General features: G+C 44.1%; 1 long non-coding RNA gene and 2 pseudogenes across 1 annotated transcript; 1 reads left to right on the forward strand and 2 right to left on the reverse strand.

The window, feature by feature from the left end:
• Positions 1-7159: 7159 nt before the first annotated feature.
• Positions 7160-42993, reverse strand: LOC144373071 (E3 ubiquitin-protein ligase TRIM35-like; annotated as a pseudogene).
• On the reverse strand, positions 24290-33062 carry LOC144373072 (E3 ubiquitin-protein ligase TRIM35-like; annotated as a pseudogene).
• LOC144373073 (uncharacterized) lies at positions 42367-44637 on the forward strand. The gene is made up of 2 exons (XR_013432869.1): positions 42367-42478; positions 42659-44637. It is a non-coding gene; the product is annotated as an uncharacterized LOC144373073 (long non-coding RNA).
• Positions 44638-52489: the final 7852 nt, after the last annotated feature.

A 52489-nucleotide genomic window follows, 5' to 3' on the forward strand; every position in this document is an offset into this window, starting at 1 on the left:
GAAAGAAACAGTCTCCCAATTAAAATAACACTTGGAATGAACTGTAACTTTCAGGCATTCATTTTGTATCTGCCAATGAGCACATATAGTGTACAATATATAGTGTACTTCCTGATATAGACACATACTCACAAATACACACATAACTGAAAATACATTAATAAGTAAAAAGGCAGAGAAAACCTAATTTACCCATTATATTGGCTGTGTTCTAATTTTTTCATTTCTACCTTATCTCATATAATTAAAAGAAATACTGGTTATAATCCACAAAATTCATTTCATAATCTACTAAACAGGTCTTAGTGAGGAACACTAAACCTATCTCCAATGCAACACAGAAGTCTCCTCTAATGCCTCTCTGCTGGTGGTCATCCCCCTTCTTCTTGAATGGCTTCAGTGAGGGAAACTGCCCCTTCTGCCTTCCTTCCACTCCAGCACTATGATCATTTCCACATCTGATGTATGATCTCATTCCCCCTGGCACCCACCCGTGGGAGAGCTCTCCAACCCCTAGAGGGGGCCTCAGCTTCCATGGAGACAGATTCTCCCACATTCCCTTCGATCTTCTCACTCCCCAAGGCTCCAGCAGGCCACTTCCAGCAACCCCTATTAGTGTTCTCTTGTCCCTGGGACACAGGGGCATCCCTGCCTGGGGTATTCAGACAAGGGCACCCTGAACATGTCTGACCTACCCGCCTATGATATCCTGCAGACCTGCCCAGCTTCAGGACAATGAGGCTCTTCCACACCTGATCACATCTTCCTGGGAGAAATAAAACAAAGTCAGCACCACCACATGAGACAGAGCCGGCCACTGGACATCAAAGCTCCGGGTCCCGGGTCCCAGGCATGAGAAAAGGAAAATGCCTAAACTCCTGGAATGGTGGGGGTCTGAGTGAAGAGGGAGGACCAGGGCGTGGCAGGCCTGCGCTCCTGCAGCCTCAGAGTTTTTTTGTTTTTTGCTGCCTTTCCTATCCTCTACTATCCCCCTCCCCTCTTTTCTCTTTACCCCCTATACTGTAATTCATTTCTCCCCCTTGTATTATTTATCCCTTTCCCCTCACTTCCTCTTGTATGTGATTTTGTATAACCCTGAGGGTCTCCTTCCATTTCCATGCAATTTCCCTTCTCTCTCCCTTTCCTTCCCACCTCTCATCCCTGTTTAATCTTCTTCTCATGCTCTTCGTCCCTACTCTTTTCTTAGTTACTCTCCTTATATCAAAGAAGACATTTGGCATTTGTTTTTTAGGGATTGGCTAGCTTCACTTAGCATAATCTGCTCTAATGCCATCCATTTCCCTCCAAATTCTATGATTTTGTCATTTTTTAATGTAGAGTAATACTCCATTGTGTATAAATGCCACATTTTTTTTTTTATCCATTCCCCCGCCAGGTAGGATCAGGTTGACCTCATGGTGGGGTGGGGCGAGGCAGAGGGGATGATCTCATTGAATCCTTAGTACCAAGAGGAGAAAGTAAGGTGATGGAGAGACAAAGGAGAAGGATGAAAATGGGAAAGAAAACCATCTCCCAGTAGCACCTCAGGCTGAGACCTATACCTTCAACACATGGAATATTCAAGATCCAAGCAATAGCAATAAGGATTGATGGAAATATGAAGAAACCTGTTCACTGTTGGTAGGAATTTCCATTATGGAAAACAGTGTGGAATTCTCTCAAAAAAATTAAAAATAGAAGGACCATATGAACAAGCAATTCTACTTCTGGGTAAATATCCAAAAAAATGAAATCATTATATCAAACATACATATCTACAATTCCATGTTAACTGCAACATTTTCACAATACCCCAAATATGGAGCCAATGTAACTACCCATCAAAGAATGAATGGAAGAAGACCCCCCCCCAACACATGCACATACACAAAGAGAATGGAATTCTACTCTGAGTAGGAAAAAAAAGGAAATCCTGTCATTTGCAACCATACAGATATATCTACAGAACACATCCTTATGTCAGGTGAAATAAGCCAGGCACAGAAAGAAAAATGCTTCAGGATTTCACTGACATGTGGAATCTGAAAAATCTAACTTGTAGAAGCACAGGAGTAGAATGGTGGTTGCCAGAGATATGTTTGTCAAAGGGTGAAAATTCAGTTGGACAGGATAAATAAGTTAAAGAGATCTATTGTTAAGCCTGTAGTTAATAACATATAGTATACTTGAATACTGCTAACAGAGTACTTCATGTTCTCACAACAAAAAATTCTAAGTATACAAGGTAAAGGATACGTTAATGAGCTTGAATTAATCATACCATAACGTATACAGATATTAAAAAAATATATACTTTTTTTTGCCAATTATACTTTAATAAAAAAAGTTGCCTCCAGAGGAAAAAAAAAGAAAATGGGAAAGAAAGACCAGGAAAGCTGAAACTGTCAAACACAGGGCAGCTTCAGGCTTGAAATGGGTCTTCAGGTCAGAAGCAGTTCCAGGGGAAACCAGGTTCCAAGCCAACCCTTTCTCCCTCAGCAACAAAATATTTTAATGCAAAAATAACTCACCAAGGACCTCCTTACACACTTCCTCTCTCCTGAGCTCTGGAACAAAAGTGAGGGTCCCACCCTGGCCCCTCGCCCCTCGCCAAGCACCATCTCCTGCCTGGTCCTGCTTTCCCCAAGGCTTGACAAAGTTTAAATGACTGAGTGAAACCAAAGGCAACACAAAGGGCCCAGACCCTCCACCTCTCCTCATGGTGGCTGCTATTTTGTTTCTTTCTTTTGTTTGAAAACCTCGGACCCTTTGCATCTCATGTCTTCTTACCTGCAGCCCAGTTTGAAGCAAGCGACCTGCTCTCTCCTCACTCCCTCAATTAGTGGTACCCTCGGCTTCTCTCAACATCAGCACCACTGCTCCTCTCTCACCATGACATCACCTCCGAGCTCTCTGATTGGCCAGCAGTAGGTTTCATGGCAATTGGACAGTCTCCTCTGGTGGAATGGGGATTGACTGAGCAAGTAACTCTTAGCAGGCCAGGGAGTGGGAGATGATGTCAGACAAAGGGCTGCTTTCCCCACTGCCCATGGAGCCGGGGAGGCAGAGAGTGATGGTGGCGAGAGGGAAGGGAGAGAGTGGTAGGGGGAAGGTGGGGGTGAGGCACAGCCTGCACATTGGGGGAACCATGAATGATTTTTGAGAATCTTTAGCTCCTTCAAATCTGGGGGTGAGAGAATATGGAATCTAGAGAAGCAAGAAGATAGAACAGATGAACCCTAAAAATAGCTTCCCAAAATGCTTGATGCCTGTTTCCAGCTCTGTCAGAAGGCTGGTGGGTTAGGACAGTGACTCACAAGGTGGGAAGGGGCTGCAGGAAGCCCAGGCCTGGAGCTGGCAAGGGCTTCATGCAGGGGTCCCAGGAGAGCAGGGCATCCCCCTGGCAGCCCTCAGGAGGTGTCAGCCACATCTGTGTTGTGGCATTTCCTCAGGACCAGTGAGTCCTCACAGCCCACATGACCAGCCTGGGTCTACCAGAGGGAGCCACAGGTAGAAACCCAGACTAATTTTTACCCTGGAGGTTCCTAAGTGTGGTGGGATCCTAGAGGGAGAGGATAGGTCATCTATAGTGCCTTCTGTGCCCTCAGGGAACACAGGAGGGAGCCCCTGATGCAGGAGGCTTAGCTGCTCACTATCAGCCTGTAGACAGGAGAGGGCAGGTGCAGCAGGAGGATTGAAGTGCCCTGCAGAGCAGGACTCCTCCTGGGGGCACCTCCATGTGACCATCCTCACTATCTACTACCCAACCTTCCTCACTCAGTTTTCTTGGGAAGGACTCACTTTTAATGGTGGTAAAACATTCAAAATGTAAGTTTTCCCCTTTTTCCAGTGTGGGGAATCAAACCCAGGGCCTTGCACATGCTAGGCAAGCCCTGTACCACTGAGCCACATCCCAGCCCACTGACATTGTTAAGTATCTCATTCAGTGGCACTCTATACAATCAGTGTTGTGTGACTGTCACCAACCATCTCCTGAAGTTTTTCATCTCGCCAACATTCATCTGTAACAATTAAAGCCATTCTTTTCTCCCTAACCTCTGATCAACTTTCCAACTCTATTAATTTGTCTGATTCTAAGTATATCATATAAGCGACATCATGTAGTATTTGTCCTTTTGTTTTGGGATTCTTGCACATGACTTGATGACTTTGAGGATCATCCCTGTGCAGTATGTTTCAGAATGACATCACCTCCCATCAATGTCATCATCCTCACCCTCGACCACCACACCTCTGGTCACTGAGACTGCACATAATGATTAAAGGTTACCTTGAACTCAGCCCATGCTTTGAAATCCTTTTATTAACTACAACAGCATTGTCAAGGATCTGAAGGTGGCCTGCTGAATGTAGAGGATGAGTGGAATGTTTGCTCTGCGGAGACCCCGGCCTGCTTCCCGCAGCTGGGGCCCAGGCCCTGCGAGCTTCTGCAGGGGGGTCACATGGACATATATCTCCCAAGATGACTCCTCATCAGGACTCAAGGATGCTTGTCAGGGTGCCTGGGGGTGTCAGAATGACCAACAGCCCTACCTGACTTTGGGGTTTGCAGCTTATGCAGCTGTCCTCTCCTGAACTCCCCCCACAGGGCTGCAGGGACAGCAGGAGAGACATCATTCTGCTCCACGTCCAGTAAGTGCCTTTGTACAACACACTCTCCATGAGTGTCCCAGGCCACCACCCAGGAGTCTCAGGCCAAGATGGCCCATGTCAGAGGGAACTGAACTGCCTGCGGATAGCAAAAGCATTTCCTTCAGTGCGTGGAGGCAATGGAGGCTGCACTGCATGCCAAGCTAGGATCTGGAATCCAAGCAAACCTCAAATGTACGAATGCCCTGGCTGTCAGGATCCCTCCCTCCTTCTCCACCCGCCTTCCCTCCCGGCCCTAAGGAGCTGAACTCCACAGATCTGCTGGCTCTGAAAAGTGAGGGAGGGGGAGTGGAGACAGGGGGTTGCCATGGTGATGGCACCCAATAAGGGATCCTCTGCTGCCAGGGGAGGGAAGCACCTGGTGGAGTCCTCCATGTTCACTGGGAAGGAGGGTGGGGTGGGGACAGTGGGGGTGAGGGGGAGCAGGACATCACTACCTGAGAGCAGAGACCAAAGAAGAAAGAGGAGAAGTGGGGAGGGCTGCTCCATTTCTATCTAGCTTCTGTTTGAGTGCTAGGTTGTTGTGGGCAACACACACACACACACACACACACACACACACACACAAAATCTGTACAGGGAGCATCTACCCCATTTATAACAAATAGACACTCTGCAAACAACCTCACCTGTTCAGTGGTGAGGCCTCAATTTGAATGTTGGGGCAGAGAAGGGAAAATAATATTGGAAAGAGAGGGAGTGAGGGTTGGGCAGAGCTACTGCCTGGACATCTTCCCAGTGGGAGAGTCCTGGGGCTTCCTGGGGTGAGGCAAAGTCACCTGCAGCAGTGATGAAAAGAAAAGCGTACAGTTAGTAGGAAACGGGACAGGCATCGAGTCCAAAGGAGAAGGGGTTGGGAGAGACCAAAGGAATCAGCGAGGTCAAAGCTAGGAAGCTTGGAAGGGTGGCACTGAGACCAGGGAGAAGACGGAAGAGAGGCTGGGCAGGGGCTGAGCTCGTCACAGCTTGGTGCTCAAAGTTCCCAGGAAACTTTGCTAAAGAAGACAAGACCAGAGACTGTCTCTGCACCTGCCGAGTAAGTGTTGAGTGGGGCGGGTATGTGTTTAATGGTCAGTGTTGGGTAGGGTGGGTGGGTGGGGTTTGGTTCCCTAGGTGCTGCCTCTGGACCTCAGTCAAGGTGTGTGGCCCCCCATGCCATGCAGATACATACCCCTGCCTCTGTGCAGACTCTCACAGCTCCTCACAGCTCAGGCTGCACTGTGGAAACAGCATTCAGACCCTGAATCTCCACACACTGCCAGGCTGCACCGTGGGGACCCGATTCATTTATCTCTAAGAATCCAAGGGCAGCTGCTGCCCAATGACCTGATCACCCTGTAATCACACACTTGCAGCCACTGGGGCACAAGGAGCACCTCTGTCCCCAAAGGGACCCCTGCCTTTGACCCAGGTAGTTCTACTGAAGTCCAATTGGATAGTCTCCCTGGGGACGTTCACAGAGCCTCTGACCTCTTTCTAAACCTCAGAAAATGGGGTGTTTGCCTCACTTCAGAAGCCGTGATCAACACATGTGTGTCCATATTACTTGCACCAATGTGATTTTGTAAAAACATATAATATAAATGGGTGTTTATTTTCTGCCTTTACTTTAGGAGGAGACAAAGGTTTGGGAGATTTATGTGGAATTAGTTGAACTGACAATTGTCAGGAATTTACCTAACACTAATGAAAAACATGCATGCATGACATCACTTTTTAAAATGTGAACACTTATTTCACTGACTCAGAGCAGTGGCTTGCATTTCTCTCAGTAAATTGAGACACAAATAAATGCAGTCAATTAGAATTTAAGCAATGTGTATTGTCTGTGCTGTTTGTTTATGCCAACGATTAGATTTGTAAACTAAATTGTATTGGCAGTTAATGTTTATAACAAAATATACTCTGCTTAGAAAAACAAAACATTTATCAAGTAAGCTAAGACCTGGATGTCACTAGAGAACAGTGTCTGGCACATGTACAGGCTTAATAAATGTCAGCCATTATCGTGATTGTCATTAAGTGCAACACAGACAATCCATAAGTCTCAGTTGTGCAAGTAGCAGAGGCCCATTTCAAACTTGTTTTCTTAAGAAAAGTTTATATTAAAATTTAACAGTAAAACATTTAAAAATACGCAATCCTATTAGAAAATGGACAGTGGATATGAAGAGATGTTTTATCAATGAGAATATACAGATAGCATATACACACATGAGAAGGTATTCAACAATACTAGCCATAAGGGAAATACAAGTGTAAGTCTCTGTGAGCAATCACGACACACTTATTAAAAAAGTAAAATACAAGTAGTTGCAACTCCAAATGCTACTGAGCATGCAGAGAAACTAGATTAGTGAGATGTTGCTGGAAGGAATGGAAAATGGTACTCCAGAAAACAGTTTGGCAGTTTCTTAAAAGATTTAACACACACTTACCAGATGTGTTTGTCAGCTTTTCATTGCAGTGACAAAATACCTGAGATAACTTAAAAGAATGAAAGGTTTACTTTGGCTCATAGTTTCAAAAGGTTCCATCCATGGTTGGCTGGCCTCATTGTCTCTGGGCATATGGTGAAGTGGATCATCATGGTGCAGGGCCAGGGTGGAGCAGAGCTGCTTACCTCCCCACAGCAGCTGGGAAGCAGACAGAGTGGGGGTGAGCAGTAAGGTCCAGGGACAAAATACACACTTCAAGAGCAGCCCCCGGTGACCTGCCTCTTCCAGTTAGGCCCCACCTCCCAACATTTCCACTACCTTCCAATAATGCCACCAGCTGGGGACCAAGCCTTCCACACAGGAAGCTTTAGAGGACATCCCAGATCCAAACTACAACACCAGGGGCCAGGCAATTGCTCTCCTCAGCATTGTTCCCGGGGAAATGAAAACTCATATTCACACATAAATCTGTGTACAAATGTTAGAGCAGTTTTATTCATAATAGTCCGAAGAAGGCCCTCAAGAGGTGAACAGCTACACAAACCGGTATATCTACACCACGGATACTTACTGTTGGATGTGAAAAAGGAATAGACTCCTGATGCAGTGACTTGAATGATCTCTAGGAAATTATGCTCAGAGTGGGGGAAGGATGGCCAGTCTCAAAGGGTTACAACTACATGATTCCATGGATAGAACAGTCACAAAAAGACCAGATGACAGAGTTTAGAAACAGATTGGTAATTATCAGGGCTTAGGAATGGGGGTGGAGGGTGACTAAAGAGGTATCAGAGAAAGGAATCCTCCTGGGATGGAGCAGTTTTGCATCTTGAGGGTGGCGGTGTCTACACCAATCTATGAGGGCCGTAAAATGGCCCAAGACACACTCCACCACTGTGGGCTCCTGGTCCTGACATGGTACTATAGTTACCTAAATTGCAACCGTGGGGGAAACTGAGAGTAGGGACCATGGGGCCTCTCTGTACTATCTTTGCAAGTCCTTCTGAATCTATGATTATTTAAATATAGACAGTTACCATAAAAGTAAAAAAAGGAGTCAAGACTATTTCATGGAACCCAAAGATGGTTCCATCCCAGAAATGAGTCAGGCAAGCAATCACGAAGCAGCTCTGCATCTCTCTTGTCCCCCAGCCCACCCCGGCCTGCTTTGCAGAGACATTTGCTTCTTCTCTGCAGACCACCTTTCTGCTGTTTGTGCCCATGGCTGCCACTGCTAAGTAGAGGCACTGGCATCTTTGTAGTTAGGCCACACAGAGAAATCCATTTGCTGTCTCCTAGATCCGATTCAAAATTCCCAGAAAAATAAAATCTTCCAGCCCTGTGTGGGCCAGGTTTCCATACCAAGATCCACGGCAGAGGGAGCCCATGTGCATTTCTACCTGCCAACACCTGCTCCTTCTCGGCTCCTGTTGCACACAGAGGTGAGGCTTGGGTCACAGGCAAGGCCTCTTTCTCCTCCAGGAGAAACTCATTCAGCCTGTAGAGAAAATGATAAGCATCCACCCTCGAGTCCCACCTGAAGGGAACCCTGGGAGGAAGGCTAGACACAGCCATATCATTTTCCCACTTAAAAACAAAAGAGGCAACTTCAGGCCCACAGCCACACATTGGTCACCAGCTTGAGGTGCAAATTAGCTCCGGCTGGACACCTGACAAAGCTCATGGTCATCTGCATGTTGACCCCTGCTGGCACCTGGAGCTAATCCCTTGGCGAGTCAGTGGTGCCAGTCCATCTTCTGTCCATGAAGATATTGCCCTTCTCCAGGGTCCTTCACAGCCGCCCTGGGGCAACTTTGGGGCAGAATTAACTGGCTGTGGTTTCCTGAAGCCTTCTGCGGGGAGCTGGCAGCCTCCAGGATTGGGCCTGTGCTCTCCTGAAGGCCCAAGATGCCTGGCAGTGCAGTTGTGTCCATCTAAAGACCCTGTTGTCCAGGCTACGGTTTTCTTGGCAACAAAAATCCTGTAAAATCTTAACTGGCAGCCTGTTGATTTAATTTAGGGAGTCTGCGTTTACTCAAAGCCATCTCCAGACAGCTTGCTAAGCAGGATAGCCAGAGCCGGGCTGTGCCTGTGGGCTTCAGTTCTTAGAAGGAAGCTGGAGAGCTGTGCCCGAGTTCTCTGCCTAATGAATTATGCCTTTGGGTGTGGAGGACACCAGCAAAGAAATTCTGCCTCTGCCTGGTTGGCTCTGTGAGCTTCCCAATTGCCAGAACTTCCCTGTTTCATAATTGATGTGCCAAATTTAGTTCTGGATGTAGGTTGCTGCAGAGTGTAACAGAAGCATCTCAGTTTACCTTCTAGGATGGACTCTCTGTAGTCTCCGATCCTATACCATGAGCAGAGAGGCCTTCAGGAGCAGGGTTGCATAACTGACCTGATTGTTGATATACACTTGCAGCAACAGTCTCAGATTTGACACTTGCCCTGGCACCTTGCTGAAGCCCAAGGGTGTTTGCAGCACAACCTGACATCCTTCAACCTGACCTTCTGAGCCCCTAATGCCTCAGTCTCATTAGAAAAATGTTCCAAGTTCCAAAACCCACCCAACAATCATTTCACTAGTGATTTCAGTCTTCAGATCACTGATGGCCAGCTTTCTGTTCCAGCATCATGGAATCCAAGTGTCCTCACCCATGAAATGGATCAGCTATGTGGTCATGTGCAGCTTCATTTCCTGGTTGCACCTTATTCCAAGTTCATTTGGCTATAAATGAACAGGAAACTACTCCAAATTACCATGAGCAAAGTTAGAAAATTTATTCAAGTTTAAAGGAATATCACATAGAAACCAACACACAAAGGACAGCTGGGTTAGAGCCAGGAATTGAAAACTAACAGAACCTGGAAGTCTCGGGCTCTGTCTCCCGTACTTGTGCTCCCTGCACACTTTCTTTCTGTATCTAAAAATGGGAGTTCATAACCCACTTGAATCAAATGTATAAAATAGATATGTCAAGAGCTTTGTAATGTTTTGAACAACCAATAAAAATAAATAAATAAATAATAAATAAAAGACTATTTTTCCTCCTACCTCATGACAGACTGACTCCCCAGCCCTGACCATTCTGTGTTTCCTATCTTGGAAAGACAGACCAGTCTTCTCTTTATCTGAGCTCCAGACTCTCTCTGGCTCAGCTCAGGACAGATGTGTGTGTGGAACCTGGGATTTGGGCCAGTGGGTTGGTATCCTAGTGCAAATCTTCATGGAATGGGAGTCCTGCTCCGGGTGAGGCCAAGTGGGTAGTGGAGGGCCAGTAGGTGCGCTGCCTCAGGATTAGCAACCACAATGAGATAGGAATGTTGTGCATATCATCTAAATGTCTTTGAACACAAGGTCACTGCAGAACACTTGAATTAGGTGGGACTGAGAAAACTGGTGATGGGAAGAATGTTTGCAGTACCGGTGCCCTCATCTGTAGTTCTAGAGTTGTCTCTGTCCCCACACAAAAATTCCAAGGGATGAACAGTCCAAGGATGCAGAGCAGACAGCCCACAAGTGACTCTTCAGCAGAGGGTCAGGCCCTGGGACATGAGGTGGCCACCTCCCAAGCCAGCCAGTTCTGCCTGTTTACACGTTTCTCTATGCACAGGGTGCTAAAATCAGGGTGCTGGAATCAGCACTAGGGTCATCCTGACTCATTCCCTTCCTACCCTACTCAGAAGCACATAGAAAACATGGGGACAGGGCAGACTTGGAATCCCCCCTTATAAAGGTTTAAGGACCTCAGAGAATTGGAAGATCATGAAAGCAGGCTTCAAAAAGGGAAGGATAGAAACACACACACACACACACACACACACACACAAAGTTAACAAAAAGTCACTGTGACTTTCACTCACTTTCTGGTGTAGTTTAGGATCTTACCCTTCCTGTTCAATGGATCCAAAATCAGTTTAGGTAAATGATAGGTGAATATAAGCACAGTAATCTTGAAAATACATTTGCCCATGAAAAATCAGTACATAATCAAAAATTCAAGAAAATTATGATCATAAGCAGAACACAAGTGGCATTCTTGTACTCCAGCCAAATAAGTAGGGCATTAGAGGAAAAATAGATACAGGTAAATTAAAGGAAGTGTGATGAGGGAGGAGGCTTGGTAGATTTAGAGGTCACTGGAATATGGTCAAAAAGTCTGTGCTTCATATTGTGCTTTCTAGAGAGAATGGTTATCAGTTTTCTCATTAGGAGGAAAAAAAAACATGTTTTCAGTTGATTTTCTAGAAAAATATCAGCATTTTATTATCTGGACAGATTGTTCTTGATTAACGTGGAATTTGCACGTATGATCCACTTCCGTGAGGTTCATCTGAAAGTGATGAATCCCATCGGAAGGGATGGAAAAGCCATCAGGGGCTGCTTGGGGCTGGGTCAGGGTTGAGCTTTGGTGAGTGTGGAACAGGAAGGAATTTTGGGGAAATGGAAATATGCCACATCTTGACTGTGGTAGTGACTAAATAGGTTTCTGTATTTGTCAAAACTCTCCAATTTAAAATAAATATTTTTGTTGTTGGTGGTGGTGGAATATATCTCAATAAAACTAATTTGTAAACAAGAAAATGTTGTGCAGTAATGCAATGTCTGTGTCTATATCTAGACCTAGATCTATGATGAGAAAAGGAATGCTGCCCCAGGAGCACTGCGGGCACCATCATCCTGAAACAGAAGAGCTGTGCCTTCCCTCTATCCATTGAGGAAAGCAGCAGGGCCAGGGCACAAAACTCCACATGGTGGCCTGGGGCTACATGTGGAGATGGGAGGTTTGGTCAGTTATAAGATGCATGAGCTCTCAGGGTCTGTGATACAGCACAGTCATTATAGTTAACACTTAGCATGAGAAAGTAAATGTTAAGTGTTGGGGGGTGCAGGTACGCACATCAGGTGATGGACATGATAATTAACTTGATTTTGGAACTCACTGGGCAATGGACATGTACAGCAATTCACATCTTATGCTTTAATTATGTATGATTTTATTTGCGAATACTATCTCAATGAAGAAAAAAAAATGAAAGACTCTCCAAAGCAGACCATGTGGACAAGGCTTGCAGGTAGACTAAGGGGCAGGGTCGTTCCTCAGTGGTGGGGAAAGGAGGTGATTCAAGCCCCAAGACCAGCCTGGGCCTGGCCTGGAGGTCGACAGGGCAGACTATAATGGGGGCTCACCTTTGTGCCTGGGGGTTGTGCTCAAATAAAAGGGCAGCAAACAACTGGGGCTCAACAACCCACACACCCCACCAGGTTTGCAGCTTTGAAGTTACCGGTCCCACCCACTCTGACCCGGGAGCATTTGGGGTTGGGGCCACTTCCCTCTCTGCCCTCTGCCTTGGCATTTGCTGCTCCTACCCTCTGTACCAGGATGGGTGCAGTGTAGGGGGTGAGGGGGAAAGTATTGGTCATCTAAGGATTCACTCGTGGGAATGAATTTGTCACTCTTTGTCACGCTCTGGGCCTTACAGGTGCCTAAAGGTACTATTTTTCTTGGAGCAAAGAGTCCTCCCCCATGTCCTGACCTTTCTTCCCTTGCAGGTCCCTTGCCAGGTGGAGGGAGGTATTACAGTTTAGATCTGTGGTGTCCCCCCAAAGCTCCTGTGTGAGACAACACTAGAAAGTTCAGAGATGAAACAATGGGGTCCTAAGGCATTGACCTAACCAGTGCATGAGTCCCCTGACAGGGATGAGTGAGTGGTTACTGTAGGCAGGTGGGGAGGGACAGAGGAAGCAGGCCAATGAGGACGTGCCTTTGGGGTTTATAGTTTATCCTGGAGAGCAGATCTCCACCCTCCCACCTCTTTCTCTCTCTCATCTGAGGTGCTTCCCCCCACAGCACCCTTTTGCCATGATGTTCTGCCCCACTTGGTCCCAGAGCAATGGAGTCAGCAACCATGGAAGGGACTTCTGAAACCTTGAGCCCAAGTAAACTTTTCCTCCTCATCTATGTTGTTCTTGCCAAGCCATCTGTAGCAGTCCCTGTGAGTTGGGGTGGGGGTACACCTCAGCTTCTTTATATGAGATTTCTCTCCTCTTGGGGCAGCCCCCCCCCCGGGACAGAATCTAAGTATCATGACTTACAGGCCACTTCTGATTCCCATGGGGATCCTAGCATCCATGTTGCTCTAACAGAGCTTACAGGTGCAACGCAGCAAGGTACAACCCATTTGGGGCAGCCTTCCTAGACTCTGACATGGGCACTGCCAGTCAAACACCAGCCCTCCGGTGTGATTCCTCAAGCCTTGGTCACACCAGTCCACTGTAACCTCCCAGCTCCTGAAGTCGTGCAGCAGGTGTTCCACGTAGTTCATTAGTCATGGAGCTGGAGAGAAACACGGCCTTCATTCTCTAAGGCTGTTCATGCTCAGGGTGGGAAGAAGTTGGGGTTGGTGGCTTGGAAGGAACTTGAATTCACAACACACCAACAAGGCTCCTTCAAGAAACACTCCCTCTGACCTCGGCTCTCCCCTTTGGTTTCTCCACTTGTTTCTTCCCTTCCACACTATCCTTCAGGGTCCTGCTCCTTTCTTTAAAATAGGAAAGTTGTTGGACTTATTTTCTTAGAATCTCATCCTGAAATGACACCACTAAGAATTCGGACATAATGACTCCTACACAAATCAGGTCCTCTGCTAAGTTCTTGACATAGATCACCATATTTAATTTTTATGACAAATCAACCTGGTGAGAATGACTATCACCATCCTAAAGATGAAGACACTGAGTCTCAGGAACATTAACCAACTTGGCCAAGGTCATACTGCTATGTGGCAGAAGTGGTCAGTATACCCAGGAGTGTTATTCTATGTAGGTGGATGCTGCAAAAGGAAACTGGGTTGTGCACCAGCCTTCAAGGAGTGTGCAACTCAGAGAGGACATATGTTATCACCTTCTCCTTCTCTTCTACATTTCTTTATCATCTCCTTATAGCACCCCACCGCACCCCACTCCTCCTCTCAGGGCTTAAACCCAATGTTAACACTGCACTTTCACCATGTATTTTATTTATTTGTCTCTCTCATTTGTGTATGAGGTCTTTGAGGGTGAGGACTGTGGCTTTGTAACCCAATATCCTCTCTGCATGAATCTCAGTGTCTGGTAGGGGCTCAAAAACTGGAATTAAGGACAGAATGAAAAAAAAAGGGAGTAAACTGGCCATTGTTACCTCGACCTGGTCTCAATATGGTTATAGTAGAAGTTACAAAGACAAACCTACATAAATACAGTTATATCACACTAGACAAAGGCACCATAGACATATATTGGAGAAAAGATAGCCTCTTCACAAAATGGTGCTAGGAAAACTGGAAATCCATATGTAGCAAAATGGAATTAAACCCCTACCTCTCAACCTACATAAAACTCAACTCAAAGTGGATAAAGGACCTAGGAATTAGATTAGAGACCCTGCACCTACTAGAAGAAAATATAGGTCCCACTCTCCATCATGTTGGCTTAGGAACTCAATTCCTCACCAAGATTCCTAAAGCACAAGAAGTAGAATAAAAAATCAATAAATGGGATGGTATCAAACTAAAAAGCTTATACACAGCAAAGGAAAAAATCAAGAATGTGAAGAGAGAACCTAGAAAATGGGAGAAATCTTTGCCACCTTCAACTCAGAGCATTAATCTACAGGATATATAAAGACTTTCAAATAACTTCACACATACACAAAAAACATAACCCAATCAACAAATGGGCAAAGGAATTGAACAGACACTTCACAGAAGAAATATGATAGGTGAACAAATATATGAAAAAATGTTCAACATCTCTAGCAATTAGAGAAATGCAAATTAAAACTACACTGAGATTTCATCTCACTCCAGTCAAAATGGCAATTATCAAGAATTCAAGCAACAATAAATGTTGGTGAGAATATGGGGGGAAATGTACACATATAAATTGATACAACCACTCTGGAAAGCAGTATGGAAATTCCTCAGAAAACTTGGAATGGAACCACCATTTGACCCAGTTATCGTACTCCTCAATATATACCCTAAGGACTTAAAATCAGCATATAGTGACATGTTTACATCAATATTTATAGCAGCTCAATTCACAACAGTTAAGCTATAGAACAAACCAAAGTGCCCTTCAACAGATGAATAGATAGAGAAATTTGGCATATATACACAATGGAATATTACACCACCATAAAGAAAAATGAAATTATGGCATTTGTTGATAAATGGATGGAACTGGAGATTATCATACTAGGTGAAATAAACCAATACCAAAACACCAAAGGCCAAATGTTCTCTCTGATATGAGGATGCTAACACACGGTGGGGTGGGTATGGAGAGGGAACAATAGAAATACTTTGGATTAGAAAAACAGGAATGAAGGAAAGGGAGGGGGGATGGAAATAGGAAAGATAGTAGAATGAATTTGACATCACTTTCCTATGTGCATACATGAATACACAATCAGTGTGACTTCTCATCATGTACAACCACAAGAATGGGAAGTTATACTCCATGAATATATGATATGTCAAAATACATTCCACTGCCATGCATAACTAACTAAAAATAACAAATGAAAAATATTTTAAATAAAGAATATGGTTATAGAACTTGATATGTGTAGGGCATGATGTAACATGGGGCATGTTGCAACAGAAGAGAGGAAACTTAACTTGCTGCCTGCTACCCACTTCCCAGTCCTGGGGCCACATGTGGCTAAGAGAGCACCTAGCGATTAGCCAGAAGGCATTGCCATGGGTTGTGATGAAGAATCGGACCACCTCTAGGATAGGCTCAGAACCCTTCTGTCCTCATGGACAGTTCGTGTCTTCCATTACTGCCTATAGGATAGGTATAGATGTAAATTCTCCCAACCCTGCTGACCTTTACCCTGATTGGCTCCTGTACATTATATTAGCTGTGTGTGTTTTCTCAATAAATGAGATCCTGCTTTGACTGTTCTCCCTGGCATGTCTGATTGTCCTCCTGAAAGGGAGGGCTGGGTGTGAGCAGCCAGTTGATATTTACCTTTCTTGTTTCTCCTGGTTGGGGCATGCTCTCCCAATCTCTCCCGCAGATCAGGAGGGAACAGGGGGCTAAAAACCCCAACAGATATGCAGGATGTCTTAGGTGTTCTCTGGAATGGAGAAAGTGGGTTGACAGGGCGTTGAGCTGGGTCATCTCTAAGGCCCCTTTCCAAGATGTTATAGCAGCTCTCAAGGAGCCCAGGAAGTAGAAGGCAGAAGGAAGAGGGTACTCACCTCTGACCCTTCTCTCCTTGGACTCTGGTACATTTCAGTAGAAACCCAAGGGCAGCCATTGGGAATCGGCCCAGCAGGCTCTGAGCCCAGCATAAAGGAAGCATCCCAAGAAGAGGGAAACAAAGAAGATGAGGACTCCGGAGGACAGAGCCAAGGAAGAATTCACTCCAAGGCAACAGAAGCACACCTACTGCTTCATGGTGATGGGTTTCTAATTTTGCACAACCACTCCCCAAATGAGCTGTTGGTCCCAATCCATTATAATTTAAGGTCCATAGACTCTGAGGGAGGGTAAAAGGAAATCTGTGGAAGATGAGCCTCTGCTTCTGGTTTATATTGTGAAAACTGACTTCAGAGTGCACCAGAACTAGGAAAAGAGATTGTCAATCATCTTTCCCATCATGGTGCTATTTCCAGCTATCCCTCAGCATCCATAGAGGATTGGCTCCAGGACCTGTACAGATACCAAAATCCACAATCCTCAAGCTCCTGATACAGATGGTGTATAATTTGCTATAACCTACTCTCATTTTCCATATATTTTAAATCATTTTTATATTACTTGTAATACCTAATCAATGCCTACATATACTTTCATTTGTATGAATTCATTGTAGTATCCAGCCCATGGAAAAATTCAAGCTTTGTTTTTTGGAACTTTCTAGAATTACTTTTTTAAATATTTTTGATTCACAGTTGGTTAAGTCCAGAGATGTGGAATCCACGGATATAGAAGGCCAGCTGTGTGTGTGTGTGTGTGTGTGTGTGTGTGTGTGAGTGAGAGAGAGAGAAAGAGAGAGAGAGAGAGAGAGAGAGAGAGAGAGAGAGAGAGAGAGACAGAGACAGAGAGAGAAAGAGAGAGAGAGAGTGAGTTTATTACTTGGTTGTCATTTTTTATAGTGTCTTCACTGAACTGGGCCCAGTTCACCCTCTTGGACCAGAAAGGCCTGATATCATAGTGATAACTCACCACCTCAGACCAGAGCTGGTCTGGAAAGTGAAATGCACCAAAGCCACCAACCACCTGGCCTTCCCAGCCTGAGGGCACACCCCCTGCCTAGAGAGAGTTCACCAGACACAGGCACAAAGAGTGCTGTCCTTGAGGCAGAAGGATGCAGGTCACATTGGGCATGACATCACCCTGGCTGGCTGAGCCTCTGAGGACTCTAACGATGTCTCAGACTCCAAGGGATGCTGCTGGACACATACTCCAGGGACTCAAGGCAGCTACAGGTCTTTAGGTAATGAGTTCATGGCTGCAGAAGTAAGGTGATTACCACAGCCTGTACAAAGAATGACTTCACTGGGCTGGGAGCCAGGAGAACAGAAAAAAGAAACCTGTTCCTGATCAAACCTTGAACCTCCTTAACCACATTCAATGGATCCCTTCCTTTCACGGAGGAGCATCAAAGAATTTATGAATCCCCCCACCAAAACAAACAAACAAAAACTCAAAAACCCACTACATGGGGTATAGGACACTTTTTGAAAATTGGTTATATACAAAACCACAAAGCATCAACAACTACAAATACGAGACATTATAGACTGTATTCTTTGACTTCAATAAAAAAAATTATTTGACTAGAGTTAACTAAAGATACCACTAGACCAAAAAGTAAAATATTCTGAATCCTCAGAAGAGACAACTACATGCTCAGGAACAAAGCAAACAGACATACAATAAAATCTAAGAAATTTAGAAGTAATAAAAACAGAACTCATAATATGAAGTTGGCACAAAATTAAGTCACCAAGCTTATCTGTCATGCTATTTCTTATAAATAGGCTAAACTTGCTTAAAAAAAGAAACTACTAACATGTTTGATTGATACATGTAAATTTAGTTATCATAGCATTATTTGTAATAGTAAATATTAGAAGTAATCCTAATTTCCTTTGAAAAGTCAAGTGACCAAGTAATAAGTTCCATACAGTGGTACATCACACAGCTCTTCAAAAGAATGAATTAACTCTATATGTGCTAAATAAAACATGCTCTCCAGTATGTATCATGTTTTTAAAAAGCAAAATAAAAGTATTTGTAACCTGTGATTATCTTGTGGATTTTTTTTAAAGGAGGATATCTCTGGAAAGGTCCACAATAAACCAGCATTGGGGGTTGCTCATGGGAAGAGGAAATAAGTGGTTGGAAACAGAGGAGAAATGCTTTTCACTATCCTCCTTTTGAATTTTGCATCTGTACCCAAGTGACTATTACTAACTTTTTAAAAATTTAATGAAGGAATTTTTAATAAACTTTTAATTAAAACTTTAATTATTTTAACTGAAATAATTAAAATTAAACATTTTAATAAAGAATTGACTAATTGAATTGGATTGACTAGAAATTATGCATAATGTTTTAAAAGTGATCAAAGAATTACCATTAGTGACGGCTCAGGTTCTTTAAATGTCCCAAGAACATGCCACATAAACTGTGCCACAGCAAAGAGGAAACAGGAGCAAAAGTAACAGAACAATCTTTGCTCAAGATTCTATGCCTTCTTCCCCATTTATTTATCTTTTGGTAAACCAAACTCATTTTTATTCTTTTGCAAATAACTAAATTTTTGTTTTTTTTGTCTGTGCCATCCTGAATGTTAGAATTTACTTTGTTTCCTGTAATTTGGAATGTGTCCCATGAATTTGAATCTAATTGTACCCATTATTTTAGTTCTACACTGTTCTGATTTTTATTTTCTGCCTTTCGTCTTTTTTATTTCTTAAAAAGAAAAGAAAAGCCCCTCTCCCAACTTCTGGCAATGCTGCCTGAGTTTGCCTCCATGTGTCTTTCCCAGTTTCTGGCTTGTTACAGTTCTTTAGATGCTCCTTCCACCGGCCTTCAGGGATAGCACAAAGTTCTTTTTTACTTTGTAAAAAGTAAAGTAAGTGAATTTCTTTCTTGCCTTCTATGGTTTTGGTCTGGAATGTTCAGCAGCTCACTCCCTTCTATCTTCAAAAAAAAATTTACAGAGTAAACTCTGCTAACCAGGATGGTACAAACAACACAACAAAAATTTAGTTATTTGCAAAAGAATAAAAATGAGTTTGGTTTACCAAAAGATAAACCCACTGGCCATGAGTAGGACCCATTGGATGAGGATATGCATAGGGCTGAGGGCAGGTGGATGCCCCAGTACCTTCCCAGCTTCACTCAGCATCAAGTAGGGTGATATGTCTGGAGGTGGGATCTTCTGTGTCTACAGCTCTCACAACTATGAAAAAGTAGACTGATTAGAATAAAACATAAGGATCTGGGTTGTGGCTCAGTGGTAGAGTGCTCGCCTATCACATGTGAGGCACTGGGTTCGATTCTCAGCATCACATGAAAATAAAATAAAGATGTTGTACCCACCTAAAACTAAAAAATAAATAAATAAAACTTACATAGCCAGCTGTAAGCTACAGACATGCATGCATACTGGTAAGGGTTCTTCCTATCTTTGTTCTACTGTTTTGAAGGGATTATACCTCCCAGGATGCAAGATGTGATCCTTGGTTCTCTCTCCTCTGATCACCGTTTTTTTGGGCTTGCAGTAACTGAATGGGTACAGCAAGACAAACAGAAGGAAACAGTAACCCTGACCACTTAAAAAAGCAGTTCAGACAAAAAGTTGATCTCATACAAGTGAAGAGTATAAAGATGGTTACCAGAGGCTGTGGAGAGTGGGGGCAGGGGATGGGGAGAGGTTGGCCAAGGGGGACTAAGTCACAGATAGACAGGAGCAAGAAGCTCTGCTGTGCCATGCATAGTAGGGTGGCCATAGAGAACAATGATGTATAATGTCCATTTCAAAAAGCTAGAAGAAAGGAGTTTGAATGTTTTCCCCACAAAAAAATGATAAATGTTTGAAGAGACAGAGATTCTTATCTTGATTTGAAATAATACAATGTATGCATCTATTGAACATCACCTGGCACCCCAGAAATAGGTACAACTTTTGTGTATCAGATAAAGTGAAAAAATTATTTTAAAAAAGATAGCATGGAATCAGTAGAGTTAGGACAGGTACAGAAACTCCCTCAATTAAAATGATGCCGTGACCCTAACCTCAACCACCAGCAGGTCACTTTCTAGTGAGCAGAATGGCCGTCTTCCACAACCTAAATTTTTGTTTCCCAAATTCACTTTCAACCTGAGGAGTTGCTTCATTTGTTTACACTCAACAGACATAAATCTCAGCCAGCTTCTCTGTCACCTAGTGTCGATGTCCTTTCCTGTTCATTCCCACTGCTGGGACCAGGCCCTCAGAGAACCAGAGGGAAGACTCCAAGGACTAACCTATAGATTCAATTCTACAGCACAAAAACCACCACCTTGCTGGAACCCCAAAATCTAATGTCAGAACCTCAGTAGCACCCACTCCTCAGGATGCAGAAGTGGGCATGGGTCTGTTTCCAGGTGGGCACTAAAACTCCATCTCCCATGGCTTTATAGTTAGGGGATTCCTCCCTATTTCTGTCAATATGTTGGACATCTGCCACATTTGTGGGGGACAAGGGTTTTCATCTGTCTTCATTGGAATTGGGAACAGCTGCTCCAGGGCCGTCCACCACACACACCACCTTACAGTGGAGTCAGTGAAGTATCTCACAGCTCTGTCTCATGTGGCTCTCCAGCAGCTCACTCCCTTCTACCTTCAACATGGTTTTTGTCATTACTTTCATTTTGTTTTCCTTATCACATCACTTTCTTTGGGTTCCAGTACTGCCTTCAATTTATTTCTCTAACCAAACCCTTGGCATACTTCTTAAAGGGTCATCACTCCCCAAGTTTTTGTCCATCTCCTTATTTAACTTCCCACGTGAGAGCCCAGACTCCTGTGACCTCAACAAGACCATGTACCAATGGCTCCTGATCCTGTTCTCTCACATCCAGACCCTGAGTTACAGTGCTCTTGTGACCAATGGCCTTCTCCAGGCTTCCACCAGAAAGTTCCACAAGCACAGCACAAACTTACATGCTTTCCTCTAGTCCCTATCTCAGTAGCCACCACTAGTCACTCAAGCCAGAAGCCTGACAGCCACCAGACTCTCAACTTTCATCACCTAGAGCACTCTATCCATGACACAGCCTGGCAATCCAACCCTCCTTCAGTATTTCCAATAGCATCTCTCCTCTTTATCCCACACTCCCTACCTAGGGTCAGATCCTCAAACTGAATTATCCCAGTTAGGTCACATTTACTGGCGTACAGCCTAGAAGGTGCGCTGGGATCTGGGGATATTAACTCCAGGAGATGTATTTAAGGTCTGGCTTTATGAGAGATCACTCATGGGGCTTTGATAAGCTTCCTGCACCTGTGTCACATGGTTGGATGGAAGCAAGGATTAAAATAGAACATACTTGGAATGCCTTCTGAGTAAACTGGAGGTCCACACAGCAGGTGGTCATGGAAGAGCAGCCTTTGCCAGTAGTGGAGTTCAGGGGAGGAAGCAGAGAATCCCTGGATTGGTTGAGCCCAGTGTGTGCCATGCCTCCCTCCATCCTCAGGCTCCACGCTGCTGCTGTTCAGGGAGCAGGGAGGGACAGACTCCCTTCCCTAGAAGAGGGCTGAATGGAGCCTGGCTACCCTGGCCCTCTAACTCATTTCCACGTGCCTCTGTGTTCCTCCCTGGTCTACAGTGTTCCCAGACTGTCTGTTCTCTACACTACATTATGCAAATCCCAGCCAGCCAGTATCCATAGAAACCAAATCTCCCATCTTCCCCAGCCTGCTCCCTGGCAAAGGAAACTCACTGGAGCAACAACCACAAACAAGGACAAACACCCCAGAGCAGGAAGGCTTCCCTTGCCATCAGACTCAGTCCTTACTCACCTGTCTTCCCACACTCTGATTACTGTTGAAAGGAGCAGGTGGGACAGGCCAGGGCACAAAGTTCTCTTCTTTCTTAAAACCTGAAGGGAGATATTAATAAGCGCAGGTTCTCCCATCACTAACGATTGTCTTGTCCAATCCAAATCACTATCATTAAGATCACCTTCCCTGGGCATGAGTCAGCATTTGACATCATCTTTAATCTCATGCATACAGCTACATGAACCATTTTGGAACTTGACAACACAATTTCATTGTGTATGATATGATGAGTAATAAAGATCTGTTCCTCTCTAAAATTTTCTGCTATGCCTAAAACATTATGACTCTTTTTCTCCAGGCTGAAAACATGAGGCAAAGCCTCTGGTACCACACCCAGATTTTTTAATACTGGTAGGCAGCTGTCTTCTCTTCTGTGGGACACACAGCTCTTGCCAATGACATGGGTCGACCTGGGGAAAACCATGCAAGTGTCCAGGTTGCCCTGTTTACAAAAGTTTGATGCTCTACCAAAGCTTCGCAGCTATGTAAGGAGCAGGGCCAGGAGTAACGATAGAGAACTTGGCTACTAGTGTTTGCCCAACTTCCAGAGTTTTACATACTTGCTCCCTTAAAGTCTATAACCACCTTAAAAGACAGGAACTAGGTCTTTTCCACATCATGACACCAAGAGGTAGAGGGGTTGTCTCTCCCCAGGGTCACAGTGGTGGTCAGTTTAAACTCTGGGCATCCAATCCCATATCCAGCCTCTTAACCAATGGACACCTTTGGGAGGATAGAGATTTAAAAAAATCTATGTTGAAGTATAAGGTTTAAGGTTTCCATTTAGCTTTTCTCCTCTTGGTTTTAAACACCAATTATAATGCAATATTTAAACAAAAACATAAAGTAAAATCCACCAATTGAACTGAGTGCATGAAAACATCCCAGACAAACCTCCCCCTTGAGAAGGGAAAACTATTTTAATAACATGCTTGGAGTTTTCTCCTCATGGCTGGGTTGCTTACAGATACAGTATAGGACAATCTGCATTTTAATTATAGTGTGCTGGGCAGGGTGGGGCAGAATACTCTTATAGGCTACGTGCCATACACAAAATCTCTCTGTAAAGAGAAAAAACACTGATAGGAGGGACTGCCTACTAGAAGAGCTGAATGTGCAGAGGTGTGAGATTGTTCTAATACATTTTGTACCTTTGGGTTTATTGCTATGTAAACAGATTATCAAACATACACAAGCACACATGTACGTGAGCATGCACCACACACACACACACACACACACACACACCCACACACACACACACACACACACACACACACACACAAATTAAAGGCAAATTACTGCTTGCCTTTTTTTCTAAGAGCATTCCAGGTCTGTATGTTTAACTCTGAAACCTATTTTTCTTGGTTACTTATAACCACTTTTCCATGTTATTGAAACTTTTTCACAAATGTTAAGTTGTATAGACATACTCTTGTCAAAAATCTGAAGGAAAGTAAGAGTTCCCAACATAACTTCCACATCTCAGCTTCTCACTTTTCTTTGGGATTCATCGTGACTGTAAATCAGAATTTCAACATGCAGAACATCCCATTTGCTGAAGAATTAGCCAACAGTAATAAGCCTATACTAGGTTTAGGGTGGAATATTCAGCATTTTTCCAAAGTCTGCATCACTGGATCCCTGAGAAGCCTGAGGCAGGTACTAACACCCTCTTTCTACTTGCAACAGATGTCCAAAAGCCTCAGATAGCTTCTCCATCTCAGGGTTGAAATCTGTGTTCAGGATCCTGTCCCTTGTGCCTTACCAAATGCTGCTGGTAGTTTTGTGGAGTAGTTGAGGACAGCTTGCCTGACCTGCAGGTCATACCTCCAAAAGGGTGCATGTTGATTAGTGAAATAGATATGTTCTGTGACGTGCACTCTTCAGCAAATTTGTCACTGTGAACACTTGAGTATGCTTACCAAACCTCGGTGGCAGAGCCAACTGCAAACCTGGGCTGTGTGGTACAGCCCCCTGCTCCAAGGCTGCAAAACTGTGTGAACGCTACTGCAGTGGCACTGTCAGGCAACGTGACACAGTATATATCTAAACACAGAGACGGCACAGAAAGATGCTAATCAGAATTTTTCAGCCCTATTATTATCTTGCCCCTACTTTGTAATTATGACCCATCATTGACATGATGCATCTACAAAAAAACCACCCACTGTGGCCCAGGACATCCCTGGGCCTAGGACAGCAAAGGTGAGAATGATGTAATCCCTACATTCAAGCAGAGAAGACAGTCAGGTGCCTTTCAGCAAGAGGGGCAACACGCAATAGCAGCCCCAGGAACCCTGAGCAGGATCTACAACAATGGAGGCAAAGCAGGCAGAAGCCTACTGGGCAGAGTTTTGTTAATATCTCTCTAAGGTGTTGGGAACACTCCTGCCCGGCACCATCAATAACCACGGAGCTCACCAGACTGCCATTTTGATAGTTAACCAACAATAATCTCATTCTGCCAAAACTTCACCCTTCAGAAGCAAGAAGAAAGGAAGAAAATGGCTATTACTTGAGTTATGATCAAGTGATCACTGGTGCCAACGTGCAAGTTCAAGGAGCCAGGGGGGACTCTCCTACTATTTGCCTTGGAACTCACAAGTCTGCTCCCCAGGCTCCCATCTAAAGGGCACACAGTTAGGGGTTAGGGAAGATCTGCAGATGAGGACATAAGCCCAGGCAGGTAAGGAGTGTGCACACAGGTGGTGCAGCAAATATAACCAGAACAGTCCGAGTAACCAACAGCAGGTCACTGTGATACAAATGGCCCTGTGAGTACCAGGCAGCGTGTGTAACAGCCAGGTGTGCCTGGAGCCATATGAGATGGAGGCAGGACACCCAGTAGAACAGAGTCCAGCCACAGTGAGCTCTGAAAGCTGAATTGCAGAAATGCACATGAGCAGGTCAGGAGTGGGGGCCACTCTGGGTGGCCACTGGAGACCAAAGATGGTGCATCTGGTGGCAGCACATAGATGGATTCAAAAGGAGAATAAGACAGGCAGTGTACAGTGGGCTGCTGCCTCCAGGGTAGACGCTGGAATGGGAAGAAAGAGGCACAGGTGGGAGAGTATTCAAGGAAGACCCTTGGAGAGGGGCTCGCTGCCAACAGGATAACCACCTTACCCTGAGCATATCCAGAATCCAGGCTAGATGGTCTTAAGGGCAGTGTCAAAAGGAGGATTCCTAAGATCTGTAAGCAACTGAAAAAGAAAAAAAAAACAGACCAGATATTATCCAAATTAAAAAACTGGGGGTTTCAAAGGATGTCACCAAGAAAGTGAATGGACACACCTAGAATAAAGAGGAAAGTTTATAAGTTCTATATCTGACAAAGGGACTAGTCTCTAGAATACATAGAGAACCCTTAAACTTAACAATAAAGAAAACCCAGCTAAAATGGGGAAAGGCTCAAGACAGTCCCCCCCAAACAGATATATAAATGGCCAATAAGCACATGAAAAAGCTACTCAGTATCAGCATCAAGGAAATGCATATCAAAGCCAAAGCCATACCACTTCACCATCACAGGAGGGCTAAGTCAGAACACAGATCACAGTGCTGACAAGGTTGCTGTGTACCCGGAATCCACACACACTGCTGGTGGGAGTCAAAGGGGTATGGCTGCATTGAAAAGCAACTTGGTGGTTCCTCAAAAGGTTAAGAAGAGTCACCATAAGACAGAGCATGTCTGTGCCTGGGTGGACCCAAAGAGAAAGAGAGACAGGTCCATACAAAAATCTGTACACAGATGTTCCCAGCAGCACTGCTCAAAACCAACAAAATGTGGAAACAGGCCAAATACCCATCAACTGGCGAACAATAAAACACAGTACATCATTTCATACAACGGAATATTACAATAAGAATACACACTACAACATGGAAAAACTCTGGCTTACAAGAACACCGAAAGAAATAATGTCAAAAGAAAAAGCACATCATTTTTATTTCTTTGAAAATGAGGTCTAGGCTATCCAAATTATCCTATATCTTAAAACAAACAAAACAAAACAAACAAACAAAAACCTTTTAACAGCTTGGGTGAAAACAGTTTTAAACATTTATTCTAACCAACAAGTCAGGCTGATCATACAAAATGTGTACTTGACAGGTTAAACCCCAGCAGAGCACACACACTCACAACTGCTTGGTTCCCAAAGTGCCCAGAGCTCTTTTTTGGGGGGTGGGGGCGGTGGGGGCTGAGAATCTGACACATGTGAGCTCATTTGCCAATTGCCAAGCTGGCCCCAGTGGCATGTCACATTTGGTCCCTCCCCACTAGTTACATAACCAATGTGCACAACACACTTATAACCAGGACTCCTAATTGCTGTTTAGAACATCAGCTGTTATAAAGTGGGGAATCCAGGCTGGAACGTGCCCCTAACTATAACACAGTACCCACGGGACAGTATCTCCTTTCATGTTGCCAGTTCCCAGGACACACACAGTGAGCTGGAAATTAGAAAGCATTTGCAGGCATGAGAAAGGAAAGGTGGAGGTTTACAGTGGAGAGGAGAAACAGGATGGAACCCAACAGGTAGCAAGCTGGCTGAGGTCAGTGACACATAGCAGTGAGGACGAGGGACACTGCCTTCCTTCCCACTGCATAGCACCTGTCTTCCAAATGGCCTCCCTCAGATCACACCCTTCCTTTCCTTCTAACTGGAGGGGGCACCTCTTCCCTTCCCTTCTCATACTTTCACCAGAGGAACTCACCCCACAGAATTATAGAAGGACATGGTCTTCTAGTCCCACTGTCTATTGTACAGATGAGGAAAGTGAGTCCCAGCGAGGGAACAGGTGCACAGCATGATTTTAAGTTTGTTAAGTGCTCTGGAGCTCTTGGTTCAGGAGATTAGCTCTTGATGTACAACCAGATAAACTGGAGTTGATGGATACAGATGGGCAGCTTTTCATCCTACCTTACAGGACTCCCAGGAAGATCTGTGAATGTTTTAAATTAATAACATAAAGCAGTAGCTGAGCTGAGCCCTGCACTAACTGTTTGCTTCTTTGCTGAATTCCTGATGTTCTGGCACTGGAGTGACTGCAGCTCTTAAGCTAGCCAAACCCTAAGCAGCCAATAGGCCTGAAGGCTGCCTGTCTCATGAGTCCAGCCAACCTAGACCATGGAATCACACCAATTCCTGTAGCAGGCTCTCTGCCAAGTCAACATCTCCTGTCCTAATCATCCTAAGGCAGGTGCAAGAAACGAGGAGCAGTCCTCCCATGCCAGAACCTACTAAAACTACTCAAGACTGGCGAGCATCCACCTGGTCTATGCTGCCCCACCCATTCCTTCCCAGGAAAACCACAACAAAGGCTTTGCCAGCACCTTCCCCTCTTTCCCTTTGTATCTTGACTGACCCTAGTGCTTTCCTGTGTGGCTCCATGTGGCATGGCTGGGAAATGAGTGACAGACTCTTTCCAATAGCAGTCATCTCCTGATTAATTGGTTTTAACCATACCTGGAAAATAATAAAACCTACATTTTAAAACAGGCCTGTTCTAGAAGTAAACATTTTCTCCAGAAATTCTCAAATGAGGACTTAAAAATTCACACCCTGGGTAGAGCCTGGACCCAATGAGATACTTCCTGGATGGCTTTTAACTGAACAGAGAAGAGACCAAAAATAAAGAAGAGGCATAGCCCTAGAGTCACAAAAAAAGGCAAGACAGAATGGCAGAGGATGCTGGCACCTCACAAGGTAGTGGGCAGAGGTGTCAAGGCCGGGGATGGGCTTCAGGAAGAGGTAGGAATAAAGCAGGCCCACGGCACAGCATCCAGCAGGCCTGGGCCAGTTCAGATGTCCAGCTCTTCCTTTATAGCGATGTGCAAGGTGCAGATGCTCAAGGGCTCAGGAGGCCCATCACCCCACACACCCCCAAGGAAAAAGTAGGGCCGCACCTCCCAGAAGCATGCATGGAAGGTGTATAGGTGGCAGTTATGTTCAGCATCATAGAAGGACAGCTCACCCTCTTCGCACTCCAGCTCCACACATAGGTGGCACAGGATGGTCAGGACCAGGGGCGAGGTGGCCGGGTCCGAGGTCACACAGTGGTCCCCCTCCACACCCTGCATGTGGCACAGGTACCAGAAGCCAGAGCGTGTGTCATGGTAGCAGCTGTGTGAGTGGCCTTCTGTACCTGTATCTGGCTGCACCCCCACCACACCCATCCGCCAGCTCTGCAGGTCACCCAGGGCCACCTCCCAAGCATGGGATCCTTGAGAGAAGGTGCAGGATCCCAGCAGGCAGGGTGCTGAGGAGAAGCACTCTGGTTTTCCACCTGTAGGCAGTAGCCATGGTTAGTGACGCTGGTGAGGTCATCAGACACCGAAAGCCAGCCTGCTGCAGTGTTGGGATAGAAGCTGAAGGGCACTGAGGGCAGAAGGGGGACAGTTAGCAAACCTGATACTCTCCCACCAGCCACACCAGGTGGTGTCCCCAGGGCCCCAAAATGACCACCTCAGTTCTAGTTTCCCTGGGTTGATGGAAATCATGGGTTCAAATGTAAAGGCCAAAATATATGTGAAAATCCTAACCCCCACCCAGTGGCCCAGAATGTGCCTTTATTTGGAAATGGGCATTACTATAAATACAGTTATAGTAATAAATACTTAACTGTATTTATTACTATAAATACAGTTAAGACAAAGTCAGACTGGAGCAGTGTGGAACTTGAACCCACCTTGACTGTGCCCTTATAAAAAGGGGAATGGAGACAACACATGAGGTGAAAAGCCATGTGGCAGAGGGCAGAGGGTGAGGTGCTGCAGCTGCAGGCCAAGGGCAGCCAGGCCTGCCAGCCAACACCAGAAGCTAGAAGAGACACGGAGGGCCCCTGCCACAGGTTTCAGAGGACCACAGCCCTGCTGTCACCTGAGCATGAGCTTCTAGCCTTCACAACCAAGAGAGAATGGGTTTCTGTCATTTAAAGCACCCCATGTGTGGTCCTTTGGTGACCTTGGATGGAGAAAGCCTTTCATTAAACACGTTACAGTTCTGAATAGAGGAAGTATTTCTCTTTCTGAAGAGGACAGAGGGTCAGGGCATCTATAGGAAGGTGGTCTGTCAGGAGGGGCTGCAGCCATCAGGCAGGAGGGAGATGACCAGGGCCAAGGGCCTGCTGGGAGGTCAGTGGAGAGAATGGGTAGCGCCTGACAGAGTGGAGCTTGGCAGCTCTATGCTAGCATGAAGCACCTTCCCTGGGCGCGAACACTTCCCAGAACCCCTTACCAGATTTGATGGAACTGATCATCTTCTTCCACACATGGTACTGCAGGGAATCCAGGTACCGGCAGGGGTTGATGAGCATGCTGGGCTAGATGGGCTCTAGCTCCACCATGAAGAAAAGCCTGTGGAAGGAGGACTGGGCATGGTGGGTGCAGTTGGGGCAAAGCACCTGGGCTGATCTGGGTTCACTGGAAATGGGCAACAGGCCTTGCTCCCTTGCCTCAGGCCTAGGTTTCCTCACTGCCTTCCCCAAGACAAACCTGATTGGTACAGGAACCGACTGAGCTGCCACACCCTTCAGGATTCAGTAGACAGCTCATCCCACCCCAGCTGGGAAAAATAGAAATAGGAGGTTCTCCAACATGGATGCCATCCTTATGGACAGAAATCACACTTACACATCTGCTTGTGGCATGTGTAACAAATTGGTAGGGACCTTAACAGTGCTCTACTCCAACAAAACCAAGAGGTCACAGTCCTTTGCTTGAGCACCTCTGGTGACAAGGAACTCACTACTTCCCCTAATTCCCAAAGCCCACTCTTTTATCTTTGGATGGCTCAGACAGGGACATAATTCTTAATTATTCATCCCAGAGAACCCAAAGCCATCAAGGCACAGAACTGTGCAGGACAAGGGCCTGTCCTGAAGCTCTCAGAGGGAGGAGGCTGGTCAAGAAAGATGTCTAAATGTTAGATGGCCACTGAGAAGCATGAGCAGATGCATGCTGCTCTCCCTCCCCTCACAGTGGCTGGAGACGCTCCATGCCAGTCAGAATTGGAGAGCCTCAAAGAAAGGTCTCTCCATCTGGCAGTCCCCACCACTCCCTGTGGATCCCACCAGCTGGCTGCATTACCTGCCTGGCCCTGGAGCCACTGGATTTTGTACCTTTGGTGTTTCTGCCTGCTCTTCCCCTCCCCTCCACCAGACTTGTCAACTTACTGGCGCTTTCAGTGCTTGTGTTTCTTAAAGGAAAGACACAGACACAGACACAGAGAAAGCATGGTAAGTTTCTGACCTTAAGAGGAGCCATGCACCCCATGTTCATGGATCAGAAGACTTAATATTGTTAAGATGTCCATTCTCCCCAAGCTGATCTAGGTATTCAGCAGAATTCCTTTCAAAATCCCAGGTACTTTGTAGAAACTGATTCTAAATTTCATATGGAAATTCAAGGAACCCCAAAGAGCCAAATAATCTTTAAAAAGAAGAGTAAAGTTGGAGTCACACTCCCCAATTTCACAGCTTATTATAGAGCAACAATAGTCAAGAGAGTGCAGGACTAACATGTGGGCAGACGGGGAGATCAATGGAAGGAACAGAACTAAAAGTCCAGAAGTAAACCCTCACATTCACTGTCAGCCAATTATCTATGAGGACAGCAAAATCATTTAAGACAGGAATGGTCTTTCCAACAAATTGTAAAAATTATTAAAGTACACACTAAATTGTTAAAGGTGGACCCTAACTTGATGCCATATTTTAAAACATGACATAAAATACATCAAAGGCCTAAATATAGAGTTAAAACTGAGAAAGAATTTGTGCCTAGAACACAAAGAATTTTTACAACTGACAAACAACCTAATTAAAAATGGATAAAACAGTATAATTAATACTTTTCCAAAGAAGATCTACAAATGACCAATAACCACATGAAAAGATGCTAAATATTGTTAGCCATCATGAAATGCAAATCAAAATAATGAGATACCACTTCAAACTCAATGGGATGGCTACTTAAATATATATATATATATATATATATATATATATATATATATATAGAGAGAGAGAGAGAGAGAGAGAGAGAGAGAATATAAATATATATATGAGAGAGAGAGAGAGAGAGAGAGAGAGGGAAAGGATGTAGAGAAAGTAGAATCATTATTCACCGTTGATGGCAATATAAAACAGTGCATTTGCCTTGCAAAAGAATCTGACAGCTTTCAAAGGGTCAGAGTTACCAAAGAAGCTAGCAACATCCAAGAGAAATGAAAACATGTACATATAACTGGTACATTAGTTGGGTGCGGTGGTGTGTGCCTGTCATCCCAGTGACTTGGGAGGCTGAGACAGGATCACAAGTTCAAGGCCAGCCTCAGCAACTTAGACCTCAAGCAAGTCAGCCAGACTCTGTCTCAAGATTGAAAAAATAAAAAACTAGCACTAGGGATGTAGCTCAGTGGTAAAAGCACCCTGGGTTCCACTCCCAATACAAAACAAACCAAAACACTGGTATATGAATGTTTACAGCCCTATTACTACAAGAGCAAAAAGTAAAAACAACCCAAATAATCACAAATTGATGAACAGATAAAATATAATATACAATAGAGCAGTATCATTCCTCCATAACAAGGAAAGAACTATTAGTTGCTAAGACATGGATGAAGTTGCAAAATATGCTGAGTGAAAGAAACCAGTCACAAAAGGTACATATTATATGACTCCATTTATGTGAAATGTGTAAAATAGGCAAATTTGGTAGACAAGAGAGATTGGTGGCTGAAAGGCACCAGGACAAGAGGAATAGGGGAGTGACAGCTGAAGGATTTGGAGCTTCTTTTTGGATGGATGAAATGATCTGAAATACAGATTGTCAAGATGGTTGCACAACTGTACAGTGCTGAAATCACTGAACTGTATGTTTTAAATAAGTGACAAACTGGGTGTAGTGGTGTGGGGCTGTAGTTCCAATTACTTGGGAAGCAAGAAGGTCACTCAAGCCCAGCAATTTGAAGCCAGAAAAAGCAAGAATGAGATCCTATCTTTTAAAAAACTAAATAACAACAACAACAAAAATGGGTGATTTACACAGTGCAATATATAAATTATATCTCAATAAAGCTGATATTTAGAAAAACAAAATCACAAACCAAAATCATTGGCAGAAGGACAATTTCCTTAGCAGAATCATCAAAGAAAGAAACAATTTAAATCCTTTGAGTGATTCTGTAATCAGTGCCCTCTGGAGACAAGGCATATCATGGTTTGACATGAAGTGGTCAACCCACAAAGGTCCTCCCCAGAATGGGACACACTGCTGGAACACAGTATTTGCCCCCTGTTCCAGAAGGTGAGCTGTCGGTGGTGAAGAGGATAGTGTGTCATCTTGATCATCTTGATTTACAAACCAGCCTTCAAGTTACAGAAACTTCTCTGCGGGGCCCAATAATGAAATCAACCAAAGCGAGAAAAAATAAACTCAATGGCATCTGTTTTTTTTAAGTGAGAATGGAATCATTCTTAAGAGAGAACAAGCCATATTTAAGTATTAAAAAAATCTGGTTTTGAAAGACCACGTTTACTAGGGGGTAGAGAGATAAGAAACCAAGGATGGCACAAAAGCAAAGCGAACAGGGGGAGCAAGAGAGAGAGACACGGGGAGAGCAGGGGAGAGAAGAGGCTGGAGACGCCACCCCTGTCACGCCCCTGGCCTCTGACAAGCAGCACACCAATGCCATCCCTCAGGACCAAAGCCAAGAGGTCAAAGGAAGACTGGCATGGCGGGGCTGGTGACCATGGTTCTCTAGTCCCTGAACATCCGGCCCCATCACAGAACGTGGCAGCCACGCTCGTCACCATAAGAAAAGAGAACACTAAGGCAGGAGGGTTTCAAGTTTAATATCAGCCTCAGCAACTCAGAAGGCCCTAAGCAGCTTAGTGAGACCCTCTTTAAAAAAAAAGAAAAAGAAATCATTGCTTATTGATGATAACCCTAGTCCTGTAACCTCCTCACACACAACAGTCTGTATCTCATTTGGGTTCTCAATAGCATGGAAAACCCTGTGTGACAGAAGTGAATTATTTCAAATAGCAACAATTTTTAAAACTTGTTTGCCTTCAAATCTTTTGCCCTTAAATATGTCTGATCAAAAGTTTTTCTAAAACAGTGGGAAGTATTTAACACTCAATCATAAAAAGTGCACATTCCAAATCATAACCACAAAAATATTAAGAAAATGAGACCCAAACCATAAAAATACTCAGAGAAAAAGCAAAGAAATATTTCTTGCCTGAGAAAAAGAAATTGCTAGCATAATATGAAACAAAAAAGACTCAATCAACGAGATAAATGAATATATATTAAAGATAAGCTTTAAATGACAAGACCTTATAAGCAGGGTTAAATACATGCATGTAATTCCAAAATGACTACTGTATAAATGACCCCCCCCCCCAAAAAAAAACCCTAAAAATAATTCATTGAAAAAGAAATGACAAACTGGGAAAAATGTTTGCAATATATTCAACAAACTAGTATTAGTCTTAATATACAAAAGCACTCCAAAAATCCAATGGGAGAAAACACAAATATTCCAAGAACAAAAAAAGGATATTAATTGGTATTCACATCATTCACAAAAGAAATCTATACTGTGAAAAGATGGGCAAAGGAGAAGGGACCACGTAGGAAGAGTGGAATCTACTGATTCTTCTCACACAGGACAAGAAAGGATGGAGCAAAGAGGAAAATTCGGCAAGAGCCAAGGCAACTCCAGCCACTGTCACACCAGCAGGGACAGCCTCATGGTAAAGGGGTAAACAACAGAATGTATACTCAGCGACTTGGATTCAGAGAATTTAACGGGAAAAGCACCCATCCAGTTAGAACTCTGGAGGCCTCAACCTGACCACCTTAAGAACCCTGGCCTCCACAAGAAGCCTAAGAGCTCTCTGCTGCCTGGCAGAGAGAGGTGGATGCACCCCCCTTCACCCTAATCCAGCCCTATATAATACAAATGTAGGTATTCTGATCATGGAAATGTACAGGGAAGCATTCCCCTGGTGTGCAAACTCTTGGAGGGTCACAGGCACATTATTACCCACCTTTAGAATGCCCTGCAATCTCTCTTAGGATCTAGTAATATAGCTAATATATGTGCAATGTCTAGCTGGTATGGTAACACCCTGGAGAAGCCTCTGTGTTAGAGGCTCATCAGAGGCTCATCAAACCTCGACCTTGATTGCAGGCACATAGTTCCTAGGAATAAAGGAACTTATTTGCTAGATAACTACAATGTTTCACCAAGCTCTGCTGCTCCTGGAGCTGCCTGCCTAACAGTAACTTTAGGCAATGGACTTTCTTGAGAACTGCACAAAGCTCCTACATTGCATACTATAACTGTAAAATTTACTTGCAGAATAAGCAACCTTACTGATACTCTAAACCATAATGTAGTTATGGTACTAATAACCAAACGTAACCTATTGGTATAAATAAACGTGGCCACTTGGACACCTTCCCTGCCTCTGCACCTCATCTCTGTGTCTCCCTTTATTATTTTTTTACACACAATGCCAGCCAAACAGCTTTGGCCATGACGACATTGGTTACAGGGCAGAAATGAAGCCTGATGACTCCATGACAGCACCAGAAGAACTCCACAAACGGTGTCCTCTAGCAACAGCAGGCTGCAATCTCATTTGTGGACTGGAATCTTGGTCTGTACTCATGGCTCTGACCTAAGATGATCAAATGGTGTCACTCTGTCAACTCAGCTTCTTGGTCTCCAAAACATCATAAACATTGAATGGCCTCTCTCTGTGGGCACTCAGATGCATTACCTTATATCAAAGTTTCACAAAAATCCTAGGAAGATGGAATTTCTTTCTACAGGTGAGTGTATGAGTTTGGTGGGGGCCAAGGGATCTGCCTGTAAACACAGGGTTGGATTTCCAAGGTCAGCCTGCAGCTTACTGCCCTGGACTCTGCATTTCACAGCCTCGACTCCTGCTCTACTCCTCCAGCTTAGGACAGGCTGGTTTCTGACTGTCTCATTTACCCTGGCTCTGATCTGTCACCTTCTGAGAGATGACTGCTTCTAGTAATTACCACTCAGCTGCACTCATCTCAGCCACAGCTGACACACCTGGTTTGGGCTGCTGGGAACTCCCCTGAAGTCCCTACAGTGTCTGAGTGGCCAAGGACTGGGCTCAGGGAAGCCTCCTAATATCTAGCCATGAAACCAGCCACAAGCTCATTACTGGTCCCCTGCAGGTGCCCAGAACTTCCAGACATTGGGAATGTGCTCACTTTCCTTGTATTTTGATGACAGGGGACAAACTAGAAAACAACAAGGTAATGAAGTGTCTTGAAGAAAATGAGGGAGACCTGAAGCTGGGTAAAAGGGAAGGGCTAGTCTGGGTAGCAGCAGGGAAAATTCCCAAGGAACGTGTAAGCTGAAATTTTAATGGCATCTTTGACTATAGGGCAAGGGGAACAGCTTTAGCTCATTTAAGGGACAGAGAAGGCCACAGAAATGACAGAAGCACAGAGCACCAAGCCACAGAACAGCAGATGAACTTGGGGAAGGCAAGGGGCAGACAACAGCCTTGGCCATGGGAAGGAGTCTGGACTGCAGTCTGGGGCATGGAACTACACTAGGCGATTTTAAGCAGAGGAATGACACAGCAATGTGCTTTTCCAAAAGACCACTGGAGTGCTTGGAGAGTGGAAAGAACAGAACAAAGAACAGAAAACCAAGAACAGAAGCAGGGAGCAGCCAGGAAGGAGGAGCAGCAATGCAGGTGGATTTGGATGGACATGTATGGTTCAGAGACAGGGAACAGGGCTGTGGTGGAGTGGACATGAGCACTGAAAGGAAACCTGGAATCACAGGAATCGCAGGGGCTTGCACGGAGTGAATGGCGAAATGCAGCACACACTGAGGTTATTATTAAATGACAGTGCAATGGCACGGGTGGCTTCTTAAGCCATGCCTGTGCTGCTGGTGTGCCATGCCCAGGTCTTCAGTGATGCAGTGTAGCCCAGTCAGCAGCTGAGAACAAGGCTGTATGAGACTTCCAAGTCCACAGCTAGCCCACGGGCAGCATCAACAGAGCCAAGGCCAACCCTCCCCTGCTTCTCCCTGGCTGCACGCTGGTTCCAAGCACTCACCTGATTGTGCTTGGCCTCCTAGGAGCGTCAAATGGCCCAGAAGGCCTTGGCTTTCTCCTGCAGCGTGTACTCTATGTTTCTACACTTGACCTGATGTGGGGAATGAGAAGGAGGCAGGGAGGCAAGTTAGGACTGGAGGCCAGACAGGGAGGACAAACACCACATTTATAACTGGAATCCACTTTGACAAGAGCATGAAAACAGCATTTACTAAACCTAGTCCATGCCAATCCCCTGGGGCACAGCTGAATGTTAGTCCTGATCTCAAATCATTCCTTTATAATGCTAAGAGCCCTCAGATGTCCTGTAGCCCAACTCCCTTGTCCTATGCCTGGTACAGGGAACAGGGCTGAGGAGGTAGAGGGGCCTGTTGGCTTTCAAGCTGGCCATAATACAGCACAGAAGGGTATCCTGCTCAGCCTGGGACTGGTCCAGGCTGAGCTCTGAGTCCCTGAGATGTGGGGATAAGACAGGGGGAGGGACCACATGCTCCCTTTGAAATGTTCCAGACTGTACTGGTCTGAAGTCACTAATCTTAGGGGGTCTGACTCCCTCATTTCCCATCAAATGAAGTTATTTCCCATGAGGCCTTCTCTACACATTTCCCTCCAGACCCCTCCTCCTGACATTCTCATATTGCTTAGATCATGTGACAGACTTTAATTGTCAAATTCAAATATTTATCTCTTCAGTAGTTTTTGTTTTCTAAATTTTAATTATTGCTTCTGAACTTTCTGGACTCCCTGAAGAACACTGTAAATTTTAGGTTAGATTCCTACCTTTTCATCTACATTGTGAGAAACCCTTTCATATATTTTCTTTTGGAAAAACAGTAAATATTCTAATAATAATAATCTAATATTACTAATATTAGATTAATTCTAATAAAAATAATAATGATTCTAATAATAGTACTGGTAAATTACCATCACCATTTATGGAGCACCTACATGTAGCAGGGACAGTGCTAATTACTTAATACCAGTTTCCTACCCGATAAGAGGGATATCACTATGGAGCTCATGGGTTGACAAATCAGTGCATGTCAAGGGCTGAGAAGTGGGCAGGCACACAGTACATGCTGCAAGGTCTAGCTCTTAGTACCAATAAGTGCCACTTGTGAGCCAAGAAATTTAATTCTCCTACCAGATGTTCCAGGTTTCTTAATGTACAGAATAAATGCTAAGATAACCTCATCTAGATCTCATCCTTATCCAACTCCAATTTGTTTTCCAGATCTTTCTTCCCCCCTGATATGCAGACTCATCACACAATAGGTGTTTACCATGCTGCCTACTGCTGGGACCTCTTCACTCAGGAGCCACAGTGGGCAATTGAGACTCCCTCTCTGCCAGGGGCACAGGCTTAACAAGGCGGCAATGAACATCCTCTATTGAAACTAGGGATCTGCCAGGCTTGAATTGAAAGCTGAGGACCCAGAAAGTAGTGAGTAGTTAGGAAAGGGTAGAAAGAACTAGAAGGGGAATGTCTTAGTCCATTTTCTGTTTGCAGTAACACAACAGCATAGGATAAGCTATTAGGAAACAGGCTGATTCTGGCTCAGAGTTCTGAGCTGAGACTTAGGGCCATGTCTGGTGATAGTCTTCCAGGATAGCTGAGTTCCAGTATGGGTGAGGGCATCACGCAGTGGGAAATAGGAAGTGCATGTGAATCCTGTTTCTTCCCTTCTCATAAAGCCACCAGGATGGTGGGGGCTCTGACACTCCTATCTAATCCTACTCAAAGGTTTCACCTCTAAACACCAGTCACATTAAGTTTCTACCCTCTTAATACCTTGCAATGGAGATTAAATGTCAACCTTTGTTTTTGGAGAGTATGAACCACATGCAAACTATGGTGGGGAGACCTCTGAATATGGCTAAGAGTAACTGGAATCCCTGAGTTGACACTTCTCAGGCTGATTCTGAGAAGGTAACCCCAGGCAGGGGACCAAGGCTTCAGACCTACATCAAAGTCCAGAGGCATGTATAAGAAACGGGTCCAGACAAGGCAGTTAGAGGCCTGGGCCTCTGAGGGAGTTTGGAGTGTGTCTGGTATTGAAAACACTAAACTTGAGTTCTGACCCAAGAATTTTATCATGTTTACCCCAAAGCTTCAAGAAGTGCATGAATTTTCCCAAGTTTCCATTTTCTCATTAGTAAATGTAACTATCTTCACAGTCCCCTGGAAGGGTCTGTGTCTGAGTATTTTGTGGATTTGCAAGTAGTGTTAGAGTATTCTAAGACAGTGTTATCGTTGAATGATGAACCAAAAAAACCCACCAAGATAAGCACATCCTGAGTCACCTCATACACAGTGTGACACATGCTCTTGGTCCCTACAACATCAGCACTAGCATGTGTAAATGTGTTAATGATTATCAGGCACTAGTCTGTATGAGTGTCATGGTATTGGCCTAACGAGGGAAGAGCAATACACTCAGCATGTAGAGGGTGTATGGGTGCTGTAAGCTGGCCAACCATGTGCATCAACTGAGTTTGAGTTTCTGAGTTCTTCAAACAGGGAAGCTTTGACTCCTGAATCAAGCCAGCACTTGGAACACAGTAAAGAGAATCAATCAAAAGGATCTCTGCCAAGAGTAGAGATTTAGTTTCAGCAAAATAAAATCTTGTAATTAATATTTTAACTGGAATTGTATAGATCCTAATTTTGCTTGGACTTAATCTGGCAACTTCCTTTGGTTTATTGCATATCTGTGATATAGGCAAGAGCAATTTATATGTTTTGTGTTTGTGTGCACCTACGTGGTAACATATTTAAGCCACATTATTGGAACACTTTTTCCTTTAAGAAGAGCAAGCACGTTGTTCAGGTTTGAGAAACACTGCGCTCCAGGGCTTCCTAAGGTCCCCCAAGCACTTGTTTTCTTTCTAGAGCTCTGTTTAAACATTTCCGTTATATCCCAAATCTCCTAAGTCTTTTTGGTCATATCTCCCTGTGCTGAGGACACCAGGCAAGCTCTTTAACATGCCCTTGGATGCCCTGTGGGATCTGTCCCAAACTTCTTCATTCCTCATGTAGAATGTCCTTCGGTCACTGCAGGCCCCACCCTATGCCTCCACTACTGCTACTGACCTTCCTTTACTCCTCTGGGCCTTCAGGTCTGGTGAAATCAGTTGTTCAGAGGCTCCTTACTCAACAGATGGAAAAAGTAGGCCCTCCTCTTAGAATGTCCCATCCTTCACTGAAACTTCAATTATTAGTGAGAGTATTCAACTGTGCCTGTCAACTTCACCCAGGCAGGGTCTCTAGGACTAAACTGTATTCTGCTGGACACACTGTGCCCATCACATTGCAAGTGTTCAACCTACCTGCTCTCTGCACACTGAAAATGATCAACAGCCACCCAGATGCCTGATTATCCAAACACAGTTGGCTGCCCACAGCTCTGGGATCAGAGCACAAGCAGCACTGAGAGAAGGCTCTCTAAAAGCCAATGACCAGAGCACAGACCAAACTAGGTCCAGGGGAAGTCTAGCTACTAGTTCTGTGACTTTGGCAGTTACTTAAACTGAGACTGTCTTTATACTGTACCTCATTACACTGTAAGATAGGGATAACACTACTAACTACAGTAAGCTGAAATGCCCCGCAACCCTGCAAAGCCCAAATTCTAATCAATACAACCGTAAATGTTATGGCAAAAGGGATTTTGCAAATGATGGAATTAAGGATCTTGATATGGGGAGATTCCTCTGGATACTCTGAGTGGGTCCACTGTAATCACGAGGGCCTTATGAGAGAGGTGGTAGTCAGCCAAGGAAGGCAATAAGATAACTGAAGCAGAAGTCAGAGTCATGCTCCCTAAAGATTGAGAAGACAAGGAAACATGTTCTCCCCTGAAAACTCCAAAAGGAATGCAGCTGTGCAGACAGCTTGAATTTGGGCCTTCTGACCTCTAGGACTACAGTTAACTTATGCTGTTTTAAACCACTGTGTTTGTGCCAGTTTACTGTGACAATGATAGAAAGTTAACACACCCAGCCTTGTTGAACATTTGTGAGCATTACATTTGCTAACATGCACATGCTTAAGAGAATCTAACATTTAGTAAGTTCTCTACAAGTATCCACCCACATGATTTTTAGTTTTGCTTCATCCTTAGATGGTGGCCAAAGTGATCTTTTTTCTAAAACATACTATCTCATCACAATCCCCCGTCTGAGAATCCCACAGGGCTCCCCACAGCCAGCACGAATTTTGACCTAGCTCCTTCTCACATGGCAGTGGGATGGGAGGGGGGATCCCACACTGCTCCCCCCAGGACCACCACACATGTCCAACCATGCAGAACCATGTCTTGTCTACTAACTCCTGACTTCCCCCTCTAAAACATGAACTTCATAAAATAAGGGGCTATCTCTGGGACCTGGGCACCCAGAACAGGTTTTGGCACACAGGTGCCCTCAGCTCATGTTTGTCTGGTAAATGAATGAGTCCCACCCTGCTTCAGGTGGCCCTGGACTAGACTATTCCCTGCCTCTCAGGCATCACCGTAAGGGCCCACTGGCTTGACACAAGGCTCCATCTGCATCTCCATCCTGCTGTAACCACTGAAATTCTCTGGGTGCCTGGAAAGTCAGGTTTCCTCACTTCCAGACACTACTGTCTCTGCCATATACCCTCCCTCATTCCTTCCCCTGGCTAATACCTCCTAGCACTCAGGTCTCTCCTGGAAGCTCCTTGAGGGTGAGAATTCTCTATCTCATCTCCTGCAGCTCTTCTAGGACCTATCAGGGCAAGGCATCTGCTACTTAAGAAAGCTGTCACGGACCCTCATGCTTCCTGGCCCCAGGCTCACTGCTCTTGAATCCTGGCTTGGGGCTTGGCTCCAAACTGGGGAGGGTCTGTGAGTGTTCCTGGCCTTGACTCCTGCCCATCTCCTGATCTGCAGCTCTGCCAGCCCCATGAGAATTAGTCACACCTTGACTCATGGTCCCACTATCTAGACCCCAGTTCCCAGTGAGCCCAGCACTTTCTCCAGCTGTCTCAAATCAGTATCCATCACTTCTGCTAGTGGGAGTGCATAGGAGTCACAGGGTCACTCAATCAAACAAGCATAATGATGGCATTCCTGAGTTCTCTTTCACTTGAATATGCCAAAATGTGTGTGGAACTATAACAAAATTATTTCTTAATAAAGGCACTGCAAAGAAAGGAGAGGGTGTGTGTGGAGTACCTCCTTCTGGACAGACAGATTCCTGCAAGCTAACCAGTGTTCTCCAAAATGTTAGTCTGATACATGCATTAGTGATAAAACAAATTTACTGCTTCTTTCCCTTTTGAGTGCTGGGGATGGGACCCAGGACCTCATACACACCAGGCAAAAGCTCTACAACTGAGACACATCCCCAGCTCCAAATTTTAGTGTTTTCACATTGTGTAACTTCTTCCAGAGTACAATGGGCATTTCCAGAATTTTAGTTTTATTTTTTTACATATATATGGGTGATGTAGGGTGTGACTCATTCATTCACAGACAAATGAGCCGAAAATGAATATGTTTCTAAGGGCTAAAGTCTAAATATTTCTGAAAAATTCTTAGCTAGGTTAACCCTTATTTTCTAATCACTTTTTTCTTTCTATAACAAAGACTCCTCCACATTACTTTTACCCTGTAAGTTGTTCCCTGGTTTATGCCTATTGGAACTCTACGCATTAAGATGCTAAAAGAATGATAGAGAACCAACCAGTGGGCCTGAGCCAAGGGCCTCTCCTGGTAGTTACACAAACTTCGGGATCAGCTGAGGACGGTGACTGAGCTGCTGAAACCTTAAAGCTCTACATCCCTTGCCAGGTCCTGGGCTCCTCCCCACTTCTAAACTGAGGGTTCGTGGGCTACCCACACTGGTGCAGCTCAGAGGGACCTGGCCACCTCTGCTGGCTGGGCCAGGCCACTCAGAAAGGGGCAGGGCTGTCTGGAGAAGGTCGCTGACCCTGTATCCCACTTCCTGTTTGCACTCTCTGACCCATCCTGGGCCGGCCTTGAAGAAGGCAGACCCAATAGATAACCACATTCGCGGTGGTTATTCGGATCTGGAGCGAGGATCCCTGGAGGCCTGAGCACGCGCAGCGCTAGCAGGCTGGAGGTCAGAGCCCGGGTGCGGGGATGTGGTCCAGCCCCGGCCACCACGTGTGCGCTGGATCACTGGGCGCTCACCGCCACGCTTACCTGAAAGTCGTGGTCAGTGTCCTTCACTGGCTGCACGTGATGTCCCCGGTGCGGGGGTCGGTCTGGCATGAGTAGCAAGCAGCTCCTTGTCTTCCAGGCAGAAGAGACTCAACTGGCCGCGGCGCAAGCGGCAGAGGCACAGGGAAGAGGGGCCTGTCCAGCGCGCGTCCTCGGCCTCCTCGCGCAGCAGCTTCTCCACCAGGTTGTTCAGGGTGTGGTTGGTGCGCAAGTTGGCGGGCGACGCCCGGTCCCCGCTCACCGGGCATGTGAGCGCCATTTGCACTTCCCTTAGCGGCTCATGCACCCACTGCAGAAGTTGTGGCCACAGTGCAGTGTCACCGCATTGCAGAAGGGGTCGCAGCAGACGGCGCAGAGCAGCTCCTCTTTGAAGGAGCCGGAAGGCGCGGGGGAAGCGGCGGGTCCGGGCTCCATGACCCATGAGCTGCGAGCTCCAGCATCCGTAACTTTGGCTTGCGTCCCTCCCAAACCGCTAAGAGGCCGACTGCGGGTGAACACCTCTCACAGCGGTGAACGGCAGCGGCGCTGGCCAATCGCGAGTGATCGGCTGGTTCCGCCCCACTTCCTGTTTGCGCGAGCTGGCTGTAGCCGCCTTCTGCCTAAGGGCACCTCCACCAGCCGCTCAGTGGCGCCCTGGTGTCACTGGACGCCTGCGTCCTTATTGAAGTGGGAAATGAAGTCTAGGAAGCCCTTCCTTAACTGAGTCCCGGAAACCTCTGGCCCGGGACATGGGAGACATCCAGGATCCTGACTTGGTTCCCAAGTCGTGGCTGGGTCTTAAAGCAGCTTCGTTGGGCTAGCGCTTAGAGTGTCGGTGCCTTCGTAAAGGCTTGTCACTCAAGCCATTGTCCATCACTTCTTTTGGCCAGTCTTCTGGCCTGGAGGAAACAGGAGAGGAGAGCGGGTGGTGGGAAGGCCTCTGAGAAGACAGAAGACGCGGTTCTTGTCCCGGGGTTGAATGAGTCTAGTGTTTCAGGATGTGTTTGCTTGTGAGGAAAATGACTGTAACCTATCTGGTCCCTATGAAATGTGAGGCTGAAAGTGAGATAAGGGTGGAGCGTGCTCCTGACATCAAGCAGGTCTCCATTAAAGCAAAGGAATAAAAGACTTCTTTGAACTAGAATTCAAGCTGAATTCCTGCGAGGTTTGCAGGGCTGAGCCCCTCTGATTCCCCTTTCCTGCATCAGTATGATTATTTTGCAGCTTTCACATGTAGGATACTGTTCACATGCGGTGCTTCCATTCCTGGTTTCTGCTGAGAAACGACTCTTGGTGTTGTACACCTGTATGTCTTGAGAGCAGAGGCACTGTCTCAATTTTCCAAGGATATTTCTATGGTGAACAACTTTGGAAGGCAGAAATAATTTCTCCTCCAGATAAAGTTCTGGCAGAACTAGTCCCCATTATAGATTCTAGTTTCCTAAATTTGGGAATTTCTCTTCTATAATGCAACCTACTGGGGCCCTCATCACAAAGACTTGTGGGAATTGAGGCTCAGGAAATTGGCCCAGAAACAAAGCTGACTACACTTACTGCTGTTATGAATTGTCCTTTGTCTCTGACCCAGTGGACTCATATTTCCTACCTGCATTCATGAAACTGTATCAAGTTAACTGCTTGAAAGTAGGATAAAATTTCAAACCCTTTACAGTACTAGATAATTTTCTTCCACACTTCTTCAGAATAGCCCTTTTCTCATAGGGAATGCACATCACTAATTTTCATTGCCTTCAGTATTTCTTTTCTTGATCTATATTCACCTGGGGAGCTTTGTAAATGGAGATTCCCAGACCCCATTTCATCCTTCTCACCTCTCTTGGCCAGGAATCTGCATTTTCATTTGATCACCATGTAATTCTCAGGCACACTAAAGTTTGAGAGTCATTGTTCTAGATCTTCTCACCCAACAAATTGTTAGATGTCCAGTGATGGTTACTGGTTCAAAAATGAATATTTAGGGCCTGGGGTTGTGGCTTCATGGTAGAGTGCTCGCCTAGCACATGTGAGGCCCTGGGTTCGATCCTCAGCACCACATAGAAATAAATAAATAAAGATATTGTGTCCAACTAAAAAAAAGGTATTTTTTTAAAAATGAATTTAGAAGCAATATCTAAAGAAAGCCACAAGATGGGGCTGATAATCCTGCACTACATTTACCACAGACTGGAAAATGCTGTCATGTCATTTTCTTTCATTGTGTCCTCTTACCATGTGTCCCACTTGTTCTGTGAAACTATCTATATTGCTATCTGTGGGTTTCATTCTGTTCTTAAATGATTTTTTTTTTGTTTGATTTCTATTTTTCTCAGATTCTGAGTGGGACCACAAATCAAAACAAAGATGTAGAGTAGAAATTAACATGTATCTTTTTAACAACAATCAAAAGTTAACACTAGAGCAATGAGGTTCGCCAGTCCTTTTGGAAATAGGGAAGGGTTATATTCCAGACTCTAGCACTAGCCAGGGAGGGGCATGACCTAGGGAATATATTTTATTTTTCTGATTTTCTTTTCCTTAACTGTATAAAGAAAGGTAGCATTAATTGCTCCAAGTGTATACCATATCAGACACTGAAACTGTCTAATTCTTTACATAATTTCAGGTAGGAGTGACAAAGATTTTATCTAAAGATCAGAGAAAAGATCTCTAGATAAATTGCAGTGACTATAGCAGTCTGTCACCAACTTTTCTTTCAGTAGAAACACTTCATTCAGAGGTATTTATTAAATTTCATGTCCTCACTATAGTAACTAAACTACTACAGCAATCTACAAAGTTTTCATTGTCTCTACCTTCCCCTACCACATGTCATATCCCAAGCCAGGTACAGCTATATTTCCAAACTCCTTACCATCAGCTTGAAAATCTGTGTAGAGAGCAATATTTTTTAAAGTGTTCTTAGGCTATAGAGAGAAGAGAGACTAATGTTTTCTGTTGCTATAATTGAGTACCACAAACTGGGAAATTTATTAAGAATATAGATTCTTTAGCTCACAGTTCTGGGGGCTGAGAAATCCAAATTCTAGAAGCGTGGTGCCAGCCTGATAAGCAGCCCCTTGCTGCATTTTAACATGGCAGAGGGAAGCAGGGCACACATGCCAGTAATCCCAGTGACTCAGGAAGCTGAGACAGGATTGTGGGTTCAAAGCTAGCCTCAGCAACTCTGCAAGGCCCTAAGCAGCTTAATGAGAACTTGTCTCACACACACACACACACACAAAAATTAGGTATGTGGCTCAGTGGTTAAGCATCCTGGGTTCAAAAAAATGTGGCAGAGGACATCACATGGCCTGATAGCTCAGATCTCTTCATCTTATAAAATCCTCATCTAATCTGAATTATCTACCAAAGATGCATCCTCAAATAACATTGGCATATGAATTTAGGAATTAAGTTTCCAACACAGGAAATTTTAGAGGACACATTCAAACAGAGCAGAGAAGAATGTCCTCTTTTATTTTTAAAGCAGTGAACTAGAAAGTGACTACTGCAAATAAAAGGGAGAGATTGATTACATAAACAAAGCAAGCCCTAACTATGCTGCCTACAGGGAGCCCACTTTACACATAACATACAAATAAAAGTACAAGTATGGAAAAAGATATACCATGTTAGTGCCAATCAAAAGAAAGCTAGCATAGCTGTGTGTATTTATAGGACACAGCAGCTTTCAGATTAAAAATTTATTACAAGGATATGGAACCCAGATGCTGAACAGGAAAGATAGTGGCAGGGCTAACAATAGCACCTTCAGGGACAGCCAGCCAGAGCTGCAGACCTAATGGAGCTCTTTCATCTGTTCTCAAGGACATCTTGTTGGCACATTTTAGTCTGAAACTTGGGGAGTAATAGTGATGACTTAGACCTTGGACCTTCTCTGAGGACTACACCATGGAAACATGGACGATATGGGGCTCCTAGTTGGTCTGAATCAATGCAGGGAGACCTTCCATAATAAATATGAGTGTTTGGGGCTAGGATTGTGGCTCCGTGGTAGAGCGCTCACCTAGCATGTGTGAGTCCCTGGGTTCGATCCTCAGCACCACATAAAAAATTAAAATAAAGATACTGTGTCCAACTACAACTAAAAAAGAAATTTAAAATAAAGCAATATGAGTGTTTAATGTGAATGACAAGGGAAATATCAGCATAATGAACTGCCTGCCTCCAGATCTGGAGATATAGATATCTTTTATTTTACCCATATGTTTTTCATTTCTTGATCATTTATCATCTTTTAAGATATGTACTTATAATATGTGACATGAAATAATTTAATAAGGGGATGGATTATCTCATAACAGAAAATCTGGAGGCAAAAAGGCCCCAGAGTTGGTTATGTCAGTTCCCTGGATTCTTCTCATCTTTCTAGTCTGCCTGTGGCTCTTCATGTTAGAAAAATAATAAAATGATAGCAAGAGCTCCAGGCATCTTATCCTAATATGAACCAATGTTAATAAATTGAATTCACCTATTTCTTCCCAGGTATGTCTCATTTCTAGAGCTAAGAAACCTTTCCTAAAATAATCTAGAAGACTTCCTCTCACACCTTATTGTCCCGATCTAGGTCACATGCCTGCCTCTAAATTCATCAGTGGCAAGGGAAGTCAGACCTGTATGATTAACTTCAAGCTGTCTGGATTGACCCAAGTCACACTGCAGTAAGAAAAGGAATAAAGATATTTAGAAAGGAGATAAAAGACAAGGAAAAAACTATAATTGTATATCTGAAAGTTCTATGGTCAGATTTACTCCCCAAACCTGTATTTTTTCCTCCAGAAAAGAAATTTCTGATAAATATACAAATCTTAAGGTTACTATAAATTCACTCATCTGTGAAAACTGCCCCATTCTGATTAAAGCTGAAGGTCACTACACAATGTATTTTCAGATTAGATAAAGCAAAAGTGGGTATATTTTAAGGCACATCCCACATGTTATCTAAATAAGAGACAATATCAAACTGAAGATCCTGGAAGAAGCCAAGACTACCATGAACATCTTGCAATCCATGATCAAAGTACTGAATTCACCAGACTGAAGTCATTTCCATATACCTTCCCATACCTACTTCTACAAAGTTTCCTGTAGAAGAAGAACCCGGGATCCCCAAAGCACTTCTTACTCTTGAGATAGTCTGCACTCTGCTCTAAGAATGTGTGTCTTTCCCTTTCCCTTTCAAAAAAAGCTCTTCCTCTTTACTAAAACCTGATGTGTCCTTCAATACTTTTAGGTGATGTGTCAAGAACCTAGAAGGTCAGAATAGGCATCTCTGCCCCTAGATAGACCTCTTTGAACCCCCTTATGGTGACAACATGATGAGGGGGTGGTCATTGAAAAGTGTTTACCTACTATGAAAGAGAGTAAAATCACTTTTATGCAGGTTTTAATATTTACTTATGAGGCATTTCCCCTAAAAGCTCATGTGAAAAACAATTCAAAAATTTTCAGATGTGAAATGATTAGATTACGATTGTGACCTAATCAGTGAATTAATCAACTAATATGGATTAACTGAATATTAACTATAGGCAGGTAGGGTGTGACTAGAGGAGGTAGGTCACTGGGAAATGCCTCTGGGGAGTTACATTTATCCTTGGAGTCCTTTCTTTCTGCTCCCTAGTTTATATGTCCTGAGCAGCTTTCCTCCACCATGCCCTTATGCCATGATGTCCTGCTTTATGTTGGGCCCAAAGCTATGGATTCAGCTGACCATGAAGTGAACCTCTGAAACCATGAGCCAAAATAAACTTTCTCCTCTATGTTCTTGTCAGGTCTTTGGTCTCAATAATGAAAAGCTAACTAAAATAGAAATTGGTACCAAGAAGTGCAGTCATTGCTATGACTAACCTGACCATGTGCTTGAGAAGCCTTTGGAACTGGTTTGCAGGTGGGAGAACTTAGAAACATTTTGAGATGCAAGCTAGAGATGCTTTAGAATGTTGTAAATGAAGCTTAATGGGTGATTCTAGTAGAAGCTTAGAATGTTGATAGGACTATATATTCTGGGCTCATGATGTTTCAGAGAAGAGAACACTATTGGAAATTGGGCTGGAAACCATTCATGTTACATTCTGGCAAAAAAAACTTGTCTACATTTTTCCCATGTCTTGAGACTTTCTGTAAAGCTGAATTTAAAGGTGATCAACTCATTAATCTGGCAGAGAAAATTCCAAGTGTATCCCAGATCAGACACTGAAACTGTCTAATTCTTTACATAATTTCATGAAGGACTGACAAAGATTTATCTAGAGATCAGGGAAAAGAAATTTTGGTGACTATAACAGTCTGTTACCAACTTTTCTTTCAGTAGAAACACTTCATTCAGAGGTACTTATTAAATTTCGAGTCCTCAGTAGTAGCAAGTCCTTCAGGGGTAGCATAAATATGGCTGTTGGCTTTTAGCCAAGTTACTATGATAATCAGGAACAGAAAGATTAGAAAATATTGCAGTTTGTCCGTGTGAGAAAAATAGGGGCTAATGAAAGTGTGTTTGTTAAAGAGAATATAACCATAAAGAAATACCAAGTACTTTATCCAGAAACAATTGGAAAGGTGGCTTGAGGACATCTCAGGAATTGATAAGACCACTGCCATCTCAGGCTCAAGAGTATAAAAATATAAAATCATTTTGATAAAGACAATGGGTCACCCTGCTTGTACGAGGGCAGGAAATATTTTCACCATAGTAAGCCACCCAGGCCCTCAGAGGATGCTGCAGCCATGACTCCTACTTGAAATGATGGTAGGCCTTGGCATCATCCATGTGGTGCTGGTTCTGCAGGAATGCAGGATGCTTGGGTTTAGGGGCTTCTGCTGGGATTTCAAAGGAAGGCCCAGGAAGCCAGTGCCATATCCCTGTAGGCTGCCCCTGAGGGGGTGATGCATTAAGATGTGAGAAGGAAGTCAAAGCTCCATAGAGACCCTCGGGATTCAGAGATACCAGCACACAGGACACCTACTGAGGGAAGCTGCAGGACTGAAGCAGAAACAAGCCAAGAGAAAGGCCATGTGGGCCACTACCAGCAAGGCCGTAAGGTGAAGTTACACAAGCCCTTCAGAGAAACAGTGAAGCACCATGGCCCCAGATGCTTGATGTGGAGTGATAGGACTTGTTTATTCAGCTTTTGTTTAGATTTTGATCTTGCTTAGGTCCCGTTCCTTCCTTCTATACCTCTATTTCTCTCTTGTGGAATGGAGATTATTATGGTTTGGATGTGAGGTGTCCCCCAAAAGCTCATGAGACAATGTGAGAAGGTTCAGAGGACAAATAATTGGGTTATGAGAGCTTTAACCCAGTAAATTGATCCCCTAATGGGATTAGCTGAGTGGTAACTGAAGGCAGGAAAGGTGTGGCTGCAGGTGGTAGGCACCAGGGGTGTAACTTTGGGGTATATATTTTGTATCTGGTGAGTGGAGTCAGAGTCAGTCTCTCTCTCTCTCTCTCTCTCTCTCTCTCTCTCTCTCTCTCTCTCTCTCTCTCTCCCTCTCTCTCTCTCTCTCTCTCTCCTCTCTGATCATCATATGAGCTGCTTATCTCTGTCACTCTTCCACCATGATGTCCTGTCTCACCTCGAGCCCCTAGGAATGGAGTTGGCCATCTATAGTCCAAGACCTCTGAATCTGTGAGCCCCCAAATAAACTTTTCCTCCTCTAAAATTATTCTTGTCAGGTTTTATAGTCGCAGAAGCAAAAAACCTAACTAAAACAGAAATGTTTACTCTGTACAACTATATTGGATATATATAATATCCAATTTGCTCTTTTTAGGGGGAAACATCCATGAGTTTGCCTTGAGTCTCAGATAAGATTTTGGATTCGGACTTTGGGTTATTGCTGGAACTCTTAAGACTATGGAGACTCTTGGAAATGGTCTAAATGTGTTTTGCATTGTGAGATGGGCATGAGTTTTGGGGGCTGGGGGTGTAATATTATAATTTTGACATAAGGTATTCCCCAAAAGTTCATGTGTGAGACAAGACAAGAATTTTAAGAGGTGAAATGATTAGATTATGAAAGGTATAACCTAATCAGTGTATTAATCTACTAACACGGATTAACTAGGTGAATACTGCAGGCAGGTAGGTATATCTGGAGGCAGTAGGTCATTGAGTGTATGCCTCTGGGGTTTAAATTTTGTTCCTGGTGAGCACAGCTCTTTGCTTCCTTGGTGTCATATCATATCCTAAGCTGCTCCCCTCGGCCATGCTCTTCTGTCATAATTTTCTGCCTCACCTGGGGCCTACAGCAATGTAAAAACCTAACCATTGACTGAACCTCTGAAACTCTGAGACAAAATAAACATTTCATCCTCTAAGGTGGTCTTGATAGGTTTCTTGGTCACAGTGATGAAAAGGTTGATTAACACATCAGGCAACTACAGGCTCAGGTCAGTTGCCAACGTTTACAAATTGGAAGATTTCACATAAAACATTTATAGTTCTATCTATGCTGTTTTTCATTTTTTAAATTTTTAATTGAGATATAACACAGTAAAAATTTATAATCTTAATCATTTTTAAGTATGTAGTTGGTGGTATTATTTTCTCATTCCATGCAACTGGTCTCCAGAACTTTTCACCTTGCAAAATGTTTCACCAATACCCATTAAGCAAAATGTTTCACCAATACCCATTAACCAAGTCCCCAATTTTCCTTCCCCACAGCACCCAGAAACAACCATTCTACTTTTTGTCTCTAAGAATTTGACTATGTAACTCACATAAGTAGAATCATGTCATTTGTTTTTTTGTGGCTGGTTTATTTCACTTAGTACAATGTCCTCAAAGTTCATCATGCTGTAGCCCCTATTGTTTTATCATAGACTGAATAATATTCCTTTGTATGATATATGACATCAGACTTCCACATGCAGTTTATCCACTCATCTGTTGATGGACACTTGGGTTGCTACACCTTTTGGCTATTGTGATTAATGCTGCTATGTGTTTGGGTGTATAGATGTCTCTTTAGGACCCAGGTTTCAATTCTTTTGGGTATATGCCCAGAAGTAGAATTACTAGATCATACAGTAATTCTATTTTTATTTTTTTGAGTAACCACCATCCTGTTTTCCATAGTGAATGAATGCCTTATTTTTCATTCCAATTACTTCACATCCTTGCCAACACATATTACTTTACAGTTTTTTCAATAGTAGCCATCTTTTAATGAGAATAAGGTGATATTTCATTGTGGTTTTGAGTTGCATTTCCCTGGTAATTCTGAACATCTTTTTATATACTTCTTGGCATTTATATATCATATTTAGAGAAATGTCTATTTGAGTGTTTTGCCCATTTTTAAATTGGATTATTTGATTCTTTTACCAGATTTTCAGTATCTTTATTCACAAATCAGTATTATAATGGTCAGTTTGGATGTAACACCTATGATAAAATAATTATGAAAAGTATCATATTTACAATTAAACAATTGTTTTATATAAGTGGATCATGTAACTTTTTTCAGTAACAACTTAGTGGACCTAATTCTACTCTCTAAATGGACCAATTTTATGATTCTCCTGAAAGTATTGAGTTGGGCATAGTTCCTTGGTGTTCCTTTCAAGTGATCAAAGCTTCAGAAAATTCCTAGAAACCAATAATTGGAACTAGACCTCCTTAGGATGGAGTAGAGGTAAGAGTGGGGGAAAAAGACACTAGATATGATGCCAACAGGATGATGCCATCTGCTTGGCTTCAGAGCATTCTGCACTGAGGGTCAATCCAGAGCCTATACATATCCTGTCACCTCTCAAATGCCCAAAACTGTTGTATTTATCAGGAAAAATGAGAGAGGGGGCCCAAGGAAAAATCAGTCCCAACAATCATATGAACACTTCTAAATTTTCAATACCAAGGATTAATTTCTGAAGTATAAGCTTATAACCAGAAGCTGTCCAGTTAGC

The sequence above is a fragment of the Ictidomys tridecemlineatus genome, unplaced genomic scaffold (assembly GCF_052094955.1).
Source record: "Ictidomys tridecemlineatus isolate mIctTri1 unplaced genomic scaffold, mIctTri1.hap1 Scaffold_223, whole genome shotgun sequence".
NCBI classification, from domain to species: Eukaryota; Metazoa; Chordata; class Mammalia; order Rodentia; family Sciuridae; genus Ictidomys; species Ictidomys tridecemlineatus.